This window comes from Fundulus heteroclitus, chromosome 20 (assembly GCF_011125445.2).
Source record: "Fundulus heteroclitus isolate FHET01 chromosome 20, MU-UCD_Fhet_4.1, whole genome shotgun sequence".
Taxonomy (NCBI): Eukaryota; Metazoa; Chordata; class Actinopteri; order Cyprinodontiformes; family Fundulidae; genus Fundulus; species Fundulus heteroclitus.
In genome coordinates this window covers 5,016,876-5,088,633 of record NC_046380.1, presented here as the reverse complement: position 1 = coordinate 5,088,633, position 71,758 = coordinate 5,016,876, and the positions used below count along the sequence as shown (strand labels likewise).

The following is a 71,758-nucleotide window of genomic DNA, read 5'->3' as shown; positions in this document are numbered from 1 at the left end:
TTGAGCAACATTTTCGATGACAGCAATTACAGACACAGACACAGAAAGTCTTAAAATGGCTCTAAAATCACAGAGAGCCAGTTGTAAGCCTTTGGTTAAATTTTGTAATTCAGCCAGCCATGTTCGACCACCAGCACTGATACTGGGAAGGTTATTCATCAGAAGTTGCATGTTACCAAGTGAACAACTAGAAAACGCCTGTGTTCTTAAATTACTGTGTGACAAGGGCATCTGCATTTCGTGGGACTATGAAAATACGATTACATATAATGAATAGTTTGGGGATCGTCCTGTGATGATCCCGTAATATTTACTGTATCTACTAGTTTCTGCCGTTCTGCAATATCAGTATCTATAATAAAACAATGCAAACCATTAACATTAGTCATAAATTCCTCAATTTTAGCTGCTTCTTTTGAGGATAACTTCAAAACTGACTCATGACTAAATGCAGGGTTAACAAAATCGGTCAAATAAACCGCAATATCCGTTTGCACACACTATTAAGGTACAGTTTAACCCAACTTTTAACTCTGTTTAGTTCTGCTTACTGTGGTTTTCCCAGGCCTGCAAATGAGCAAAAGCTGATAGGATTTACTACTCTCTATTAAACAGCTAGATTGAAGTCTGACGGATTATATCTATTTATTTATCTATTGTAACTAGGGCTATCAAACAACGAAAACTATTTAATCACTATTTAATCGCAAATTATATTTCATGTCTGAAAGTATATACATTCATTAGGCATTTTAAAACGCTATTTTGCAATAGATAATGCTAGGTAAAATTACACTCTAACAGAAGGCATTTTCCCTTTTTTGTTTTTTCCCAATTTATAATGCCTCAAACAGATGTTTAATGTTCTTTGTTCATTCAAAATATTAGACAAGACGTAACAAACATAACATTTAAGACAAACAGCCTGGCACGTCACAGAGAGACCCTCGTCCCTTCCGTAGTCGACGGAACATATCCTTATTTTAAAATCTCCTCGTCTGACCGTTGTGTATCAGAACCTAATTCTGATACTAGAAAACAATTTAATTGCTCTCCGTGGGCCCCTTTTTAATCTCTTTTCTTTCTTTCTCTATTACAAACCTATCCCCTGCTTCTTTATGAGCGTCCCAAGTTCTCAAGAGGTAGCGCAACACCTCAGCCCTAAAATGACCAGTTTGTCAATCTGGTTTTCGTTTGGCCAATTCTTCCGAACATATCTTTTTTTTTGTCTATGTTTTTATCTTTTTTATTTCGTTTCATTTTATTTTTCACCTCACCATTTCAAGGCTTCTTGGCATTTATGTTAGTATCCAATTCTACGTTTTTCTGACGTAAACAAACACATAAATTCAATAATTTCTCGGTTTCAACATAAATTCCATTCAACCCTCTCACACTAGTTGCTCTGTTCACCCTCTGATATGTTGAGAAGAGAGAAACTTAAACCACAGCACCACAGAAATTTGGCCTAAACAGCTAACATTCCGCCAATGGAGAAATATCTCTTTACATTTTTCCGGTCGACCGGTGATGCTGCAGAATTAGTCCTCTTTTCGTGTCCAATTTTCAAACAGACTCTAACTCACAGCCAAAATCCGAGGGTTTCGGCACCATGATAAGATTGGGTTTTACCGGGCTGCTGTTACATGTCTATTAAAAACCCATCTTTCCCAGTTCCGGATTTGGCTATAAATGAGGAAACATTGATCAATAGGTAGAACAGTGTAATATGCATATTTATTTCATAGAAATTAAATATGGAGACAGAGTCTTACATTACCAATCAAGATGTTTTCCCGCACGGTGGAGAAGTCTGTCTAACTTTAAAAAGTCTGAACACATCTTTTTAAGGGTGAGACTATCCCATGTTTTTAGGAGGAGGGGAAAATCTGTTTTGAACAAAGGAATTCTCTTTCTGACCAATAAAACTCCATGTTTATCTTACCCTGGAGCAGGGAGAGACAGACACCACTCTGCTTTCCTCAGTAACCCCAACTAAGATATATTTTTTAATTCTTAACAGTTGCCAGTTCAAATCTGCCTCAGTCAGTCACGGCTACAATGTAGCTCACCACCATCAGCATGTGAATGAATGACTGAATGTAGTGTAAAGAGCTATAGAAGTGCAGGCCATTTACCATTGGTGGGTAAACATAGAGGAGACAGACCCAGGCCCATTGTTGTCAAATTTTTACGATACAAGGACAGATCAACTATTCTGCAGAGCACCAAGGCACTTAAGGGATCTAAGATTTTCATTAACGAAGACTTCACGGATGCAGTAAGAAAAAGGAGGGCGGAACTAATGCCGGACTTAAAAGCAGCACGTCAAAGAGGGGACATTGCTTACCTACGTTAAGATAAGTTGATCACCCATCCACGTACTAGTACCCCTAAATTATCCAACAATGTATGACAGACAGCCAGACATTGCTGACGTTCACTTCTGAAAGAGAAACATGCAACAGATCACGGCCTATGAGGATATAGAGCTACCCGTATTCCAACACAGAAACTATCATCAGCAAGATATTGAAATTGACATTGATCCTGATAACAACTTCTATAATGTCAGCAATGATAGTTGTCACTATTACAGTGATGATCAGTTCAATAACAGCATTAAAATGGAACAAAAGCTGTCAATAATTCACTTTAATAGCAGAAGCCTCTATGCAAATTTTGACAGCATCAAACAATACCTCCAACAACTTTCACAGACATTTAATGTTATTGCCTTATCAGAAACTTGGCTCAATAGTGATAAGGGCATAGACTTTGAAATCAATGGTTATGAAATGGTTTGTAAGAACAGAGAAAACAAAAATGGAGGAGGAGTAGCTTTATATGTTGATAAGAAGATTAATTATAAGTTGATTGAAACAATGTCAACTGTGATGGACAACATGTTTGAATGTGTGACTATAGAAATACTCGTGGAAAAAAGGAAAAATGTCTTAGTGAGTTGCATTTATAGAGCCCCTGGATCAAACATTGAAGTATTCAACAACTGGATAGAAGAAAAATTTATAACAATTAATCAAAAAATAATATTTTTCTGTGGGGATTTCAATATTGACCTTCTCAATCCAAATAGACATAGAATGACTGAAGAATTTATTAACCCCATGTTCAGTTTAAGCTTGTATCCTAAAATCACCAGGCCCAGTCGCATTACATCGCACTGCGCTACCTTAATTGATAATATTTTTACAAATGTGCTGGAAAATAATTTAACTAGTGGAATATTAATGAATGACATAACCGATCACTTACCAGTGTTCATAGTCTACGACTGTAAGTGCAAAACAGACAATCAAAAAATAGAGACGCATTACAAACGGGTTACGTCTGAAGAGACACTAAGAGCTCTAGAAGCCGAGTTGTTGGCCTATGATTGGAGATTCATATATAAAATGAATGATGTGAATTCAGCATATGATGAATTTTTAAAAATATTTAAAATATTATATAACAAGCACTGCCCAATCAAACAATATAACAGGAAAAGCAATCAAAAAAATGAACAGTGGATCACAAAAGGAATACAAAAGGCATGTAGAAAGAAAAACAAACTTTATAGAGAATTTCTAAAACATAGAACGTCTGAATCAGAAAACAAATATAAGAAATATAAAAATAAGTTAACTAATATTATAAAAACATGTAAAAAGGACTATTATTATAAATTACTGGATAGGAATAAAAACAACATTAAGGAAACATGGAATATTTTAAATAGAGTCATTAGAAAAGTTAACAATAACAAATATCCAGACTATTTTATAGATAATGAACAGAATATAACTGATTTGAAAAGTGTCGTCAATAAATTTAATAGATTTTTTGTTAATATAGGACCTCAATTAGCAGAAAATACCGACTACAAAAACTGCAACTCAGCAATATCTAATTGAGAATAATCCCAGCTCCTTATATCTCAACCCTGTACTAGAAGAAGAAATCATAAACATTGTGAATAACTGTACAAATAAGACTTCCACTGACTGTGATGATCTGGACATGAAAACTATTAAAATAGTAATTAAAGGAATCTCTAAACTACTAACTTATATTTGCAATTTATCATTTCAAACAGGATCATTTCCCAACAAAATGAAAATAGCGAAGGTCAAACCAATGTATAAAACTGGCAACAAACACCTCTTTACTAACTATAGGCCTGTTTCTCTTCTCCCACAATTTTCTAAAATCCTGGAAAAACTCTTTAAGAAAAGACTGGAACAATTCATAGAAAAACATTCGCTACTTATCAGCAGTCAATATGGATTCAGAGCAAACCGGTCAACATCACTGGCCGTAACTGACTTAATAGAAGAAATAACCAACGCAATAGATAGTAAGAAACTGGCAGTAGGGATATTTATAGATTTAAAGAAATCTTTTGATACAATAAACCATGAAATCCTACTTAAAAAATTAGAACGCTATGGAATTAGGGGAGTAGTTTCTGACTGGATGAGGAGTTATTTAAAGAGCCGGAAACAATTTGTGAAATTGGGAGATGTGGAATCTGATTGGCAGGAGACTGTCTGTGGAGTACCACAAGGATCAGTATTGGGACCAATTTTATTTAATCTTTATATAAATGATATCAGTAAAGTGTCCAATGTATTAAAATTTATCTTATTCGCTGATGACACAAATATTCTAGCCTCAGGAGATAATTTAGAGCATCTTCTCTCAACAGTCACTTCAGAGATTAGTAAGTTAAAGATATGGTTTGACCATAACAAATTATCCCTAAATTTGGACAAGACGAAATTCATGGTCTTTGGCAACTGTTATAAAAATATTGAAATTCAAGTTCAAATAGAGGACGTAACTCTAGAAAGGGTTTTTGCTAATAAGTTCCTCGGTTTAATAATAGATGACAAAATCAGTTGGAAACCTCATATTCAACATTTACAGAGTAAACTCAGTAGAAGTATATCCATATTGGCCAGAGCTAGACATGTATTGAATGCTAAATCACTTCATACTCTATATAACTCTCTGATTTTACCATATTTATCATATTGCTGTGAAGTATGGGGAGTTAATTACAAGAGCTCTTTACATCCGGTAACCGTCCTACAGAAACGAGCCATTAGAATCATCCATAATGTCGGTTATTATGAGCATACAAACCCGCTCTTCATAATATCCAGAATTCTCAAATTTGACGACCTTGTAGAATTTAAAATGGCTCAATTTATGTTCAAGGTATCAAAAAAGTTGTTACCTGAGCACATACAGAGCACGTTTTCTGAAAGAGAAGGGGGGTATAACTTAAGGGGTCACTCAATCTTCAAGATCCGCAATTTTAGAACAACAAGGAAAAGCTTCTGTATTTCAATTAAAGGTGTAAAGTTATGGAATAAGTTACATGAAGATTTAAAACAAAGCAATAGTTTAACACAATTCAAAAGAAGGTACAAAGAGGTAATTTTCAATAGATATACACATGGGGACAGAAAGCAATAAGGTGTGTATTGAAGATAATAACTTGGTGTAAGGGTTTAGAAAGATAAACCAGCATAAAATGGGAAAATGTATAGGTAAATATTAGTAACTGTTACTTCAAACTGCCACTTTGATTTTGATTTTTTTTTTTTTATGACAGTAGGACTCTAAAGTCTCAAGTGTTTAGGGGTAGGAGTTTATAAGTTCTCACTTCTTCCTACCCCATTTTGAGCATGATATGTTAACTGAAACAAAAATCTGTATTTTCTCTTCTTTCTTATGCACTTCTTGTTACTGTGCACTATTTTATTTTTATATTTGTATCATGTTCATGTTCGAATAAATTTCATTTCATTTCATTTCATTTCATATATATATATATATACACTTATGTATAACTATAAATCCTAGTAAAGTGATGGTGACTTGCGCAAGAACAGTGCAGAGAATGCATAAATGACAGTTACGGGGGGGGGGGGGGGGTGTTAGGATAACTGAGGGAGGCATTGTAAAGATTGATAGCCATAGGCAGGAATGATTTCCTGTGGCGCTCAGTGGTGCATCTGGGTAAGAGGAGTCTTACCCTAAAGGAGCTCATCTGCTGGGTCATTGTGTCATGGAGAGGGTGTGAGACATTGTCTAAGATGGACTGAAGCCTGGACAGCATCCTCCTCTCTACCACTGTCTACCATCAGAGTGTCCAGCTTCTCCCCCACAACATCCCCCGTCCTCCTGATCACTTTGTTTAGTCTGTTGTTGTCGGGTTGTCAGCAGCCCACAGCCCACTGCCCCAGCATGTGACAGCAAAGAAGAGCGTGCCAGCAACAACAGACTCATAAAACATCCGCAACAGCGTAAGAGTCGGCTTTGACCCTTTTTGTAGACCGCCTCAGTGTTTTCTAGTCCAGTCAAGCTTATTGTTAAAGTATACTCCAAGGTACTTTGTACTCCTCCACAGTGTCTACAGGGACCCCCTGGATGGAAAAAGGGGTCACATGTGTAATGAGTAAATATGTGATACATGCAATAAACATGTAGAGAATAATAAAAATAACTCTAACAAACTTTAAGAAGCGTTTGTTTCTTAAAGAAAAACAATAACATCAAACTCCTGCCATTCCACTGTTCTGAAAGCTTGAGGCCACCAGATCATTCTTCTCTCTGACTGGTTGACTGGAGAGACTCCTGGACCCATGTAGAGGCCAAAGGTTCTGTGGGTTCCTCCAGGCCTAGCTCCTCTCAGGTTGTAAAGCTGCACATTGTGATGCTGATGGTTGCTTCATGCTCGACTGACGGATCTTTGGACCTCTATTGTTACACATCTTTAAACTGCTGCATCTAAAGCTTCTGATTATATTTTCATTTCTGCAGCTCAGTTGGGGAGGTTCTTCTGGGAGTGATCGCTCCCCTTCCTAGGGTTGAACACCCATCGCTCCTCTGGGGGTTTGCCTCCTTTTGCAGATCTGTAGGAGCTATGGGGGCTTCTTCCCATTCTATATCACTATTATCTACATTTGCAACATTATTAAGTTTCCTTTGAAAATGTATTTTCCTTCAGTATTCTCAGGCTGGTTTAGTTTTTAGGATTTATAAAAAAAAAATATCTGCTGTCACTTGGACAAAAACCTTAAAAAGAAATACCAAAAAGGTTGTTTTTATCTGATGTCTGAAAATGAAGGAGAACCTGTTCAGCTGCAAGCAAAGTAAAAATGAAACCTTGATAGAAAAAAAAAAGACAGGTTTAAGCTCCGCCTCTCACCTAACACACCTGAAACAGCCTGGAACCAGTTTTCATTCCTGTCATAGAGACAAACCAGCAGCTTCATCTGAGTCCAGGAGAGAAAAGAGGAGACCTCCAACCCTGAAGGTGAGTTGGACCCAGAACATCAATCAGAGTCACTTTGAGGGACGTTAGTAGAGGAGGGAGGGGAACCATGACTGACTGGACCTTCTGTGTTTCCAGCTTCACTCAGAGACTAAATGGCTTCCAGATTAGAGGAGGATCTCTGCTGTCCGGTCTGTCAGGACGTCTTTACGGATCCGGTTGTTCTGTCATGTAGCCACAGCTTCTGTAAGGAGTGTCTGAAGAACTGGTGGAGACAGAAAGCAGCACAAGAGTGTCCAGTTTGTAAGAGAATATCCTTCACCAAAGATCCACCCTGTAATCTGGCTCTGAAGAACCTGTGTGAGACCTTCCTACAGCAGAGAGACCAGAGAGCTTCAGAGGATCTCTGCAGTCTGCACTCTGAGAAACTCAAACTCTTCTGTCTGGACCATCAGCAGCCAGTGTGTCTCGTCTGCAGAGATTCAGAGAAACACACCAACCACAGATTCAGACCCATCGATGAAGCTGCTCAGCAACACAAGAAGAACCTTCAGGAAACTCTGGAACCTTTAAAGGAGAACCTGGAGCTCAGGAAAGAAGTTCTAGAGTGTGATGTTTCTTATCCAAATGAAGAAACTTGGGTTCGTAACTGAACTTATTTATTAGTATAACGAGTCAGGAGGCTACAGGTACACCGTCATATATTCTTCTTCTGTTGATTACTTGCAACACACAGACACACATCCTGAGGGTACATCACATCTGTAGCCATCTGGTGGCAGGAGGTAAAACTGCAACTCTTTAACTTATCGCTACATCCCCCTTTTTCTAGAGATGAAAACATTGCACAGACACTATTTTGCCGTCAATCATTTAACTAGCAATTTTATCTAGCAATCGTAATACTTATTATGAGCAGTTTGTATCGGTGTATTATTATTTTCTTTTAGCACTCATATATGACTATGAACTCATTTTTCTCTTCTTTTCAACTTAACGTTACCTCCTAAACAACATAAACATTAACTCAAATTCCAATGAAAAGGATACAGCGCATAGTCCTTATAGATTCAGCCTGTCAGGTGCTTTGACAGTTCGCGATGACCTTCTCAACACTGGCAAGTCAGTCTCTACAGCTCTCTGATGATCATCTAGCGGTGGATCATCTGATGCGGTGGAGCCTGGATCTCGCAGCGGCTCTTCATCAGCCTGTTCTTGCCAGGTGTCTTGAGTTTTGAGTAGACTCCTTCGATTTCTCCTGAGGACTTGACCATCTTCTGTTTCAACGTTGTAAGATCTTGGACTCACTTCCTCAAGAACGGTTGCTTTCTTGCTCCAGGTGTTGGAATCATGTACTCTTACTGTGTCATGCCTAGCCAGTGGTACTAAGCTCTTTGTTGACTTGTCATAATTTGCTTTTTGTCTCTTTTGTAGAAGTTTTTGTTTTTGTTTCACTTCCTTCTGTTTCTGTTCAGAGGTGTATGGAAGTGTGGTGCGTAGTTTGCGTCCCATAAGAATTTCTGCAGGGGACAGGCCATGCTCAAGAGGCGAAGCTCGATAACTCAGCAGAGCTAAGTATGGATCTGAATGACTTTCTTGTGCTTTCTTGAGCAGCTGCTTGACTATGTGCACACCTTTCTCTGCCTTTCCGTTTGATTGAGCATACAGGGGACTAGAAGTCACATGATGAAAGTCATATTCTTTTGCAAAATCCTGAAACTCTTTGCAGCCATAGGATGGGCCATTGTCACTGTACACAACTTGAGGAATCCCATGCCTGGCAAAGATAGATTTCATGTGCTTAATCACACAGGCCGCTGACATGTTGGGGAGCAATGCAATCTCTGGATAGTTGGATAGGTAGTCGATTACAAGCAGGTAATTCTTTCCATCCAAGTAGAACAAATCAGTCCCAACTTTTTGCCAGGGCTCGTCTGGTATTTCTGTGATTACCATGGGCTCTTTTGGCTGCTTTGCTTGATGTTTTAGACATGTGGCACATCTTGACACCATTTTGTCTATATCCGCATTTATGCTTGGCCAATAGATTGCAGTTCTAGCCCTTCTCTTGCACTTTTCCATGCCTAGATGTCCTTCATGTAATCTTTTCAGCATGTCTGGTCTCAGAGAATGAGGAATGACTACTCTGTTCTTTCGCAGCAGCAGTCCATTAACAAAGCTCAGCTCTCCTCTAATATTGTAGTATTGTTGACACTCACCTCGTGGCCAATCTTCTTTTATCAGCTGGATGACTCTCTGCAGGATGACATCCTTCTTGGTTTCCTCAGCGATGAGCTTGGATTTCATGTCGGACATGGGCAGTGTCTCAGTGATCAGGTTCACGTGAAGATTCACTTCGTTTTCCGTGGAAACCTCGGCCTGCTCCACCCTCTGTGTGGTTGCCCTAGACAGAGCATCAGCTACCACTATGTGCTTTCCAGGTGTATAAATCAGGTCGAAATCATAGCGCTGTAGCTTCATCATGAGCCTTTGAATGCGTGGTGACATTTCACTGAGGTTTTTCTTGATGATGGCTATTAGCGGTTTGTGGTCTGTCTCTGCTACAAACTTTGGCAGGCCATACACATAGCCATGGAACTTCTGGAACCCGTACACCAGCCCCAAACACTCTTTTTCAATTTGAGCGTAGCGGCACTCTGCACTTGTCATCGTTCTCGACGCATAGGCGACAGGCTTCCAGTCTTCTCCACATGCCTGTAGTAGAACAGCTCCAATGCCATCCTTTGATGAGTCAGTGGATATCTTTATCCTTTTTGATGGATCAAAAAACGTCAACACTGGCTCTGTTGTGAGAGTTGTTTTCAGACGGGACCATTCTGCCTCATGTTCAGCTGTCCACTCGAACTCACACCTGTCACGCAGTAGCTCTCTTAAGTGCACAGTCTTGGAGGATAAATTTGGAATGAATTTACCAATGAAATTTATCATGCCTAATGCACGCAGCACACCTTTTTTGTCTTCAGGTCTTGGCATTTCCAGTATTGCTTTAATTTTGCTTTTGTCTGGTTCAACACCGGCTGGTGACAGCTTGTCACCCAGAAAGGTGATTTCCTTCACTCCAAACTGACACTTGGATCTGTTCAGCTTCAGCTGGTACTTTTGGACTCTCTGGAGTACTTTGATGAGCCTTTCATTGTGTTGCTCAAGTGTGGATCCCCATAAAATCAGATCATCAACATATACACGTACACCTTCAATGCCCTCTATGATGTGCTCCATCGTTCTGTGGAATACTTCTGGAGCGGAGCATATGCCAAAAGGCATTCTCTGGAAGCAGTAGCGCCCATACGGTGTGTTGAAAGTGCAGTACTTTGTGCTGTCCTCGTGCAGTTTTAACTGCCAGAAGCCTTGAGAGGCGTCCAATTTACTGAAGTATTTGGCACCGGCCATCTCGCTTGTTATCTCATCTCTGGTAGGTATTTGATAATGTTCTCTTTTTATGTTGTTATTCAGGTCTTTTGGGTCCATGCACACACGTAACTCTCCATTCGATTTTCTGACACACACCATCGAATTGACCCATTCAGTGGGCTCTTCCACTTTCTTTATCACACCCAGTGACATCATTCTATCCAGTTCTTGTTTCAGCTTTTCTCGTAGGGGAGCTGGAACGCGCCTGGGAGCATGGACGACTGGCTGTGCATCATCCTTCAACTGTATCTTGTAGGTGAATGGTAAAACTCCAAACCCCTTAAAGATGTCTGGGTACTGGTTCACTATTGACTCAACGCTGGTCTGGCTATTAACATTGTTAATACAGTAAACCCTCTTCACTAAGCCTAAATTTTCACATGCAGTGTCACCTAATAATGAGTCATGTCCATCCGGAACAACTACAAACATCAGGTGGTGCTCTTTTCCTTTAACTTGCACTTTCAGTTTGCATGCGCCTTTTATGTCAATGTTATGTCCATTGTAGGCTTTAAGCTTCACTGAGCTGGGGTGGATGCGTGGTTTCACCTTCATTGCTCTGATGTCACACTCACTGATTAAGTTTGCCTTTGCCCCTGTGTCTAACTTCAGCGGAATGACTGCACCGTTTATCTCCAGTGGCACAATCCACTTGTCCTTTTTAGCACAGGCTGCATTTGTGCACTGTTCAATGTCTTTTGGCTGTGCTGCTATGCTATCTTCAGCTTGCGCTACCATCCCGACAAAGAACGAATCAGCAAGCTCTGTTTCCTCCACTGTGTGGACTTGATCACTGCCACTCTGCTTCCCTTTGGAAAAGCATTGCTTAGCAAAGTGATTCTTCCCTTTACATTTGCTACATGTTTTTCCAAATGCAGGGCATTGTTTTGGTGCATGCTGATTGCCACATCTTTTACATGAAAATGTCCCCGTGACATTTTGTTGTTTATTCGTTTTTCTTGATTTCTGCATTTGCTTTACTGCTGCTACGGGCACCGTTGCACTCTCCTGTTCCTTCTGTGCACTAAATGTTTTTGCATGCAGCTTAGCCAGCTCACTGGCGTTGCCAATTTTAATAGCCTCAGCCAACTTTAATTCAGGCTCTCTCAGTAACCTCTCTCTCACTTTTTTATCGTGCACCCCAAACACTATTTGGTCACGAATCATTGAGTCTTTCAGTTCTCCGAAGTTACATGTTCTTGCTTTCAATTTCAAGTCCGTCACAAAAGCATCAAAACTTTCAGTTTGCGATTGCATGCGGGATCGAAACACATACCGTTCGAAGGTCTCGTTCCTCTTTGGTGAACAGTGGTCATCAAACTTTTCCACTACTTTGTCAAACTGATCCTTGTGATCCCTTTCAGCAAACACAAACGTATTAAATACCTCCACAGCCTGAGGTCCCGCGACGGTGAGAAGCAGTGCTATTTTCCGCGCGTCCGGCTTTGTGTCCAGTCCCAGTGCTTGCAGGTACAAGTTGAAACGTTGCTTGAACGTTCGCCATTCACAGTCCACATTTCCCGTCCAATTCAGAGGTTCAGGCGGTTTCACACTTTCCATGACTTCTGTTGGACCACTCCTGGTACCATGTGATGTTTCTTATCCAAATGAAGAAACTTGGGTTCGTAACTGAACTTATTTATTAGTATAACGAGTCAGGAGGCTACAGGTACACCGTCATATATTCTTCTTCTGTTAATTACTTGCAACACACAGACACACATCCTGAGGGTACATCACATCTGTAGCCATCTGGTGGCAGGAGGTAAAACTGCAACTCTTTAACTTATCACTACATAGAGGAGTTTGATCAGACAGCAGAACACATGAAGGTCCAGGCCCAACACACAGAGAGGCTGATTAAGGAGCAGTTTAAGAAGCTTCATCAGTTTCTAGCAGAGGAAGAGGAGGCCAGGCTGGCTGCACTGAGGGAGGAAGAGGAGCAGAAGAGTGGGATGATGAAGGAGAAGATGGAGGCTCTGAGCAGAGAGATAGCAGCTCTTTCAGACACAGTCAGAGCCACAGAGGAGGAGCTGAGAGCTGAAGACGTCTCATTCCTGCACAACTACAAGGCTGCAGTGGAAAGAGTCCAGCGCTGCCCCCTGCTGGAGGATCCACAGCTGCCCTCAGGAGCTCTGATAGACCAGGCCAAACATCTGGGCAACCTGGCCTTCAACATCTGGAGCAACATGGAGAACATGGTCTCCTACACTCCTCTCATCCTGGACCCAAACACTGCTCATCCATGGCTCATCCTGTCTGAAGATCTGACCAGTTTGACTTCAGGAGAGGAACAGCAGCTTCCTGATTATCCAGAGAGGTTTGGGTCATGGTGTTCTGTCCTGAGTTCTGAGGGCTTCAACTCAGGGAACCACAGCTGGGATGTTGATGTTGGAGACAGTGAAGTCTGGGCAGTTGGTGTGATAGCAGAGTCTGTCCAGAGGAAGGGAGACATGAGGTCTGGATGGTTGGATCTAGAGTTCTATGAAGGTAAATACAAAGCACGGTCTCCTCCAGCTCCTCCCATGGTTCTCTCAGTCCAGAAGAAGCTCCAGAGGATCAGAGTGAATCTGGACTGGGACAGAGGAAAGCTGTCCTTCTCTGATCTGGACACTAACTCACACATACACACCTTCACACACACCTTCACTGACAAGATGTTTCCATACTTCAACACCTGGAATAAAGTAAAAATGCTACCGATGAAGATCTCAGTGAGAAAACAGCAGCTCTGATGTTCTCAGCATGAAGATCACAAAGTCCAGATGAAACCTTGATGATCTGATTGAAACTCTGTGATTTTAAACAGAATCTTGGAGCTTTTTATTCTGAATTACTTTGAATTTAAACTTAGTTCTTGGGTTACTTTATATTTTGGTTATTAACCAGATTTATTTGTAGGTTACTTATTATTTAAATGTTTAGTAAAATGCACTGGATTTTATTTAGAGGATTTAGAGGGAAGGGTCCTGAATGTAAATGCATGCCACACTTTTCAGATATTTGTTTTTACATTTTCATTATGCTCCACTCAGCAGATTTATTGACATTTATGTTTTTAATGCTGCAAAACGTGGAAAAGTTAAAGAGGGATGAACTCTTCTGCAGAACGCTGGATGGGAAGCTGAATAGTTTTTATAGTGAATGTCAAATTAATGAGAAAAATTTATACATTTTATTATTAAAATGGAATGACTCTGATGCAAAGCCATGTCTCGTGTAAATGAGCAAGTAGCTTTATACTTTGGAATAATAATCAATAACGAAGAAAATCTATTAGCATTTAAACATCCTGTGGACGCACACTTGATATGCATCAGGATCACCTTCTGGTATTTTGATGCATTTCCTCAACATTAAGATTTTTTTCCTCAGTATTTGAACTTTATTCTGTTAGAAAAATAAAAATAACTACCAGGTTTGTTTTCCTGGAGTGATCCAGAAACTCATTCGTGGCTGATTTTAATACATTTTTTTGCAAAACAACTAAGACTAAACAAACTAACGACCCACACACATAAAAGAAGAGTTTTACTCTTTTTATTCAGCTTAATTAGAACCAAAAAGTCCACCTTCTCCTATCATTTAAAGTAAATTGAGTTATTTTCCATATGAAACTTTGTTCAGAAAATAATAAAGTTTATATCTTGTCTGTTTACAATATTAATTTGTTTCTAGTCACGCTGATGACCAAATATTATATATTTGCAAAATATTACTACAGTCACATCTGATCATTTGCTCCGTTAACACTGCTGTTGTTCAATAAAGTTTGGTTCAAAGAAATGGAGAAGAAATAGATGCGGCCCTATATGTCCATGGATGCGGCTGCCGCTGATTGGCCCGTCCACGCATCATGTGATCCGGAAGTAAATTTACCGATGCGTTTGTGGAGTGGAGGACTAGTCCGACCAGGTTCTTCGGTGTTCGATGGAGACGTTAAACAAACTGAAGTATCTGGATGCTTATCCCAAAACTCTGGAATAGTGATGGTCGATGAGGCGTCATGAAGCATTTAGACACGTTCCCAAACTGAATTGATACTGTGTTACTAAATACTGACACCTGCTGGATGTTAAAAATCCCTACAGGCAATCTAGTTGACATACTTAACTGACACTGATTTGATGACCTAGTATACACAATAACACAACTTAAGTCATTGTTGCATTGTATTATTTCATAATTTCATTTGAATTTAAAATATCTTAGATTTTTTTTTTTTTTTTAGATACAGTCTAAATAATGTGAACCTGTATCATAATGTAATAACCTCTAAGTAAACATGTAAATGAGGATGCTTGTGGACTGGCATTTTTTTTTTTTTTTTACAAACTCTTATAAAAAAAAAGAAGTTGTTTCAACGTTTTGATATTAAGTCTGTTACGCTTTTTTGATATCACTTCTCCAGCTGTAGAAAACACCCGCTCACACACAGATGACACTGGAGTGCAGTGAAATTGTAATGAAAAGCGGAAGAGGTTTAGACAGACTCTCTTTTGGTTTTTCCAGTATATCATAGGATCCTGGGACCTCCTGGATGGCATCAGCTGTGGCCCTTTGGGTCTGCCTGCCCACTTCAATGTCAAGAAGTGGGCAGGCGCACATCGCTTTACAACGAAGGAACGCTCTCAGTTCTGAACAATTTCTTTGTGCTGCCCTTAATTTTTATGCCAACGGCAGCTTTTTAATAACAAAGGGGATGCAGAAATTTTTTCAGAGGCAGCTGTATGTTGCACTGTCAGAAATGTTACTCAGTTATAGTTTAAAGGTGTTCCAGAATGAAAGCAATAATTTATTCTGTATCACATTTTGGCACTTCCAGCTCTAATTTTCCATTATATATAGCCTATGTGGTTAATATAAAGTGAGGTTGGCACAAATTAAACACCTACAAGATAATCAGTGTCAACTCATTTTTAGAAGGATTGGTGAACAATGGCAAAAATATGAGCATATCAGTTATTTCAATAACACACACCATCCCATCATTAATTCCATGTGTTGAATATAGCCAATTAATGCTTTGGTTGAGTACTGTTAAACATAAGGAAACTTTTAACTTAACCTTACCTGGTTAAACTGTACTTCATCATGATTTGCTGCCATGTCATTTCAATGCTTTTAGTAATCAATGCCCCCCCCCCCCCCCCCCCCCCCCCACATACTCCCCCTTTAGTGTTGAACGAGTGAAGTGTGAGAAAACAGCTTTAATTCTCCATCACATAACTTTCATATTGCGCATGCATTGACTTTTTCAACAATTCTCTCTTGCAGTTTTCAGCAGCAACAACATTGTTTCTTATGGTTTAATATTGTCCATATGCCTTCTTTAAAGATTTCTAATTCTACTCGCAGGACATGCGCACTTCCAAGCTTATTTCCAGTCGTTGCCATGGTGAATCACGTTATTTGCGTTCCATTGATCGGGCGTTTTTTCATGCTCACGTTCAACTCATGGTTGATTGGACGCTGTTGTGTTTAGTTACCTGACTTATATCATCTGTTCTGAAACTAGAAACGCTGAGTATGACAGAGTGATGTAGAACTACTCAGAGTAGATTTTTTCTGAAATGGAGCTCAGATGTCCTCCAGCAGCCTAAGCCTATAGCAGCATAACTACAGAGGTAGCTCAGGGTAACATGAGCCACTCTGACTATAAGTTTTGTCACAAAGGAAAGTTTTAAGCCTTGTCTTAAAAGTAGACGGGGTGTCTGCCTCACGGACCAAAACTGGGAGTTGGTTCCACAGCAGAGGAGCCTGATAGCTAAAGGATCTGCCTCCCATTCTACTTTTAGAGACTCTAGGAACCACCAGCAGACCTGCAGTCTGAGAGCAAAGTGCTCTGTTAGGAACATATGGGGTAATCAGAGCTCTGATATATAATAATAATAGAACTTTATTGATCTCACAATGGAGAAATTCACTTCTGCATCTTAACCCATCACTCTTGGGGAGCAGTGGGCTGCCACTGTGTGGTGCCTGGGGAGCAATTGGGGAGTTAAGGGTCTTGCTCAGGGATCTAGAATGGCAGCTTGTGGGAGTTGAACTCAGAACCTCTGGGACTGAAGCTCTGTGCTCTAATCACTAAGCCAACACTGCCCTTTTTTTATTGCCTTTTTGTGGAGCTTGATTATTAAGGGCTTTATACGTTAGAAGAATAATTTTAAATTCTATTCTTGATTTAACAGGAAGCCAATGAAGGGAAACTAAAATAGGAGAAATATGATCCCTCTTGTTGATTTTCATCAGAACTCCTGCTGCAGCATTTTGGATCTGGAGGTGTACTGACGCCTTTACTTGTTTCTCTTTAATCTAAAAATATTTTTGTGTATGGAGTAAAAAGTGAAAGAAGCAGTTAATAAAGCTGCCATGTGCGTAAATCCTGTAAATGAGAATTATATTTTTATTAAATAGGTTTCTGAGTAAACAGCACACATTGGTCTGAAGGACCTGGACTCTGCTTCCTTCAGGTCACTCAGTCATGGGAATTAATTAAAAGTACATAGCCACATTGAATGCTTATAAACAAAGACCAAAAACCGTTTGGTCATGATCAAATAAAGTTATAGACACCAAGCCTCCATGCTGATGGTCGTTTTTTGTGGATAAAAAAAAATCTTTTTAAGACATACCAATATGACAAGTTCTACTGTTTCATCCCCCCACACTGGTCATAACTCCCTGTATTATACGTTTGTATTTTAAAAAGTATAAACAAGTATAGTAATAAAATTAGGTTTCTGTCCTTTTAATCCTCTAAAACATATGTCAAACAGGCTCAAGGCAATTTATCCGGCACCCAAGAGCCAAAAAAGGCATATGTCATAAAGTAGAGGCATATATCCATCTAGTGGCTAAAACTGGGCCTCCTGTAGCGAATGTTGATTTTTTTTAAAACCGTGTAGTAACATCGTCCCGCCACTAGATGTCAGTTTTCCCATAACTATAAACAATGTCACGAAATGTCCAAAAGGGGAAGAAGTGATTCAGAATGAAGAGTTTAAAGTGTAACTCACCCCGATATGAACCCATTTTGGCAGATAAACTGTATAAACTGAATTATGGACTTAGGACTCAGATACACCTCATCTGGACCAGAACTAAAGCAGGAAGCAGTTTGTGATTGTTGGTCCCTGCAGAGAGACTTCCAGACGATCCTATTCACCTGCAGACCAACCTTTGGCAAAGCAGGTGTAGCCATGATGCTGTGAAGCACATTATGTTATTTTAGCACTACTCTCCATCTTTTGTATTTGCAGTTATAAAGTCAATAATTTTATTTGGCACTAACATAACATTAGCCTTGATGATAAGATAAGATTGATCTCACATTGGAAAAATTCACTTGTCACATCAGCTCAATAGTCAGTAAATAGTCAGGAGCAGGAAAGGGTGCATCAGTTATATACAGTGGATCAAAAAGAAAATGAGAAAAAAATAAGAATAAAAAAAGGAAATCAGAGTAGGCAGATGATGTCATATACAGTCAGGTCCATAAATATTGGGACATCAACACAATTCTAATCTTTTTGGCTCTATACACCACCACAATGGATTTGAAATGAAACAAACAAGATGTGCTTTATCTGCAGACTTTCAGCTTTAATTTGAGGGCATTTACATCCAAATCAGATGAACGGTGTAGGAATTACAACAGTGTGTATATGTGACTGCCACTTTTTAAGGGACCAAAAGTAATGGGACAATCTGCTGCTCAGCTGTTCCATGGCCAGGTGTGTGTTATTCCCTCATTATTCCATTTACAAGGAGCAGATAAAAGGTCCAGAGTTCATTTCAAGTCTGCTATTTGCATTTGGAATCTGTTGCTGTCAACTCTCAATGTGAGATCTAAAGAGCTGTCGCTATCAGTGAAGCAAGCCATCATTAGGCTGAAAAATCAAAACAAACCCATCAGAGAGATAGCTAAAACATTAGGTGTGGCCAAATCAAGTGTTTGGAACATTCTTAAGAAGAAAGAACGCACCGGTGAGCTCAGCAACACCAAAAGACCCGGAAGACCACGGAAAACCACTGTGGTGGATCACCGAAGAAATCTTTCCCTGGTGAAGAAAACCCCCTTCACAACAGTTGGCCAGATCAAGAACACTCTCCAGGAGGTAGGTGTGTGTGTGTCAAAGTCAACAATCAAGAGAAGACTTCACCAGAGTGAATACAGAGGGTTTACCACAAGATGTAAACCATTGGTGAGCCTCAAAAACCGGAAGGCCAGATTAGAGTTTGCCAAACAACATCTAAAAAAGCCTTCACAGTTCTGGAACAACATCCTTTGGACAGATGAGACCAAGATCAACTTGTACCAGAGTGATGGAAAGAGAAGAGTGTGGAGAAGGAAAGGAACTGCTCATGATCCAAAGCATACCACCTCATCAGTGAAGCATGGTGGTGGTAGTGTCATGGCGTGGGCATGTATGGCTGCCAATGGAACTGTTTCTCTTGTATTTATTGATGATGTGACTGCTGACAAAAGCAGCAGGATGAATTCTGAAGTGTTTTGGGCAATATTATCCGCTCATATTCAGCCAAATGCTTCAGAACTCATTGGACGGCGCTTCACAGTGCAGATGGACAATGACCCAAAGCATACTGCGAAAGCATCCAAAGAGTTTTGTAAGGGAAAGAAGTGGAATGTTATGCAATGACCAAGTCAATCACCTGACCTGAATCCGATTGAGCATGCATTTCAGTTGCTGAAGAGAAAACTGAAGGGAAAATGCCCCAAGAACAAGCTGAAGACTGAAGACCGTTGCAGTAGAGGCCTGGCAGAGCATCACCAGGGATGAAACCTAGCATCTGGTGATGTCTATGCCTTCCAGACTTCAGGCTGTAATTGACTGCAAAGGATTTGCAACCACGTATTAAAAAGTGAAAGTTTGATTTATGATTATTAATCTGTCCCATTACTTTTGGTCCCTTAAAAAGTGGCAGTCACATATACACACTGTTGTAATTCTTACACCGTTCATCTGATTTAGATGTAAATACCCTCAAATTAAAGCGGAAAGTCTGCAGATAAAGCACATCTTGTTTGTTTCATTTCAAATCCATTGTGGTGGTGTATAGAGCCAAAAAGATTAGAATTGTGTTGATGTCCCAATATTTATGGACCTGACTGTATATATATATATATATATATATATATATATATATATATATATATATATATATATATATATATATATATATATATATATATATATATATATATATATATGCACATATACACATGCCTACATACACATGTACTGATATATATTCACTTGGTAATAGATGACTGTATCTACATTGAATCTTCATCCACAACCTCATCCTCAGAATTTCGGAAAAACAAAACAAAAACAAAAAGAACACACACACAGGTCCAACCCCAGACAGGAAAGTTGATTTACAGATCGTTAACAGCTGGTGTTCACCACTGCCAGCAGCAAATTGAAGAAACAAATGCAGCTTATCCTATAACTACAAAGAAGAAAAAGTAAGAGAGTAAAAAATATATTTTATGAATCATAGCAGACGGTATCTAAAATATATTTAAGGCTGAAAAAACACTAAGGCCATGTTTAAATCAGGCACGCTTTGAACATTTTTGCTTTAAATTCAGTCGACATGGGAAGCATGTGGACCGAGGTAGTCTGGTCATGAGTTCATCCTGTAATGGGTGGGTTGCCAGTTCAAATCTGCCTCAGTCAGTCACGGCTACAATGTAGCTAACCACCATCAGCGTGTGAATGAATGACTGAATGTAGTGTAAAGGGCCAAATGACTTTTACTGTTTTACCCCTTATTACTATTATAACCTCTTATGACTATTATAACTATTAAAAACTTTATTGATAGGTACTCTCCCTGCTTATCCACTATTTGACATATGAACTTTGTCAGGTTCAAGCACCTAAAACATTCATTAAACAACACAAAGAACAGAGACAACAGGGTTAAATCTTGCAAGGAGACCAGCAGAGAGATGAATTCCTTTACATCTCTTTCCTGTTCTGAAATCCACTCTGCTGCTGCTGTACTTTTATTATCTCAAAAAGGGAGGGCCTTAGTTTCATTGCAGAGCTTAAGGAAAGGGGAAACATACTTTAGTGTGACCTTTAACATCATAAACTAGCAGTTTCAGGTATACAGCCTTGACAATTGACCATTCAGTGACTAGGAAAAGGAGAATGGACGCATGGCTGGGTGCAATTCATCACAGATAAGATAGAGCTTTATAAAAACAATCAACATTTATGGTGAGGCTGTTTCTTGCACCAGACCTTACACTGTAACATAGGAGAGAGATATCAGTCCTCTGAAAAACACTCTGATGTCTGAATAAACTCAAACCTTAAAACCTTTTCAATAGTAATGAGTAAATATGTGATACATGCAATAAACATGTAAAGAATAATAAAAATAACTCTAACAAACTTTAAGAAGCGTTTGTTCCTTAAATAAAAATAATAACATCAAACTCCTGCCATTCCACTGTTCTGAAAGCTTGAGGCCACCAGATCATTCTTCTCTCTGATTGGTTGACTGGAGAGACTCCTGGACTCATGTAGAGGCCAAAGGTTCATTTTATTCAGTTTCTTTTAAAAATGTATTTTCCTTCAGTATTCTCAGGCTGGTTTAGTTTTTAGGATTTATAAAAAAGAAAGTATCTGCTGTCACTTGGACAAAAACCTTAAAAAGAAATACCAAAAAGGTTGTTTTTATCTGATGTCTGAAAATGAAGGAGAACATGTTGCAAGCAAAGTTAAAATGAAACCTTGGTAGAAGAAAAAAAACAGCTTTAAGCTCCGCCTTTCACCTAACACACCTGAAACAGCCTGGAACCAGTTTTCATTTCTGTCATAGAGACAAACCAGCAGCTTCGTCTGAGTCCAGGAGAAAAAAGAGGAGACCTCCAACCCTGAAGGTGAGTTGGACCCAGAACATCAATCAGAGTCACTTTGAGGGACGTTAGTAGAGGAGGGAGGAGAACCATGACTGACTGGACCTTCTGTGTTTTCAGCTTCACTCAGAGACTAAATGGCTTCCAGATTAGAGGAGGATCTCTGCTGTCCGGTCTGTCAGGACGTCTTTAAGGATCCGGTTCTTCTGTCATGTAGCCACAGCTTCTGTAAGGAGTGTCTGAAGAACTGGTGGAGAGAGAAACCAGCACAAGAGTGTCCAGTTTGTAGGAAAAGATCTTCAAGCGATCCTCCACCCTGTAATCTGGCTCTGAAGAACCTGTGTGAGACCTTCCTACAGCAGAGAGACCAGAGAGCTTCAGAGGATCTCTGCAGTCTGCACTCTGAGAAACTCAAACTCTTCTGTCTGGACCATCAGCAGCCAGTGTGTCTCGTCTGCAAAGATTCAAAAAAACACACCAAGCACAGATTCAGACCCATCGATGAAGCTGCTGAGGATCACAAGAAGAACCTTCAGAAAACTCTGAAACCTTTAAAGAAGAACCTGCAGCTCAGGAAGAAAGTTCTAAAGAAGTTTGATCAGACAGCAGAACACATGAAGGTCCAGGCCCGACACACAGAGAGGCTGATTAAGGAGCAGTTTAAGAAGCTTCATCAGTTTCTAGCAGAGGAAGAGGAGGCCAGGCTGGCTGCACTGAGGGAGGAAGAGGAGCAGAAGAGTGGGATGATGAAGGAGAAGATGGAGGCTCTGAGCAGAGAGATAGCAGCTCTTTCAGACACAGTCAGAGCCACAGAGGAGGAGCTGAGAGCTGAAGACGTCTCATTCCTGCACAACTACAAGGCTGCAGTGGAAAGAGTCCAGCGCTGCCCCCTGCTGGAGGATCCACAGCTGCCCTCAGGAGCTCTGATAGACCAGGCCAAACATCTGGGCAACCTGGCCTTCAACATCTGGAGCAACATGGAGAACATGGTCTCCTACACTCCTCTCATCCTGGACCCAAACACTGCTGATCCATGGCTCATCCTGTCTGAAGATCTGACCAGTTTCACTAAAGGAGAGAAACAGCAGCTTCCTGATAATCCAGAGAGGTTTAGATCATGGGAAGTCTGTCCTGAGTTCTGAGGGCTTCAACTCAGGGAACCACAGCTGGGATGTTGATGTTGGAGACAGTGAATGCTGGATGCTTGGTGTGATAGAAGAGTCTGTCCAGAGGAAGGGAAACATAAAGTCTGGATTGTTGATTCTATGGTTCTCTGAAGGTAAATACTCAGCAGGGTCTCTTCCATCTCTTTTCATGTTTCTCTCAGTCCAGAAGAAGCTCCAGAGGATCAGAGTGAATCTGGACTGGGACAGAGGAAAGCTGTCCTTCTCTGATCTGGACACTAACTCACACATACACACCATCACACACACCTTCACTGACAAGATGTTTCCATACTTCTACACCTGGAATAAAGTAAAAATGCTAACGATGAAGATTTCGGTGAGCAAACAGCAGCTCTGATGTTCTCAGCATGAAGAACACAAAGTCAAGATGAAACCTTGATGATCTGATTCTAACTCAGTGAATTTAAACAGAATCTTGGAGCTTTTTATTCTGAATTACTTTGAATGTAATGTTAGTTCTTGGGTTACTTTATATTTTGGGTTATTAACCAGATTTATTTGTAGGTTAATAATTATTGAAATGTTTAATAAAATGTACTGGATTTTATTTAGGGGATTTAAAGGGAAGAGTCCTGAATGTAAATGCATGCCACACTTTTCAGATATTTGTTTTTACATTTTTATTTTGCTCCACTTAATAAAATCTTAGCAGATTTATTGACATTTATGTTTTTAATGCTGCAAAACGTGGAAAAGTTAAAGGGGTATGAACTCTTCTGCAGGACGCTGGATGTGAAGCTGAATAGTTTTTATAGTAAATGTCAAATTATTGAGAAAAAATTTATACATTTTATTAATAAAATAGAATGACTCTGGTGCAAAGCCATGTCTTGTGTAAATAAACAAGTAGCTTTATACTTTGGAATAATAATCAATAACGAAGAAAATCTATTAGCATTTAAATATCCTGTGGACGCACACTTGATATGCATCAGGATTGCCTTCTGTTATTTTGATGCATTTCCTCAACATTTAGATTTTTTTCCTTAGTATTTGAACTTTATTCTGTTAGAAAAATAAAAATAACTACCAGGTTTGTTTTCCTTGAGTGATCCAGAAACTCCTTTGTGGCCGATTTTAATAAAATTTTTGCAAATCAACTGAAACTAAACAAACTAATGGCCCACACACATAAAAGAAGAGTTTTACTCTTTTTATTCAGCTTATTTAGAACCAAAAAGTCAACCTTCTCCTATCAGTAAATTAAGTTATTTACCATATGAAACTTTGTTCAGAAAATAATAAAGTTTATATCTTGTCTGTTTACAATATTAATTTGTTTCTAGTCACGCTGATGACCAAATATTATATATTTGCAAAATATTACTACAGTCACATCTCTTCATTTGCTCCGTTAACGCTGCTGTTGTTAAATAAAGTTTGGTTCAAAGAAATGGAGATAGAAATTGATGCGGCTGCCGCTGATTGGCCCCTCCACGCATCAGGTGACCCGGAAGTGAAGTTAGCGATGCGTTTGTGGAGTGGAGGACTAGTCCGACCAGGTTCTTCAGTGTTCGGAGGGATTTTCTGCTGGACGCGATGGAGACGTTAAACAAACTGAAGTATCTGGACGCTTATCCCAAAACTCTGGAGTAGTGATGGCTCGATGAGGCGTTATGAAGCGTTTAGACACGTTGCCAAACTGTATTGATACTGTGTCACTAAATACTGACACCTGCTGGACGTTAAAAATCCCTACAGGTAACTTAGTTGACAGACTTAACTGACACTGATTTGATGACCAAGTATACACAATAACACAACTTAAGTCATTGTTGCATTGTATTATTTCATATTTTCATTTGAATTTAAAATATCTTTGATTTTTTTTTTTTTAGATACAGTCTTAATAATGTGAACCTGTATCATAACGTAATAACCTCTAAGTAAACATGTGAATGAGGATGCTTGTGGACTGGCATTTATTTTTTTTTATTTTTTTTTTACAAACTTTTATAAAAAATAAAAATAAAAAGAAGTTGTTTCAACGTTTTGATATTAAGTCTGTTACGCTTTTTTGATATCACTTCTCCAGCTGTAGAAAACACCCGCTCACACACAGATGATGCTGGAGTGCAGAGAAATTGTAATGAAAAACGGAAGAGGTTTGGAAAGACTGTCTTTTGGTTTTTCCAGTCTATCATAGGATCTTGGGACCCTCTGCTAAGTATCTATGCACCTCCTGGATGGCATCAGCTGTGGCACTTTGGGTCTGCCTGCCCACTTCAATGTTAAGATGTTGCCAAATGTTATGTAAAAAGAACAAATTGTCATTTTAGTACATGATTTATAAACAACAAACTGCTCAATAACATGCCTGAAGTAGGGGCAGACAGCTTTTGTGAAGATCGTCCTGGCTGGGGCTCATTTGGGGTCGTCAGATAATTTATTTCAATATTCTCAGCAGCACATCGCTTTTCTAACACAACGAAGGAACGCTCTCTGAACAATTTCTTTGTGCTGCTCTTAATTTTTATGCTAATGGCAGCTTTTTAATAACGTAGGAAATGCAGAAAATCTTTCAGAGGCAACTGTATGTTGCGCTGTCAGAAATGTTACTCAGTTATAATTTAAAGGTGTTCCAGAATGAAAGCAATAATTTATTCTGTATCACATTTTGGCACTTCCAGCTCTAATTTTCCATTCTATATAGCCTATGTGGTAATATAAAGTGAGGTTGGCACAAATTAAACACCTACAAGATAATCAGTGTCAACTCATTTTTAGAAGGATTGGTAAACAATGGCAAAAAGATGAACATTTCAGTTATTTCAATAACTCACACAATGCCATCATTAATTGCATGTGTTGAATATAGCCAATTAATGCTTTAGTTGAGTACAGTTAAACATAAGGAAACTTTTAACTTAACCATACCTGGTTAAACTTTACATCATGATTTGCTTCCATGTCATTTCAATGTTTTTAGTAATCAATGCCACCCCCCCCACCCCCCCACATACTCCCCCTTTAGTGTTGAACGAGTGAAGCGTGAGAAAACAGCTTTAATTCTCCATCACATAACTTTCATATTGCGCATGAATTGACTTTTTCAACAATTCTCTCTTGCGGTTTTCAGCAGCAACGACATTGTTTCTTATGGTTTAATATCATCCATATGCCTTCTTTAAAGATTTCTAATTCTACTCGCAAGACATGCGCACTTCCAAGCTTATTTCCTGTCATTGCCATGGTGAATCACGTTATTTGCATTCCATTGATCGGGCGTTTTTTACATGCTCATGCTCACATTCAAGTCATGGTTGATCGGACGCTGTTGTGTTTAGTTACCTGACTTATATCATCTGTTCTGAAACCAGAAACGCTGAGTATGACAGAGTGAAGTAGAACTACTCAGAGTAGCAGCTTTTCTACTCGGTGTAGATTTTTTCTGAAACGAAGCTCAGATGTCCTCCAGTAGCCTAAGCCTATAGCACAGGGGTGTCAAACTCATTTTGGTTTAGGGGCCGCATTCAGCTTAATCTGATCTCACGAGGGCCACACGAGTAAACTCATTGCAAGATTAAATAGAACTAATAAAAGTGGACTTGTTGATTTTTATATTAAGTTAATTTCACTTTTACACAATATATTATGAATAACCTCAGCGTTTTTAAGAAAAGTATGTGCAATTTCAACAATACTTTTACTCAGTTAATCATTTACTTGTGCATTATGCACAAGAACTGATCACAGTGATTATAAAATGTTGAAAAACATCAATTCACATTTTTTGGAACTTAGAAACACTGTCCTGCATGACAAAATACATTAAACAGATAAAAATTAAGAAATTATTTGAATTTTTCCACACCTGAAGCTTAATCTGCTAATTAAAACACAGCACCCCTCGTGGACAATATAGGAACTGCATATTTTCAATTAAACAAAGTACATGTTTTTTTCAAAAATTGCTTTATCATTCTCTTCCTTTTATCTTGTCCACTTGTGAAAGTCAAATCTGATTAGCTGTTTGTGGCATCTTATTGCCACATTGCCAGACAGGACACTGGGGAAAAAAAAAAAAAAAAAGACATTTTTTTTTCTATAATGATAATGCATTTAGCCACAGGACGGACAAAATTGTTCGGCGGGCCGGATGCGGCCCGCGGGCCGTATGTTTGACACCCCTGCTATAGCAGCATAACTACAGAGGTAGCTCAGGGTAACATGAGCCACTTTAACTAGAAGCTTTGTCAAAAAGGAAGGTTTTAAGATTAGTCTTAAAAGTAGACGGGGTGTCTGCCTCACGGACCAAAACTGGGAGTTGGTTCCACAGGAGAGGAGCCTGATAGCTAAAGGATCTGGCTCCCATTCTACTTTTAGAGACTCTAGGAACCACCAGCAGACCTGCAGTCTGAGAGCGAAGTGCTCTGTTAGGAACATACGGGGTAATCAGAGCTCTGATATATGATGGAGCTTGATTATTAAGGGCTTTATACGTTAGAAGGAGAATTTTAAATTCTATTCTTGATGTAACAGGAAGCCAATGAAGGGAAGCTAAAATAGGAGAAATATGATCCCTCTGGTTGATTTTCATTAGAACTCCTGCTGCAGCATTTTGGTTCTGGAGTTGTACTGACGCCTTTACTTGTTTTGCTTTAATCTAAAAATGTTTTTGTGAATGGAGTAAAACGTGAAACAAGCAGTTAAAGCTGCCATGTGCGTAAATCCTGTGAATGAGAAATATATTTTTATTAAATAGATTTCTGAGTAAACAGCACACATTGGCCTGAAGGACCTGGACTCTGCTTCCTTCAGGTCACTCAGTCATGGGAAATAATTAAAGCTACATTGCCGCATTAAATGTTTATAAAGTCCAAAAATCGTTTGATCATGATCAAATAAAGTTATAGACACCAAGCCTCCATCCTGATGGTCGTTTCTGTGGATAATTTTTTTTTAATACATACCAATATAACAAGTTCTACTGTTTCATCCTCCCACACTGGTTACAACTCCCCGTGTGATAAGTTTGTATTTTAAAAAGTATAAAGAAGTTCCTGCCCTTTTAATCCTCTAAAACATAGGTCAGACAGACTGAAGGCAATTTATCCGGCGCAAAAGAGCCAAAAAAGGCATATGTCATAGAGGCATATATCCTTTTAAATTGTATAAATTTTTTTAAACCGTGTAGTAACATCATCCCGCCACTAGATGTCAGTTTTCCCATAACTTTAAACAATGTCCAGAAATGTCCAAAAAGAGAAAAAGTGATTCAGAATGACGATTTTAAAGTGTAACTCACCCCAATATGAACCTATTTTGGCAGATAAACTGTATAAACTGGGACTAAGGTGCTAATTTTGTCACTGTGCATTTTGTTTATATTTCCACATCATCCACACAGGTGCAACCGGCCCTTTTTAACGGCTTCATGATTACGAAGCGCCCCAATGTAGAAATGAGTTTGACACGCCTGCTCTAAAACCATCTTCCTGTTCATCAATTCAGTTTATTTATTTAGCGCCAATTCATGAAACATGTCATCTCAAGGCTCTTTCTAAAGTCAAATTCAATCACATTATGCAGTTTTTTTCCTATCGTTACATGCTCCCAACCAATCACAACGCAGACCCAGGAAGCTCCGCCCCCTTCAGAGAGTTCTTCGGTGGCGCTGTGGACTCCGACCCGTGGTCCTTTCCTGTCAGCCCACTGTACAAAAAACACGAGGCACTAGTGCCATAAAAACCTCAAAAAAAAAAAGTAGCATTTTTGGTGAAAAGTTGGTTGAACAAAGGGTTCAGTTTGGATTCAGTGTTTGTGTCTTTATCTAAAAAATAGGTTGCTAAGCAACAGCATAAAATGGCCAGGGCTGCGCTTAAAATATATATTTTTTATTTGTTGATAATTATCGATATCGATCAATATGATTTGTATTTTATCGATATGTTTTTTTTTTCTATACCGTCCAGCCCTAGATTAAATTTCTGTTTTGAACATTTTTAAAAGCAGCTAATTTCCTCACATTTCTCTATCATACGGTAAAAAAATTACGTTATTGCTGAGATATTTAGTGACATGAACTCCTAACCTTCTTGTCTTTCTGTCTTAATTATCGTTTTGTTGTTTTACTGCGAAACATAGAGGACATAAATATCATCCCCCAACAACAGCAGGAAGCTGCGGCATCCGAGGCGCTCCAGGGAGCACCATCACAGATCCTTCCCCCCCAGCATCACTGCTCCCAGCAAAATGTTTATTTTCCATTACTTTAAATAGCCTGTAGGTTTTAATGCATAAATATGCTTTCATGTTCCTTATATTTAATTAAATCACTCTAATCTAAGTACGCTATTTTTAATAACTTTTTTTTTCCTTATGTTGTAAATTGGTCCTTTTCATTTTATTTCCACCGTTTGTGTGAATCTACTTAAATTTTTCTGCTGGTTCGTCTGAACCGCCACCCCCAAAAGGAGAAATAAATAATAATGAAGCGTATTTCTATGGAAATGACTCTAAACAGCTGCTATAATGATGATTTTACTGTCTGGACTACAACAGAGCGTGAACAGGATCATTAAAACCGGATCAGAACCGCTCAAACACCGGCCGCTGTCTGTTTCCAGGGTCTGTTACGGAAGCAGAGGGAGCTGGAGACGGACCTGAATCCTCTCAGGAGTCGCCACGACAACGAGCAGCGCGGCGCCCCCGCGGCTCGCCGCACATGACGGCGCCGGTGACCCGCCGGACCGCGGCAGGAGGCGCTAACGAACAGAACCTAAATGCAGTTTTTAAATCAGCTTCCTGCCTGTTTGCAGTCTTTCGTGAAGGTAAAAGCAAAGCAGCGTTTTGAATTAACAATCAGAACTTCACCGCTTTTCGGATCATGGGTGCGTAGACAAGACTCGGGAGCTTCCTCCATCAGACACCGACCCGTCTCCAGAACGGCTCCAGCTCATGTTTCTCTTAACCCGCCGGCACCAGAACGCTGCTGGACCGGTTTGGTTCCTGCTGAACGACCAGCGCCAAGTTCCTAAATGTGCAGTTTAGATTTTATTTATTGGAAATGTAATAAATTATGTGGTTTGTTGATGACTGATTAAATTAAAGTTGTTTTTCTTTTTTTTCTGTGACTCTCCCACATCATTTTATTTATTTATTTTTATGTAAAGGTTTGTAGGTCTTTTAGTTAATGGACCCAACCAGCTGTGATTATTATGAAGGAGAGAGTTTGGTGTTTGTCTCGTTTTCAGGCGTTAATAAAATCTGAACACAAACCATCTGGGAAACAAGAAACGTCTGAACTCAACCCAAACAAGTTCGCCGGTACTGCTGGAGGAGCCAGGTGGTTCTGAAGGTAAAGGTCCTGTGATTTTTACCTGAATAGGACAGAGTGGCTCTGCGTACAGATTTACTACTTTGCCAGAGAATGGATTTAGGATGATCAGGGGCCGCCATGATCTAAACAGAGGTGGGTAGAGTAGCTAAAGTTTGTACTCAAGTTTTGGTCCGTGAGGCTGACACCCCATCTACATTTAAGACTAGGCTTAAAACTTTCCTTTCTGACAAAGCTTCTAGTCAGAGTGGCTCGTGTTACCCTGAGCTACCTCTATAGTTATGCTGCTATAGGCTTAGGCTGCTGGAGGACATCAGGGTCTATTTCTCTCACTCTGCTGAGTTCTCCTACTGCTCTCCAATTTGCATTGTTTGTTGTTATTTCAGCTTTTAACTTTTTGTTCTCTGTCATTTATCTCTTCATAGAAGGTACACCTGGTCTGGTGTTCTGTTAGCTGTGACATCATCAGGGGAGGCAGATCATCCTCTATTACCATCTAACATAGAAAGTACTCCTGGGTCAACGTGAGCTTCTGTGCTTTCTGTGTCTCTGCTCTGTCTTCTCTAACATAGAAAGTACTCCTGGGTCAATGTGAGCTTCTGAGCTTTCTGTGTCTCTGCTCTGTCTTCTCTAAGCCCCAGTGGGTTGAGGCAGATGAGCGTTCACACTGAGCCTGGTTCTGGTTCTGCTGGGGGTTCTCCTCCAGGAGTACTTTCTATGTTAGATGGTAATAGAGGATGATCTGCCTCCTCTGATGATGTCACAGCTAACAGAACGCCAGACCAGGTGTACCTACCATCACTATTATCTACATTTGCAACATTTTATTCAATGTCTTTTAAAAATGTATTTTCCTTCAGTATTCTCAGGCTGGACAAAAACCTTAAAAAGAAATACCAAAAAGGTTGTTTTTATCTAATGTCTGAAAATGAAGGAGAAAATGTTGCAAGCAAAGTTAAAACGAAACCTTGGTAGAAAAAAAAATCCCCAGAAAGCAACAGACCTAACAGGTTTATGCTCCGCCTCTCACCTAACACACCTTAAACCGCCTGGAACCAGTTTTCATTCCTGTCATAGAGACAAACCAGCAGCTTCGTCTGAGTCCAGGAGAAAAAAGAGGAGACCTCCAACCCTGAAGGTGAGTTGGAACCAGAACATCAATCAGAGTCACTTTGAGGAACGTTAGTAGAGGAGGGAGGAGAACCATGACTGACTGGACCTTCTGTGATTTCAGCTTCACTCAGAGTCAAAATGGCTTCCAGATTAGAGGAGGATCTCTGCTGTCTGCACTCTGAGAAACTCAAACTCTTCTGTCTGGACCATCAGCAGCCAGTGTGTCACATCTGCAGAGATTCAGAGAAACACACCAACCACAGATTCAGACCCATCGATGAAGCTGCTCAGCAACACAAGAAGAACCTTCAGGAAACTCTGGAACCTTTAAAGGAGAACCTGGAGCTCAGGAAGAAAGTTCTAGAGGAGTTTGATCAGACAGCAGAACACATGAAGGTCCAGGCCCGACACACAGAGAGGCTGATTAAGGAGCAGTTTAAGAAGCTTCATCAGTTTCTAGCAGAGGAAGAGGAGGACAGGCTGGCTGCACTGAGGGAGGAAGAGGAGCAGAAGAGTGGGATGATGAAGGAGAAGATGGAGGCTCTGAGCAGAGAGATAGCAGCTCTTTCAGACACAGTCAGAGCCACAGAGGAGGAGCTGAGAGCTGAAGACGTCTCATTCCTGCACAACTACAAGGCTGCAGTGGAAAGAGTCCAGCGCTGCCCCCTGCTGGAGGATCCACAGCTGCCCTCAGGAGCTCTGATAGACCAGGCCAAACATCTGGGCAACCTGGCCTTCAACATCTGGAGCAACATGGAGAACATGGTCTCCTACACTCCTCTCATCCTGGACCCAAACACCGCTTATCCACGGCTCATCCTGTCTGAAGATCTGACCAGTGGGAGCAGAGGAGAGAAACAGCAGCTTCCTGATAATCCAGAGAGGCTTGGATCAATGTGGTCTGTCCTGAGTTCTGAGGGCTTCAACTCAGGGAACCACAGCTGGGATGTTGATGTTGGAGACAGTGAAGGCTGGGCACTTGGTGTGATAGCAGAGTCTGTCCAGAGGAAAAGATTCATAGAGTCTGGATGGTTGATTATAGGGTTCTATGAAGGTAAATACTACGCATGGACTCCTCCATCTCCTCGCATGGATCTCTCAGTCCAGAAGAAGCTCCAGAGGATCAGAGTGAATCTGGACTGGGACAGAGGAAAGCTGTCCTTCTCTGATCTGGACACTAACTCACACATACACACCTTCACACACACCTTCACTGACAAGATGTTTCCATGCTTCTTCACTGGGAGTAAAGTTAAAATGCTACCGATGAAGATCTCAGTGAGCAAACAGCAGCTCTGATGTTCTCAGCATGAAGAACACAAAGTCCAGATGAAACCTTGATGATCTGATTGAAACTCAGTGATTTTAAACAGAATCTTGGAGCTTTTTATTCTGAATTACTTTGAATGTAATGTTAGTTCTTGGGTTACTTTATATTTTGGGTTATTAACCAGATTTATTTGTAGGTTAATAATTATTGAAATGTTTAATAAAATGTACTGGATTTTATTTAGGGGATTTAAAGGTAAGGGTCCTGAATGTAAATGCATGCCACGCTTTTCAGATATTTGTTTTACATTTTCATTTTGCTTCACTTAATAAAATCTTAGCAGATTTATTGACATTTATGTTTTCAATGCTGCACAATGTGGAAAAGTTAAAGGGGGATGAACTCTTCTGCAGGACGCTGGATGTGAAGCTGAATAGTTTTTATAGTAAATGTCAAATTATTGAGAAAAAATTTACACATTTTATTAATAAAATGGAATGACTCTGGTGCAAAGCCATGTCTCGTGTAAATGAGCAAGTAGCTTTATACTTTGGAATAATAATCAATAACGAAGAAAATCTATTAGCATTTAAACATCCTGTGGACGCACACTTGATATGCATCAGGATCGCCTTCTGTTATTTTGATGCATTTCCTCAACATTTAGATTTTTTTCCTTAGTATTTGAACTTTATTCTGTTAGAAAAATAAAAATAACTACCAGGTTTGTTTTCCTTGAGTGATCCAGAAACTCCTTCGTGGCCGATTTTATTAAATTTTTTTGCAAATCAACTAAGACTAAACAAACTAACGGCCCACACACATAAAAGAAGAGTTTTACTCTTTTTATTCAGCTTAATTAGAACCAAAAAGTCCACCTTCTCCTATCATTTAAAGTAAATTGAGTTATTTACCATATGAAACTTTGTTCAGAAAATAATAAAGTTTATATCTTGTCTGTTTACAATATTAATTTGTTTCTAGTCACGCTGATGACCAAATATTATATATTTGCAAAATATTACTACAGTCACATCTCTTTATTTGCTCCGTTAACACTGCTGTTGTTCAATAAAGTTTGGTTCAAAGAAATGGAGAAGAAATTGATGCGGCTGCCGCTGATTGGCCCGTCCATAGACATCATATAGACCAGTTCATTGTTATTGTTTTGATCCGGGTTTTTCGCGCATGCGCGCCAGACTGGTAGGCAAAAGGCGAACACAATGGCGGATGCAAACAGAGAAACTGACGAGTTCTCCACATATTTTTCTTCTTTAGATAATGTATCACAAGATCGTTTTAAGAGTAAGTTGATGGTTGATGGTATCAGATTGCCAGATCCACACAGCAAAAGCCTGAAGGGACGGAGTGAGTCTGTGAAATGCTGCCTAGTGTTCCGTACCGCGACATACAGCTGCTTTATAAACACGCAGGCCAGTACAGACGAGAGAGCACGAAAGCCCCTGAAACCACTTGACGGCTACAATTATTTTATATCGGGACATACGCACCAGCAACGCCCACGACTCCATGAGGGATTAAGCGGGTCAGAATGGATGTTCAGACAAGTTTGTGTAACATACGAAAGCGGAGTCGGACACAGACGGCGCCTCAGCAGAGAGGAAAACCCGCCAGGTAGGTTAAAAAAAACATTGTTCACTACGGATTATTTTGGTGTTTTTGTCTTATTAAAATGGGTGGAGGTGTCGGCGACATTGCAGCGTAAACACAGACGTACTAGTGCACGTGAACAGGGGCGTAATGCAGCCGCTGTCTGGTGTCATGTTCTTTATGATATATACGCGTGAGTCGTTCAACTGTGTTCCGAACATGAACCAACTTTATTTTTCTTCCTCTCCAAAACCATCCCCAGCACAAACAACACCTTAGATCATAGCGCCCCCAATATGACAATGTCATTAAACATTTTACAATATACCACATCTGGTGGTGCACATTATTGCACACTGATTGCACGAAGAAAACAAAAATGATGCGGCGTGCTGCTGCTGCGCATCGACTCCGCTTCTCCTGGCCCCTTCTTGCGATCGCCACCTCCCCTCCGCCGCTATTTAAGTAGAACAATGACTAGTGCAGAATTAAGTTGTATTTACCGGAGATGAAGTGTAGACTGCAAATTCTGTCGTGGTATAATGGCTCCCCCAGTCCATTGGGAGTGTCTGCCTGCGCTCTTTTCATTGAAATTATCGATTTCTTTCTTCTTTCTTCGGAAACGACAGAAACGTACATCCGACGATTTGGAATGCCTCTGTGTGCAACCGGGAGCACAACAAGTCGTAGGCATTGTTTAGATTCCAGAAATAAACTAACTAAAAGTACGCTCTAAATCACCCGTTTTCTCATGTAGTAGACGAGAACAGTATTGTTTTTGCCTACACGCGGGACACGGATGTAGCGCTGACGTCACGCGTGAACTGGTCTATACGTAGACGCGTCGTCGGGCGGGTTCTGCCTATGCTGCGATGCGTCAGAGCGTCCGCCATGTTAAATTTGGCAAATCTACAGTTACTCAATCACTTAAACAGTATCAGAGGAACTTTAATCTCAGAATATACTTTGTATTCGTAATATTTTTATTTTTGTAATATTACAAGTTTATTTTCGTATCCCTTTAGCTTCATTCTCCTGAATTTATTCTCGAAAAGAATAAAAATAATTACTCCAGGAGTGAAATAATTCTGCAGACTGTGACTATTCTGGAAATGTTCCCTCTTAATGCTCATAATATGACGTTTTTCTCATAACATTACCACTTTCGTGTTGTTGTTTTTTTACTTTATTGTCCTAGGTCTTTTTTTCTCATATTAGTAATTTTACCTCTTTAATAATCCCCCAAAAAGTCTGTTCCTAAAGGTTCACATGTGACACGGTTTTATGAAATAATGAAGACCACAATGTTTAAATTTAACAAATTGATCCTTATATTCATAACACATACACACACAAATAAATATACACACACACACACACACACACACACAGTCTCTCCACATATAGTTGACAGTTAACCGACACTGATTTGATGACCTAGTATACAGAATAATACAATTTAAGTCATTGTGTGTTGCATTGTATTATTTTATATTTTCATTTGAATTTAAAATATCTTTGATTTTTTTTTTAGATACAGTCAATAAAGTATGTGAACCTGTATCATAACGTAATAACCTCTGAGTAAACATGTTGTGAATGAGGATGCTTGTGGACTGGCATTTTTTTACAAATTTTTATTTAAAAAAATAAGTTGTTTCAACGTTTTGATATTAAGTCTGTTACGCTTTTTTGATATCACTTCTCCAGCTGTAGAAAACAGCCGCTCACACACAGATGACGCTGGAGTGCAGAGAAATTGTAATGAAAAGCGGAAGAGGTTTGGACAGACTGTCTTTTGGTTTTTCCAGTATGTCATAGGATCCTGGGACCCTCTGCTAAGTATCTATGCACCTCCTGGATGGCATCAGCTGTGGCACTTTGGGTCTGCCTGCCCACTTCAATGTTAAGATGTTGCCAAATGTTATGTAAAAAGAACAAAGTGGCATTTTAGTACATGATTTATAAACAACAAACTGCTCAATAACACACCTGGAGTAGGGGCAGACAGCTTTTGTGAAGATGGTCCTGGCTGGGGCTCATTTGGGGTCGTCAGATAATTTATTTAAATATTCTCAGACGCACATCGCTTTTCTAACACAACGAAGGAATGCTCTCAGTTCTGAACAATTTCTTTCTGCTCTTCATTTTTATGCCAACGGCAGCTTTTTAATAACGTAGGGGATGCAGAAATGTTTTCAGAGGTAGCTGTATGTTGCGCTGTCAGAAATGTTACTCAGTTAGAGTTTAAAGGTGTTCCAGAATGAAAGCAATAATTTATTCTATATCAAATTTTGGCACTTCCAGCTCTAATTTTCCATTCAATATAGCTTATGTAGTTAATATAAAGTGAGGTTGGCACAAATTAAACACCTACAAGATAATCAGTGTCAACTCATTTTTAGAAGGATTGGTGAACAATGGCAAAAAGATGAGCATATCAGTTATTTCAATAACACACACCATCCCATCATTAATTGCATGTGTTGAATATAGCCAATTAATGCTGTAGTTGAGTACCGTTAAACATAAGGAAACTTTTAACTTAACCTTACCTGGTTAAACTGTACATGATGATTTGCTGCCATGTCATTTCAATGCTTTTAGTAATCAATGCCCCCCCCCTGCCCACACACACATACTCCCCCTTTAGTGTTGAACGAGTGAAGTGTGAGAAAACAGCTTTAATTCTCCATCACATAACTTTCATATTGCGCATGCATTGACTTTTTCAACAATTCTCTCTTGCGGTTTTCAGCAGCAACGACATTGTTTCTTATGGTTTAATATCGTCCATATGCCTTCTTTAAAGATTTCTAATTTTACTCGCAGGACATGCGCACTTCCAAGCTTATTTCCTGTCATTGCCATGGTGAATCACGTTATTTGCGTTCCATTGATCGGGTGTTTTTTCATGCTCATGCTCACATTCAAGTCATGGTTGATCGGACGCTGTTGTGTTTAGTTACCTGACTTATATCATCTGTTCTGAAACCAGAAACGCTGAGTATGACAGAGTGATGTAGAACTACTCAGAGTAGCAGCTTTTCTACTCAGTGTAGATTTTTTCTGAAACGAAGCTCAGATGTCCTCCAGTAGCCTAAGCCTATAGCACAGGGGTGTCAAATTCATTTTGGTTGAGGGGCCGCATTCAGCTTAATCTGATCTCACGAGGGCCACACGAGTAAACTCATTGCAAGATTAAAAAGAACTAATAAATGTGGACTTGTTGTTGATTTTTATATTAAGTTAATTTCACTTTTACACAATATATTATGAATAACCTCAGCGTTTTTAAGAAAAGTATGTGCAATTTCAACAATACTTTTACTCAGTTAAACATTTACTTGTGCATTATGCATAAGAACTGACCACAGTGATTATACAATGTTAAAAAACATCAATTCAAATTTTTTGGAACTTAGAAACACTGTCCTGAATGACAAAATACATTAAACAGATAAAAATTAAGAAATGATTTGAATTTTTCCACACCTGAAGCTTAATCTGCTAATTAAAACACAGCGCCCCTCGTGGACAATAAAGGAACTGCATATTTTCTATTAAACAAAACTACATGTTTTTTTCAAAAATTGTTTTATCATTCTCTTCCTTTTATCTTGTCCACTTGTGAAAGTCAAATCTGATGAGCTCTTTGTGGCATCTTATTGCCACATTGCCAGACAGGACACTGTGAGAAAAAAAAAAAAATAAAAAAAAAAAAAAAATATTTTTTTTTTTCTATAATGATAATGCATTTAGCCACAGGACGGACTAAATTGTTCGGCGGGCCGGATTCGGCCCGCGGGCCGTACGTTTGACACCCCTGCTATAGCAGCATAACTACAGAGGTAGCTCAGAGTAACATGAGCCACTTTAACTAGAAGCTTTGTCAAAAAGGAAGGTTTTAAGATTAGTCTTAAAAGTAGACAGGGTGTCTGCCTCACGGACCAAAACTGGGAGTTGGTTCCACAGGAGAGGAGCCTGATAGCTAAAGGATCTGCCTCCCATTCTACTTTTAGAGACTCTAGGAACCACCAGCAGACCTGCAGTCTGAGAGCAAAGTGCTCTGTTAGGAACATACGGGGTAATCAGAGCTCTGATATATGATGGAGCTTGATTATTAAGGGCTTTATACGTTAGAAGGAGAATTTTAAATTCTATTCTTGATTTAACAGGAAGCCAATGAAGGGAAACTAAAATAGGAGAAATATGATCCCTCTTGTTGATTTTCATTAGAACTCCTGCTGCAGCATTTTGGTTTTGGAGTTGTACTGACACTTTTACTTGTTTTACTTTAATCTAAAAATGTTTTTGTGAATGGAGTAATACGTGAAACAAGCAGTTAAAGCTGCCATGTGCTTAAATCCTGTGAATGAGAATTATATTTTTATTAAATAGATTTCTGAGTAAACAGCACACATTGGTCTGAAGGACCTGGACTCTGCTTCCTTCAGGTCACTCAGTCATGGGAAATAATTAAAGCTACATAGCCGCATTAAATGTTTATAAAGTCCAAAAATCGTTTGATCATGATCAAATAAAGTTATAGACACCAAGCCTCCATCCTGATGGTCGTTTCTGTGGAATTTTTTTTTTTTTAATACATACCAATATAACAAGCTCTACTGTTTCATCCTCCCACACTGGTTACAACTCCCCGTGTGATAAGTTTGTATTTTAAAAAGTATAAAGAAGTTCCTGCCCTTTTAATCCTCTAAAACATAGGTCAAACAGACTGAAGGCAATTTATCCGGCGCAAAAGAGCCAAAAAAGGCATATGTCATAGAGGCATATATCCTTTTAAATTGTATAAATTTTTTTAAACCGTGTAGTAACATCATCCCGCCACTAGATGTCAGTTTTCCCATAACTTTAAACAATGTCCAGAAATGTCCAAAAAGAGAAAAAGTGATTCAGAATGACGATTTTAAAGTGTAACTCACCCCGATATGAACCTATTTTGGCAGATAAACTGTATAGACTCGGACTAAGGTGCTGATTTTGTCACGGTGCATTTTGTTTATATTTCCACATCATCCACACAGGTGCAACCGGCCCTTTTTAATGGCTTCATGATTACGAAGCGCCCCAATGTAGAAATTGGTTTGACTCGCCTGCTCTAAAACCATCTTCCTGTTCTTCATCTTTTCTCCAATCCTTTCTTCAGTTTTTGATTAATATTTTTTATTTATTCACCAATTTACTTTTATCTACTGTAAAGTTCCTCCTCTAGTTGGCTGATTACAACCATTTGTGTGACAGAGCGGCAACTACTGTACAGGAGTGACCTGGTATTGTGACACGTCGGTCATCTGTCACGTACTTAAGTGTATGTCTTTTAATCAAAAACATTTACTTTCTCTTCAACTTTTACTCAAACTTTGGTGCATTAAAAACCGCATTGAAATAAAATTTATAAAAATTGGCCTAATACAGGAAGTGTTTTTTAAAGACTGACCCAAATTCTGTTATATTGCTGAAAATAGACTATTTTGTTTCAATGGAGTCGCAAAGAATTTAGCAAACTGTATGACCATCTTTTAATGAGAAGAAAATCTGACTGAGTAATTTTAGTTTGTTTTTAAAGTGGATTTCTGGCCCTGCAGTACTTTTGACTTGACAATTTTGGCCCCTGGTCCAGATATAAACCCCCAGTCTGTATTTCCTTCAGGGGGAGACCAGGGAATGAACGCCATCTACGAATAAACCGTCTCTCCGCTAAGCTGGAGCAAACATGGACCCGTTTCCTCAAGTCTTTTTGATAATATAGTTTTAGGCAGTATTGTATAAAGTACTGAAATCTCGGAGTCAAGTAAAAGTATAAGTACCTCTCCAAAATATGACTTTGGTAAAAGTCCAAGTCACTGACTGTAACGAGTAAATAAACCAAACATTGAAAATCTATCGGAGTAAAAGTATGCAATTTAGTTCAGAAATATAGTGAAGTAAAAGTAAAAGTTATCAAAAAAAATTTATACTCGAGAAAAGTATAAAGTACTCCAAAATATACTTAAGTACAGTAGTGAAGTATTTTTACTTTGTTACTATACAACATTGGTTTTAGGAGAAACTTTTGCCCCTCTCTGGTTTCTAGGAAGTATCGATAGTTTCCAGCAGCGACTGATTTTTCAGTCTCCTTTAAAGTAACTAAAGTCTTAGAGGAAATGTACTTTAAAGTCTGTGTATTTTGGATGTTTTTGGCGGTTCCGCCGTGTTTCTGCAGAATCTGGGGTCACCTCTGCACACATCATACGACCCGTCTCTCTCTCACAGATGCATCCTCACGGCACGCATTCACTGCAACTCTGAACAAAACACGGCGCCCCTCGGTTTTTCGTTTTCATGTGATTTTAATACAAAAACCTGTTATAGAAAAAAAACAAAAACATAAAAACCGACTTAAGTTAAAACTGTTCGCTGCAGCGACGGAACCCCAGCAGCTCCCAGCGAAACAAACCAAACGATGACTTTTTTTCTTTTTAGTGTCCACTGGAAGACGTAAGGCAACCTGATCCGCCGGCGACTGGAACCATCAGAACTCGCAGGTTTCCGTCTCCGCCCGGAACCAGAGGCTCCTGGTTCCGACTGGCGCAGAAGTCAGTCAGTCAGTCAGTCAGGGTTAAAAAGTTTCACTTTATTTACATGTGGCTAAATATTTACACGAGCTCCATTAGTATCGATGCTGATTCTTCTGGACTGACTTCCTGAAATGATCCGGACTGGTTCTGGTTGCTGTAAGCAGTCGTGGCTGAAACCCTCTGCTCGTTTAGAATAATAATAATAATAAGAAGAAGAAGAAGAAGATGTTGTGTCTGTTTTGGGTTCCACCTGCATTCTCTTACAACCTTTGACTGAACCCAGACTCTGCTGACGGCCGGTTCTGCTGGTTCTGGTGGTTCTGCTGGAGAACGCCTCCCTACATTCTGTTAAAACCTCCTCCCGGCCGGGCCGCCCCTGTACACGTTTCCGCCCGGACCTGCAGGACCGTAGAACCCCCCCAGGAGGTCCATCCCAGTCTGCTGGAAGCCCCAGACCAGGGGATTGCCTGTCGGGCCCAACCCGCCCGGCCAGAGCTGCGGGTGGGGCAAGAGGCCCCTCAGTCCTCCCAGAGGCCGCAGGGGCCCCAGTAAGGGTCCTGGGTGGAAATGCTGGCCGTGGACCTGAGGCAGGTGTGGAGTGGGCCGAAGGCCGACACCCGGCTGGGGCGGCACGCCGTACGGCCGGATCTGGGCCGGCTGCTTCTGCTGGAGGTTCTGCGCGGTCGGAGCAGGCTTCGGGTCATGATCCCGACACATCAAGACGGGGATTCTGGACTCTGGGTCGCTGCTGCTCTGTGGAGCCGCTCCTTTTTTGCGAATCTGCTTAAATTGTTCTGCTGCTTCATCTGAACTCGCCCCCCAAGGAGAAATAAATAATAATGAAGCGTATCTCTATGTAAATGTATCTAAACAGCTGCTATAATGATGATTTTACTGTCTGGACTGCAGCACAGCGTTACCAGGATCATTAAAACCGGATCAGAACCGCTCAAACACCGGCAGCTGTCTGTTTCCAGGGTCTGTTACGGAAGCAGAGGGAGCTGGAGACGGACCTGAATCCTCTCAGGAGCCGCCACGACAACAAGCAGCGTTTTGAATTTGAACAATCAGAATCAGAACTTCACCGCTTTTCGGATCATGGGTGCGCAGACGAGACTCGGGACGAAGACGAAACCACCTGGAACCAGTTTTTCATTTCTGTCATAGAGACAAACCAGCAGCTTCGTCTGAGTCCAGGAGAAAAAAGAGGAAACCTCCAACCCTGAAGGTGAGTTGGAACCAGAACATCAATCAGAGTCACTTTGAGGAACGTTAGTAGAGGAGGGAGGAGAACCATGACTGACTGGACCTTCTGTGTTTTCAGCTTCACTCAGAGACTAAATGGCTTCCAGATTAGAGGAGGATCTCTGCTGTCCGGTCTGTCAGGACGTCTTTAAGGATCCGGTTGTTCTGTCATGTAGCCACAGCTTCTGTAAGGAGTGTCTGAAGAAATGGTGGAGAGAGAAAGCAGCACAAGAGTGTCCAGTTTGTAGGAAAAGATCTTCAAGAGGTCCTCCACCCTGTAATCTGGTTCTGAAGAACCTGTGTGAGACCTTCCTACAGCAGAGAGACCAGAGAGCTTCAGAGGATCTCTGCAGTCTGCACTCTGAGAAACTCAAACTCTTCTGTCTGGACCATCAGCAGCCAGTGTGCCTCGTCTGCAGAGATTCAAAAAAACACACCAACCACAGATTCAGACCCATCGATGAAGCTGCTGAGGATCACAAGAAGAACCTTCAGGAAACTCTGGAACCTTTAAAAAAGAAACTGAAACTCAGGAAGAAAGTTCTAGAGGAGTTTGATGAGACAGCAGAACACATGAAGGTCCAGGCCCGACACACAGAGAGGCTGATTAAGGAGCAGTTTAAGAAGCTTCATCAGTTTCTAGCAGAGGAAGAGGAGGCCAGGCTGGCTGCACTGAGGGAGGAAGAGGAGCAGAAGAGTGGGATGATGAAGGAGAAGATGGAGGCTCTGAGCAGAGAGATAGCAGCTCTTTCAGACACAGTCAGAGCCACAGAGGAGGAGCTGAGAGCTGAAGACGTCTCATTCCTGCACAACTACAAGGCTGCAGTGGAAAGAGTCCAGCGCTGCCCCCTGCTGGAGGATCCACAGCTGCCCTCAGGAGCTCTGATAGACCAGGCCAAACATCTGGGCAACCTGGCCTTCAACATCTGGAGCAACATGGAGAACATGGTCTCCTACACTCCTCTCATCCTGGACCCAAACACTGCTGGTTCAGAACTCATCCTGTCTGAAGATCTGACCAGTTTGACTTTAGGAGAGAAACAGCAGCTTCCTGATAATCCAGAGAGGTTTAAATGGTGTTCTGTCCTGAGTTCTGAGGGCTTCAACTCAGGGAACCACAGCTGGGATGTTGATGTTGGAGACAGTAAAGTCTGGGAGCTTGGTGTGTTAGCAGAGTCTGTCCAGAGGAAGGGAGACATAAGGTCTGGATGGTTGGATCTAGAGTTCTATGAAGGTAAATACAAAGCACGGTCTCCTCCATCTCCTCCCAAGTTTCTCTCAGTCCAGAAGAATCTCCAGAGGATCAGAGTGAATCTGGACTGGGACAGAGGAAAGCTGTCCTTCTCTGATCTGGACACTAACTCACACATACACACCTTCAGACACACCTTCACTGACAAGATGTTTCCATGCTTCGGCACTGTGGATAAAGTAAAAATGCTACCGATGAAGATCTCAGTGAGCAAACAGCAGCTCTGATGTTCTCAGCATGAAGAATACTAAGTCCAGATGAAACCTTGATGATCTGATTGAAACTCTGTGATTTTAAACTGAATCTTGGAGCTTTTTATTTTGAATTATCTTGAATTTAAAGTTAGTTCTTGGGTTTCTTATTTTGGGTTATTAATCAGATTTATTTGTAGGCTAATAATTATTGAAATGTTTAATAAAATGTACTGGATTTTATTTAGGGGATTTAAAGGGTAGAGTCCTGAATGTAAATGCATTCCACACTTTTCAGATATTTGTTTTTACATTTTCATTTTGCTCCACTTAATAAAATCTCAGCAGATTTATTGACATTTATGTTTTTAATGCTGCAAAACATGGAAAAGTTAAGGGGGATGAACTCTTCTGCAGGACGCTAGATGTGAAGCTGAATAGTTTTTATAGTAAATGTTGAATTAATGAGAAAAAAATTTATAAATTTTATTATTAAAATGGAATGACTCTGGTGCAAAACCATGTCTCATGTAAATGAGCAAGTAGCTTTATACTTTGGAATAATAATCAATAACAAAGAAAATCTATTAGCATTTAACACTAAAAGTCCCAGAGAATTTCAGTTTTCTTGCAAGCCCCCCTCCCCTCTTACGGTTTGTGTATTTACTCTACCTTGCTAACTATCTCTATTGTAATCCAAATAACCTGTGAAGGGTCCTAGTTCCTGAGCTGAGAACAGGTCATAGCCATGCTTTTCCCACAAGGCAAGGCAGAGCCTATTCATATTGTCCATTCACCAACAGACTCATTACTGTGAATGCAGTAGGCATTCACAGTTCTTGAGATCCTGTTTCTCTTTATTACTGTAAATGCCTACTGCATTCACAGTTATTACTGTGAATGCAGTAGCCATTCAGAGTTATTGAGATCCTCTTTCGCGTTTATACTGTTTAAAGTTTGATTCGCTTCTCCTCCTACAGTTTTTGTCCGATTTTAACCATTCAACTTTTAAACTATTCAGCTTCTTCTGGAATCGATGGCTATATCTTTTTGTACTTTAAACTTTTCAACTTTTTAAAATATTCAGCTTTTTCTGCAAATTTTCAGCTTTTTTTCTCCCATAGGAAATTAATGTAATTCACAAAAATTCCGCTCATTTCAGCTGCTTTTTGACAGCTTACTGCTTCAGCCTACTTTCAGCTAGAAACGCCAATCAACTTTTAAAATGTAGTGATATCTTTCAGCTATTATGGTATATTTCAGCTTTTTCATATCTTTTACCATTTTCATATAGTACCTCCTTAAAATAATTTTGGCTTTTCAAGAAATTCAGCAAATAACGTGCGTTGCTATGGTCGTCAAGAAGGCAGTTATAGAGTGCACACTGTAGAAATTCAACAAATTCTTCTTCTCCGAACAACTTCTTCTCACTCGCTCAATTTTCAACCTATCCACATAAATTATACATCAAAACGTAGGAATTTTTGTCTGGAATCAGGAAATTTAACCCTCATTGGTGTAACATTTATAGATTTTTCGCAAATCACCTCAGAGCAACACAAACCACAAACCTCCCCCATTCATTTCCTATGAAGCGGTTTTGAAAAATGACGTCTGAAAATCCAAAACATCACACGTTTTCGCATCGTCGCTACTCCTAAACCGTTTGATGTACAGGCATGAGACTTTCACTCATGAATGTCCCAACCTTTCTGGCACTCACAAAAAATGAATTTTTTGGATAACTGTTACGGTTTTGCCGCAGGAACAATTTGTTCGGGAGTAGCGAATGTGCAAAATCCTGAAAATGCTTTAGAGCTGCATTTTTCCACATGATCCACTTTTTTACATTGTCGCTGTGCCTACACCGATTTTTGTACAAACATAAAAATTAGCAACATTGTCCTCAAAAGCCTGCTGATACTCACAGTGAAAGAATTATTTTGATATCTCTTATACTTTTTCAGCTAGAGCGATTTGTTCGGGACCGTTTTTAGAGGATTTTTGAAATTCCTTAAAAATCCCCTTTATATCATAATTTTTTACGGCTAAATTAAAATATGTCCAGCAAAAACGGATAGTTCTTCTTGTTCTCCTATCCGTTACGAAATAAACGCAGAAAAAACTACGTCTCTACCATTTACGGATCAGGAGATATGAAGCGTTGTGCGAGGCAAAGTTCTCCATTATAACCCAAAGGGACATATTCTGAGCAAAGTGTCTGCACTTTGGTAGAATGGCCCGCTGCAGGTGTGAGCGAGTTTACATGACGACGGAACTCTGCTGACCAGAGGGAGAGGCTCCATTGGGATAGAATGGCAACTTTCGACACCCACTGCAGTGGCTGTGATTAATATAGGAATCTGAAATTCGCACAGTCACTTCCTCTTAACATTTTAAAATTTTCAAGTGATTATCAGCCATGTGCCACTTTTCTGGCCCATTTTGGATTTCACATGCTTTCCTATTGGGCCTTTGCTTCCAACAGGACCTGGCATGATGCCCAGACACGACCCAATTGGCCAATACAGCACCACCCACCTGTGGGAAATGGCGCTACACACCATTTTGGTCAAATGTTGAGTTCTGGGCTCAGATGTGGTGAGGTGGAGTTGGTAAAGGAGGCCAATCTGACCCATGAACTTTGGTCACGTTTGGTGATATTAAGTATTGGCACCCCTTTTTGAGGCACTACCCAATACAGGATTTGGACCAAACTGACAGAGTACAATCAAATGGTGATACTGAACACAACCATGTTAGCGGCTAACTGTTAGCATGTTGCTAACCGGAAGTAGCTCTAGGAAGCTCGTACAAACTTCTGCTTGACAGAGGCTGTACCTCCTCTAGACAGAAAGCTCCACAATAAATTTGGGCTACATTGCATAAAGCATCTTCAAGCTATGTGTCAAACATCCAATGCTTTTCAATGGGGGACCAAAGCCCTTATCTCCCCAGAAATGCATGTCTATATATGGTGCTACAGTATAGCTCACACACAAAGTGCAGGCTTTGAATACAAGAGATTGTGGGATTGATTCCCGGTGTGGGAGACTTAGAATTTTATATTATAATCCCCACAGAGTGTATATCAAAACATGTGTGCTGATCCCATGAAGATTTTTTTTGTACCACCTGCCATTTTGAGTTACCATGGCAACGTTATAAACGACATATTTTTTCCCTATTTGAGGCACATCCCAGTACAGGATTGGGACCAAACTGACAGAGTACAATCACCCAGTGATACCAAACACAACCATGTTAGCGGCTAACGGTTAGCATGTTGCTAATCGGAAGTAGCTCTACGAAGCTTGTACAAACTTCTGCTTCACAGAGTCTGTACGTCCTTTAAAGAGAAAGCTCCACAAGAAATTTGGCCTACGTCGCATAAAGCATCTCCAAGCTATGAGGTGTCAAACATCCAATGCTTTTCAATGGTGGGTGAAACCCCTTATACTCCTTGAAATGCAGGCCCACATATGGCTACAGTATATTCAAGTTTGAAATTCTACTTCTGCTTTTGTTAAATGATTCAGTGTTTAGAATGAGTTAGGAGATGTTTGATGCCAATACCTCAGTTTTTTTCTTCTTCTAATCATTCAGCTATTGTTCTTTCATGTTCAAATTCTTCAACATTTTCAACTTCTTCAACTTCTTTAATGCTTTTCAGCAATTTTTTCTCTTCTTCCAAAAACTTCTGCATATTTTGCTCAATCATTCAGCTTACTGCATTCACAGTGCATTTTCACAGGAAATGCAAATTTTTCTAGTTACTGTGAATGCAGTAGGCATTCACAGTTCTTGAGATCCTGTTTCTCTTTATTCTTTATTCTTCTTCTTCTTCTTCTTCTTCTTAGTGTTTATTCTTCCTAATGCGTTTTTACTGTTTAAAGTTTGATTCGCTTCTCCTCCTACAATTTTTCTCCAATTTTAACCATTCAACTTTTAAACTATTCAGCTTCTTCTGGAATGGATGGCTATGTCTTTTTGTACTTTTAACTCTTCAACTTTTTAAAATATTCAGCTTTTTCTGCAAATTTTCAGCTTTTTTTGTCCCATAGGAAATTAATGTAATTCACTAAAATTCCGCTCATTTCAGCTGCTTTTTGACAGCTTACTGCTTCAGCCTACTTTCAGCTAGAAACGTCATTCAACTTTTAAAATGTAGTGATATCTTTCAGCTATTATGGTATATTTCAGCTTTTTCATATCTTTTACCATTTTCATATAGTACCTCCTTAAAATAATTTTGGCTTTTCAAGAAATTCAGCAAATAACATGCGTTGCTATGGTCGTCAAGTGGCAGTTGGTAGAGTGCGCACTCTAGAAATTCAACTAATTCTTCTACTCCAAACAACTTCTTCTCACTCGCAATTTTCAACCTATCCACATAAATTATACAGCAAAACGTAGGAATTTTTGTCTGGAATCAGGAAATTTAACCCTCATTGGTGTAGCATTTATAGATTTTTCGCAAATCACCTCAGAGCGACACAAACCAGAAACCTCCCCTATTCATTTCCTATGGAGCGGTTTTGAAAAATGACGTCTGAAAATCCAAAACATCACACGTTTTCGCGTCGTCGCTACTTCTAAACCGTTTGATGTACAGGTATGAGACTTTCACACATGAATGTCCCAACCCTTCTGGCACTCACAAAAAAGGAATTTTGTGGATAACTGTTACGGTTTTTCCGCAGGAACAATTTGTTCGGGAGTAGCGAATGTGCAAAATCCTAAAAACACTTTGGAGCTGCATTTTCCCACATCATGCACTTTTTTACATCGTCGCTGTGCCTACACCGATTTTTGTACAAACATAAAAATGAGCAACATAGTCCTCAAAACCCTGCTGATACTAAGTGAAAGAATTATTTTGATATCTCTTATACTTTTTCAGCTAGAGTGATTTGTTTTGGGACCGTTTTTAGAGGATTTTGAAATTCATTAAAAATCCCCTTTATATCATAATTTTATATATAATTTTATATATTATAATTTTATTCCCATATCCGTTAAGATATAACCGCAGAAAAAAATTACGTCTCTACCATTTACGGATCAGGAGATATGGAGCATTGTTTGACGCAAAGTTCTCCATTATAATCCAATAGGCAGACTCGGACACAAAGTGTCTGCACTTCTGTAGACTGGCCCACTGCAGGTGTGAGCGAGTTTCCATGACGACAGAACTCTGCTGACCAGAGGGACAGGCTCCATTGGGATAAAATGGCAACTTTCACCACCCACTGCAGTGGCTGTGATTAATGTAGGAATCTGAAATTCGCACAGTCACTTCCTCTTAACATTTTAAAATTTTCAAGTGATTATCAGCCATGTGCCACTTTTCTGGCCCATTTTGGATTTCACATGCTTTCCTATTGGGCCTTTGCTTCCAACAGGACCTGGCATGATGCCCAGACACGACCCAATTGGCCAATACAGCACCACCCACCTGTGGAAAATGGCGCTACTGACCATTTTGGTCAAATGTTGAGTTCTGGGCCCAGATGTGGTGAGGCTGAGTTGGTAAAGGAGGCCGATCTGACCCATTAACTTTGGTCACGTTTGGTGACATTAAGTATTGGCACCCCTTTTTGAGGCACTTCCCAGTACAGGATTTGGACCAAACTGACAGAGTACAATCACCCGGTGATACTGAACACAACCATGTTAGCGGCTAACTGTTAGCATGTTGCTAACCAGAAGTAGCTTTAGGAAGCTCGTACAAACTTCTGCTTCACAGAGTCTGTACTTCCTTTAGAGAGAAAGCTCCACAAGAAATTTGGCCTACATCGCATAAAGCATCTCCAAGCTATGAGGTGTCAAACATCCAATGCTCTTCAATGGGGGGCAAAACCCCTTATACTCCTTGAAATGCAGGCCCACATATGGCTACAGTATATTCAAGTTTGAAATTCTACTTCTGCTTTGTTAAACGATTCAGTGTTTAGAATGAGTTAGGAGATTTTTGGTGCCATTCCCTTAGTTTATTTCTTCTTCTAATCATTCAGCTATTGTTCTTTCATGTACAAATTCTTCAACATTTTCAAATTCTTCAACTTTTTCAACTTCTTCAACTTTTTCAACTTCTTCAATGCTTTTCAGCTATTTTTTCTCTTCTTCAAAGATCTTCTGCATCTTTTGCTCAATCATTCAGCTATCTGCATTCACAGTGCATTTTCGCAGGAAATGCAAATTTTTCTAGTTTATATTGTAAAGCTCACTACGTGAAAGAAAGAACAACTTAGAGAATAATTGTGTAACACTACGAGAGGAACTGTCTCGGTGTTACGAGAATCTTAGAGGTCGTGGGTGGAAAAAGAGCAGGACACTGAGAGGGAATAGCGTAGCGGTCCAGACGTTTATTTAACTTCCTTACTTCTTTTCTTTAACTCACACAGCCCCCCGTCCCGGGCTCACTTCTCGGCTACAACAACCCTAAAACCACCGAAGAAGAAAAACAACAAAACAACTTCTCTTAAAGGCATAGCACACTTCGTTAGTTATGCATCAACTGTAACACGTAACTGATCTTGTATGTCACAACATCAATTCCTAAAGGAAAAATAAATAATCTTACATACTTCCCCCTCTATAAATGAAATGTCCTCATTTCAAATGAAGTTATCCTATACATAACAAAAAAATAAATCATTACACCAAAACACAATCTGTTCAAACAATGTCATCCGCAACTCTTAGCACCTGAGCATTGCAAAACACAGGGCATAAACTCAGAATAATGCCCATCAAGAACAACTGTCAATTTTTTTTTTTTTTTTTTTTTTTTTTTTTTTTTTTTAACAGTAGTCGTTGTGGCTTCCGAACCGTCCGCCCGCACCTGGTCATAACTACACCCCCAGTAGGCGACAAGCTGGGAGATGATAGAGCAGGCTGTTGAGAGACCAGTCCAGACTGGATTTGTGGTGAAGATGGCAACGACCTAACAGTTTCTGATGCCTAAGGTGTAGCTGTTTGGTCAAAGGCCCAAGGCAATGATCCCGACAAAGCGGTATACCTCGGCAGTGTGTCCCTGTTTGGTGATAATACAGAATGAGTGACATCTACGGGTGATGTGTCAGTGGAGCCACGGTAAGGTTTTAGACGATCATAGTGAATTACTTTGGTCGCAGCCTGAGGATATTTCACATCCACCAGCTTGTAAAGGAGCCCCTTTTCATCCACAGAAACAACCTTATATGGTCCAGTCCAGTTTGGGGAAAGCTTCAGTCTTTGTGTGGCAGGATCATCTATCCATACCAGATCACCACAAGCATAAGGCCTAAACCTTGTGTCTTTGTTGTAATAATACTCTCGTTTTTGCCTTTGTTCTTCGCGATGGAGAAGAACAGTCTCAAAAGCAGCATCCATCCGTGTAGCCAGTTCTGACCCATAGTTCTGTGGGCAATCAGAAACCTTTGGCGATGAAACATGAGCAGTAGCAGGTAGTCGAGGTTCCCTACCATGAGCCAGGAAATACGGTGAATACCCTGTGCTCGAGTGAGGAGTAGAGTTAAAAGAAAGGACTACAGCAGGGAGATAATGATCCCATTCACCTCCATAGTCCTGAATGAGTCGAGCCAACTGTTCTTTTAGAGTCCGATTAAACCGTTCAACCATACCATTCCCTCTGGGGTGATATGGGGAGGTTCTTTTCTTTGTCATCTGTAGTCTCTGACAAATGGCCTGAATAATTTCAGACTCATATTGTCGTCCCTGATCTGACAACAGTTCCTCAGGAACACCATGTTCAGGAATATACCGTTCACAGAGTAACTGTGCAACGGTGGTAGCCTTTTGGTCAGACATAGCATATGCGTTTACATACTTGGTGAAATGGTCCTGTACCACAAGCACATATCTATTACCAAGAGAGGTAACCGGAAGTTCAGTAATGTCAGTACAGACCAACTGAAATGGTCTGCCCGTCTCAATAGATTGTAGAGGCGCTCTGTGTTTTGGCACAGCTTTTCAAAAAGCTTCACATGTCGTACACAGATTACAAAAGTTTTCAATGTCAGATCTCATTCCTGGCCAATAACACATTGTCAGTGCTTTCTTAAAGGTACGCTCAGCACTGTAATGACCAGAAGAAGGATTACCATGAAGAAAATGCATCGTTTCTGTAACAAGTGCAGATGGAATTAACACTTGATAAACCTCAGGTTTTCCTGGTGCACTCTGACCTTCGCGACAAAGCAAGTCGTTACATAGAAACAACTTAGGAAACTGCCACCAAAGCTTTCTCTGACCTCTACCGTTTACCTGTCTGAGGTAGGGACGTTTCTTGTTTCTTACCCAGGTATACACTTCAGAAATAACAGGATCAGAGAGTTGTGCAGTCACAATGTCCATGTTACGATCAGATAATGTCTGCTGCAATGTGGCAAACCCCATATTCACCTGTGTCCTCTCATTGTCCACACAACCCACTTGTGTTACAACATTGGACATCCCTGGATGGTCAGGGCTGGAGTATGGCAACTCGGCCAGTGACACAGATTTTTCTGTACCAACAGGAGAAAAGGGAGCACCAGGCTGTGCTGAAACAGTCACCTCAGTTGAGTCCTGCTCCAATGGTATCCGTGACATGGCATCAGCATTCGTGTGTTTCTTGCCATCTCTGTGGGTGATGGTCCATTGATAAGGGTCCAGCTCCAATGCTCAACGACCCCTGCGTCCGGTGGGGTCATGCGTGACATCCATCTTCCTCAAACTGAGCAAAGGACGATGATCAGTGATGATAGTAAAAGGATTGCAACTGAGGTAATGTTTAAAGTGTCTAATTGACCACACAATAGCATACAGTTCTTTGTCATATGTAGACCACTTTCTCTCTGTTTTTGAAAGTACATGACTAGCAAAAGAGACAACCCTTTCCTGTCCCTGTTGTGTCTGAGACAGTACGGCACCGACTGCCAAATTAGATGCGTCTGTACTCAAAATGAAGGGCTGATCAAAGTTGGGAAATGCCATTATTGGAGGCGAAGTCAGTGCATCCTTAAGCGCTAGAAAAGCAGCAGAACAGTCATCTGTCCATTCAAAAACAACCAGTTTTTGGGTAAGCCTATGCAGGGGCTGAGCAATAAAGGCATAGTTATGCACAAACCGTCTGTAATATGAACACAGTCCCAAAAAAGCACGCACCTCAGTTGGTGAGCGTGGAACAGGCCAATTTTTGATGCGTTCAGTGTTTACTGGGTCCAACGCCAGTCCATCTCGAGACACAATGTGCCCCATATACTTTACAGCAGGTTTGCAAAAGTCACATTTTTTTGGGTTTAATTTTAAACCTGCTTGTCGAAAACGAGTGAGAATGTCTGTGAGATTGCCTAGATGATCTTCAAAAGTTTTCCCGATGCAAATTATGTCATCCAAATAAATGACACAGGTTGTCCAGTGAAGTCCTCTTAAAACCAGCTCCATGAGCCTTTGGAAGGTTGGAGGTGAGTTCTTAAGCCCCATTGGCATGACCTTAAATTGGTACAAGCCGTCACCTGTCGTAAATGCAGTCTTTTGTCTGTCTGCCGGATCCATTTGTACTTGCCAGTACCCACTAGACATGTCTATAGTAGAAAAGTACTGAGAACCAGAAAGCGCGTCTAGACTGTCATCAACTCTTGGTAAAGGATGAGCATCAGTAATGGTGACAGAGTTTAGTTTACGAAAATCAACACAAAACCTGTAAGAACCATCCTTCTTTTTCACCATAACCACTGGGCTGGCCCAGGGGCTCAAACTGTCCTCTATCAAATCATGTGACTTAAGAGTTTCAACTTGTTGGCGAATTTCTGCCTTCATGGCTGGAGAGGTGCGGTAAGCTCTCTGTGAGATCGGGGTGTCACAGTTTGTAGCGATTTTGTGTGTCACTATGTCAGTTCTGCCAAAGTCATGTGAATGCTGACTAAACACATCTGCAAAGGAAGTCAAAGTCTCTGTCTGTTGTTTTTTCTGCAAAGGTGTCAGATCTGAGTCTGTACTATCTGCCAGAAGGAATCAGTCGGGGGATGTCAGCTGCCCGAGTATCAATGTTACAGAGAGAACTGTCCATAATGGTGAATTCACTCTGGCCCTCTGCTGAGACTGCATGAAAGTGCCCCACCTGTGTACCACCATGTAACATAACGTCACTATGCGAAACATTAGCTACTTTAACACAAATAGAACCCCGTTCTACCCTGGCCACTGTCCATGCCATACCAGCAGAGGACTGGTCGGTATAATGTGGTTCAAACACACCAATGTAGCCGTTAGGTAAAAACCCTTTTTGGGGTGCATCCAAAGTAGCAGTGATGACCCTCTCAGACATAGCAGGGATGCTAACGGTGGATGACACCGACACACCCGTCATGCAGGGAACATACAGATGTGGACCCACTAGTGACACAGCTGCACCTGCCACATTACACGTCATGTTTCGCGTGTCAACCGTAATGCCATGTGCCACCATAAAATCCCAACCTAAGATGACTGACTTTGTACAGTTTCTGACAACTTGCAGCGTGTGGGTCATGAGTTTATCCGCAATAGTTAGGTTCACATAAATGGAACCTATAGAGTCAAGGGGATCGCCTGTGACACCATTGAGAGGAATAAACTGCTTTACAATGGGTTTTCTATAAAACACTGGTGTAGCTCTTCTAAAGTCCTCACTAATGACTGAAACATCTGCCCCAGTGTCCAGAAAAGCATGTAGTACAGTGTCCTCAATAACAACTGAAACATATCTCCTCTCTACATCAGTCAAACTGTTATAAGAATTATTATTCTGAAGTCACTATGGCCTCACACCACTCGGACAGAGGAGGCCTGGAGACCTGATGTCTGTGTATAAGATCCACTGTTTTCTGATTGCAAGGCCAAATGCTGCAGCTGCTGAGGGATACTGATTGTTTACGATAGACTGTCTTTGTTTTGTCTCATGGGAAGGCCACGGTGCAGTATTAGGGGAAGCCCGAAAAGCGAGGCAGGGAGAGACAGGGCAGACAGAGACTGCAGCGGAACCGTGGGGTGCGATTACTTTCCATCTATGTGAATCTCTGCTCTGTTTCTCAATAAAATTGCTGGAACGTTATACCACCGTCTCGTCATTTAGTAAAGATGGGAACTCAGTTACTATTGCTTAGAATTCCACCCAAAACTCCCACAACACAAACCCGAAACGTCACTAGTTACTGTGTCATGGCAGGTGTCATTGTCAGTCTGGGCTAGGGAAAAGTCAGTAGCTGGCAATTTGCCCTCATTGTCAGCTACTTGTAGTTTACCTGATCATGGGTTGGATGTGAAGGAGACCGAAAACGTACCCGGCTCGGGCTGTGAGAGTGACTACGGCGACCACTTTCATAACGGTTGGGAGAACGGCCACGACTAGTGTAGCCTCTGGTTTCAGAGCTGTAGTCCTGTGTCTGGCGTTCAGAAGATCCCGATCGGATACGTAAACCCCGTTGGTTGTGTTTATCCTGTGCATATGGACTGGAACTGTAGTGAGATGTGTTTCGGTCATCTGATGAGTCTCTGCGTCGTGGAGAAGACCCATAGTATCCATCTGATGAATATCGGTCACCCCAGCGGCCACCTGGAGTAGAGCTCCGATGACGAAATCCATAGTCCCGCCTATCCTGGCGATGTGCATCCTCACGTTGGCGGTCGATTGCCAGCTGTAGCTGTTCAACTCTGTCCGACAGCGTTTCAATAGTCTTTGCCATAGTCTTGAAATCATCTGCAGTAGCTGAGTGGACTCCTAGAGGAGTGGGTGAAGGAGCCTGAGTAGAGTAGCCAGGTAAGACAGCAGGGTAAACTGGTGGTGTAGACAAGGGCTGTGAAGGAGGTGTGGTAGCGAACACTCTACTAGCTTGGTGAGCAGTTTCAATCTGCATAGCGAACTGCAGAGCAGTCTCCAGTGTGTCGACGCCCTGTTCATGACATCTCAGCTGTAGGTATGGGTCAAGTCCAGCAATAAAGCTTCGGAATTTTTCCCCCTGTTTGGCATTATCACCATAAGTCGGAAAAGCTTCTTCGACCAACCGGCAAATCTCAGCAGCAAAAACAGGAAGGGCTTCACCAGGAAGGCGACTGCGTGCATTAATATAGCTTTGGAAAGTCGACAAATAAGCAGTTTGTCCAAAAACGCTCTTCAGCTTATCTTTTGTGGCTGAATAGTCCGCTTTTACAGCATCAGATAGACTATCCCAGTAACTAAAAGCAGCACCACCTAAACATGTAGGTAGCAGTTTCACCAAACTATCCGCTGTGGTATCAGGATCAGCCGCAACCATCACTTCGAAACGTCTGCACCATTTAGAAAAATCCTCTTGTCCGTCCCCCATGAAAACGTGGCTGTAATGAGGTCTGGCACGAGTACTTGCAGAATGAAAAGGTAATTGATCCCAAAAATTACTTGCCATGGCTGTGTATTCGTCTCCCTTGCCGGCAGTATAGAGACGGGGGTGAAGGTCGAGCAAGAAAAAAAAGAGAGAGAAAAAAATGGCTCCTTACTTCTTTTCTTTAACTCACACAGCCCCCCGTCCCGGGCTCACTTCTCGGCTACAACAACCCTAAAACCACTGAAGAAGAAAAACAACAAAACAACTTCTCTTAAAGGCATAGCACACTTCGTTAGTTATGCATCAACTGTAACACGTAACTGATCTTGTATGTCACAACATCAATTCCTAAAGGAAAAATAAATCATCTTACAATTGTATTTTATCTCGTCTTGCCTTTTCATGTCATTCAACGTTTCAGCTTAGAAAATGACAAACAGTATGACTTCAGTATTGGAGTAATATTGATTTCACCCAAGGAAAAGCACTACATATAAAGCTACAATAGGGCTTGGGCGTCATGACGTAATTACTTTGAGTGGCTGTCATGTTGATGGCCTCCTTTACCGCTACTCAGACTACTGCCTATGACTACCGCGTACTGTACTCCCTCTCAGCCGTGTTTTAATTTGATTAATTTCACCTTAACTTGATTTCAACCATGGTAAACCGTTGCTGTATTGTGGGCTGTAACAGCGCAACACATGATCACCATGGGAAAAACATAGAAAATGGGTTAACTTTCCACCGCTTTCCTGCCTGGAGGCGCAACCACGGAGAACAAGTGTCAGAGATAACAAAGAGTCGTCGGCTCGCTTGGATCGCGGCTGTAAGACGACCGAACATAACTTTCCATAGTATCCCGATGTCAATGAGATTGTGTTCCCTGCATTTTCATTCTGGTAAGTTAAAGATGCACGGTTTTATTTTATAGCCTACATTGTTTCTTTCCTTCAACCGCGACACCACATACATGCACATAAATACTAAAACGGCAGCGGGAAAAGGCTCAAATACGTCAGAAACCCGGAGGGTTTAGGGAGGGTTGGCAGTTAACGTTACTAACTACACCTTTGAAACACATAGCAGCTAGTTAAAAGTACATTACATGCGTGAGTGGTTGTTAGCACTAACGGTTAGCGGTTACTAAACTAGCAGGTGCCAGAGCCCGTCTGAGCACAGCTTACCTTTGTAAGAATTACTGTGTTCCCACTGTTACCCCCTGAACCCATCCATTCGTGAACTGCACATGAGACTCCAAGGACTTGTAGCTTTGGAACTGTTCTGAAGTATAGGCGCTCACACCACAAACAAGGTAGCCGAAGACGTCCGATATGCAAAACGGTGGCAAGTCGTCGTCGGTGCTCCACTCATTGTTTGAAACTTCATATGGATCCAAATTATTAATAATGCTGATTTTGTCAACATACCGGTCCCTGGCTTCTCTATTTAATGTGTCCCGGTAAATTCCAGATCCTTTTCGGGATTTTAACATCTTTTTTTTATCTATCTATTCCCCAAGTTCCTGGGGGCCCCGATAATCCAGCCAGGCTTTGATAATGATGTTGTTCCACCAGACTGAGAGAGTCCAGCATCATCCACTCTGCTGGTAAGCAGTCAGCACAGTTTGTTGTTTTACTGCGAAACATTAGAGGATATAAATATCATCCCCTAACAACAGCAGGAAGCTGCAGTATCACCATCACAGATCCTTCCCCCCAGCATCACTGCTCCCGGCAAAATGTAATTTTCTATTACTTTAAATAGCCTGTTGGTTTTAATGCATAAATATGTTTCATGTTCCTTATATTTAATTAAATCACTCTAATCTGAGTACGCTATTTTTAATAACTAGTTTTTTTAGGATCATTAAAACCAGATCAGAACCGCTCAAACACCGGCCGCTGTCTGTTTCCAGGGTTTGTTACGGAAGCAGAGGGAGCTGGAGACGGACCTGAATCCTCTCAGGAGCCGCCACGACAACGAGCAGCGCGGCGCCCCCGCGGACCGTTGACCCGCCGGACCGCGTGGAGGCGCTAACGAACAGAACCTAAATGCAGTTTTTAAATCAGCTTCCTGCCTGTTTGCAGTCTTTCGTGAAGGTAAAAGCAAAGCAGCGTTTTGAATCAACAATCAGAATCAGAACTTCACCGCTTTGCGGATCATGGGTGCGTAGACGAGACTCGGGAGCTTCCTCCATCAGACACCGACCCGTCTCCAGAACGGCTCCAGCTCAGGTTTCTCTTAACCCGCCGGCACCAGAACGCTGCTGGACCGGTTTGGTTCCTGCTGAACGACCAGCGGCAAGTTCCTAAATGTGCAGTTTAGATTTTATTTATTGGAAATGTAATAAATTATGTGGTTTGTTGATGCCTGATTAAATTAAAGTTGTTTTTCTTTTTTTTCTGTGACTCTCCCACATCATTTTATTTTTTTTTTATGTAAAAGTTTGTAATAATCAGCTGTGATTATTATGAAGGAGAGAGTTTGGTGTTTGTCTCGTTTTCAGGCGTTAATAAAATCTGAACACAAATCATCTGGGAAACAAGAAACCTCTGAACTCAACCCAAAAATGTTTACCGGTTCTGCTGGAGGAGCCAGGTGGTTCTGAAGGTAAAGGTCCTGTGATTTTTACCTGAATAGGACAGAGTGGCTCAGCGTAAAGCTTTACTACTTTGCCAGGGAATGGATTTAGGATGAACAGGAACCGCCATGATCTAAACAGAGGTGGGTAGAGTAGCTAAAGTTCGTACTCAAGTTTTGGTCCGTCAGGCAGACACCCCATCTACATTTAAGACTAGGCTTAAAACTTTCCTTTCTGACAAAGCTTCTAGTCAGAGTGGCTCGTGTTACCCTGAGCTACCTCTATAGTTATGCTGCTATAGGCTTAGGCTGCTGGAGGACATCAGGGTCTATTTCTCTCACTCTGCTGAGTTCTCCTACTGCTCTCCAGTCTGCATTGTTTGTTGTTATTCCAGCTTTTAACTTTATGTTCTCTGTCATTTTTCTCTTCATAGAAGGTACACCTGGTCTGGCGTTCTGTTAGCTGTGACATCATCAGGGGAGGCAGATCATCATTAAAGGGGAGTTTTTAATTCAATTTTATTTATATAGCGCCAATTCATGAAACATGTCATCTCAAGGCTCTTTCTAAAGTCAGACTCCATCAGATCCTCCAGGTTGGTGAGAAAGTTTCCTCTCTAAGGAAACCCAGCAGGTTGCATCAAGTCTCTCCAAGCAGCATTCACTCCTCCTGAAGGAGCGTAGAGCCACAGTGGACAGTCGTCTGCATTGTTGATGGCTTTGCAGCAATCCCTCATACTGAGCATGCATGAAGCGACAGTGGGGAGGAAAACTCCCCTTTAACAGGGAGGAGAACCTCCAGCAGAACCAGAACCAGGCTCAGTGTGAACGCTCATCTGCCTCCACCCACTGGGGCTTAGAGAAGACAGAGCAGAGACACAGAAAGCACAGAAGCTCACATTGACCCAGGAGTACTTTCTATGTTAGAGAAGACAGAGCAGAGACACAGAAAGCACAGAATCTCACATTGACCCAGGAGTACTTTCTATGTTAGATGGTAATAGAGGATGATCTGCCTCCCCTGATGATGTCACAGCTAACAGAACGCCAGACCAGGTGTACCTACTATCACTGTTACAAAGGCTCTAGTGTTTATTACTTTAGTTTGGGAAGGGGAGGTGCGCCACCCGGTGGCGAGTTCGAATAGTACATGCAGCAGCTGCAGAAGCACTGTAGCTCTGAGGGAGGAGACGTGCAGCTGCTGCTAACGGCTCCGGTTGGGGTCTATGTGCGTTCCTGACTGAATGTAAGTGCTTGTTGTTGAATGTATTAAGGCAGTTTACTTTGTAGTTCGGTCTGTATTACATGCTGATGTTGTAGTGTACGAGTTGCCGGTTTATTGCAACTTTTAATTACTCCATGTGAGTAAGCCTGCTAGCTCTCGGTTGTAGCATTTGTTCAATGTATGAGGTGACTTAATGTGGGCTTATTTCTGTTATGTTTAGACCACACACACATACCCAATCGTACCAATACCCTACCTACCTCTCCATCTCCAAGCCTACCTCATACTGCATGTTTGTATTGCTGCTGAACTGCAATTAAAGAGAGACTCAAACCAGAAAATCCCCTCCTCAGTTTGTCCTGATCGACACACAGTGGCGAGTGTAAATTCTTCACCAGCCTCAAGTTTAAAACGTGAAACCTCCACTACAATTTGGTCCTTCGAGCCGGATTGGGACACTTACCCCTGTTTCAGCATGCAGTTCAGCCGTGATGCAGCAGTTAGACCGAAGCGGCAAACCCACCCACCTTCATACTTAAAGGATTATGAAACCAGCGAGATGGGACACTGGTTTCAGCCTCTATTTGATTATCGAGGAGTACGAGCTGAGACGAGATGTGATGATAGCTTGTATTCGCCGCCAGAGGAGGGAGCTGCCAAGATGACACCCCTCACCCCCCCATCTATTAAAGCCGGATGGCCCAGTAGTCAGTGGGAAATTACGGTAGATGAGTGGGTTGGTTCCCCAGAACAGACGATTACCGAACCACAACGGCGGAAGAGCGTGGCAGAAGAGGACAGCAAAGATTATTCTGCACTATCATCGCATCACAGGCAGTTGACGCCGACCTTCTCACCATACCGCTCAGAGCTGGAGATGTTAAGGAGGCAGGGAGCCGAATATGAACGGTCTAAAGAAGCAGTACGTTCGGAGTTGGCCGAACTCAGAGAATTAAAGGAAGAAATGAGGAGGAGGCTGGGATATTCTACACAGAGCACAGCTACGTTCCAGCAACAGTTCGAAATCCCACCACCAATATATGCACCGCCACCCCCTTCGACATGGCGGGGAAATGGAGAGGAAGAGGAGGAGGAATGGCCTGATCCTCCCCCGTGGCCCGAGACAGAAGAGGAGGCTGAATGTTCTCCATCAGCACAGCCCGTCTCGATCATGTTGGAAAAGCTGATGAGTGATTTACAGCTCATAAAGGATCAGAGCACGGCAGCACAAGCCAGAAAGCCACGGTTCTGTAGACCCGCCACGCCACGAGAGAAGATGCCGACAGATCTTCGGGCATCGTCGAAGGCAAGAGGCTGGGATCGAACGAGTTTGCACCCCCCTTCAACGTTGCCAGTTCTCACGGAACAAACCTATCGAGGACCTAGACCGAGTATTCCCTACTTCGCTAGACGAGACCCCAGTGACTTTGCTCGGTTGAAGATAGCTCTGACTAATCTATTACCACCTGATGGAACAGAGCTGTTCAAGTATCAGATCCTGGTGGACCACCTCAAACTCGAGGAAGCCAAACTCATAGCAGATTCTTATCTGAACTCCGCCACCCCATACTCAGACACGATGGAGGCTCTAAGTGAAAAGTTTGGCCAGCCGCACCAGATGGCATTGAATAGGATTGCTGGGGTAATGGATGCGCCAGACGTCCGCCGAGGTGACTCAGCAGCATTTGAGAGGTTTGCCCTCGAAGTTCAGTCGCTTGTTGGGTTACTCAGAGCCTTGGGTTCAGAGGGTGACGCCGAGCTGAGATGTGGATCTCATGTGGCCCGCTTGCTGAGTAAATTACCTGCAGAGCGGCGTGCAGACTTCCGTCGAGCCATGTTCCGCCATCCCAATGCAGTCTACACTTTAGTGGATTTTGCTGAATGGCTTCAGTATGAAACCTGGTGTCATAATTCAGACAATTATGATTCTGGAACAGGAAATAAAGACAAATTAGGAACTCAGAAGAAGAGAGTCACGACGGTGCTGCATGGAACCAAAGACGGTTCCATTCCCAGGACTTCGGGGTACAAAGGCATTAAATCAAACCGTTATTGCCCATACTGTGGAAGTACTCATCATTCAGAAGTTGTCCAAGGACCAACTGTCGCAGTGGATAAAGGACCACGATAGGTGCTGGTGCTGTGCAAGATCTCATCATGCAGCCCAATGTGATCTTCGAAAACCCTGTAACCTGTGTCAGGGGAGACACCTTCAGGTGCTTCATGATGTGAACACCAGAGATAAGAAGGAGACAACTAAAGAGGAGCGTTGCCTCATCAGTACCGCCACTGATATGCTGTACCTGGATCGACCACTAGAGGGCGGCAGAGTCTTATTGAAGGTGGTCCAAGTCACTTTGCATCATGGAAATCAGAGTCTCAAAACATATGCCATTCTCGATGATGGTTCTGAGCGCACCATGCTCCTGCCCCCTGCTGCTCACAAGCTTGGTCTACAGGGAACCCCAGAGACTCTGCATTTAAGAACCATAAGGCAGGATATTCAAATTTTGAAAGGCGCTTCAGTCTCTTTTCACATATCTCCTTCCTTCAGCAGTCGCAGCCGCTTCACGGTGAATGGAGCCTTCACCGCCGATCGTCTGGTCCTAGCAGAACAGTCCTACCCAATTGACAGACTCCAGAAGCAGTTCAGGTATTTGTCCGATCTGCCTCTACATGCTTTTAAGAATGCACAGCCTCTGGTCCTCATTGGTACAGACAACCCTCACCTCATTACCCCCATTGAGCCAGTTAGGTTGGGTCCACCGGGTGCGCCAGCAGCAGTCAGAACCAGGCTCGGATGGGCTCTCCAAGGACCGATGAGATCAGAGGGCAGTGGTCTTCAACACGCCCAGTGTTTGTTTACATCTGCTTACCACGCTAATACGGACCTACTGAAGAATGTGGAGAAACTCTGGCAGACTGATGTTCTTCCCTACCAGAACGAAAAGACAGTGGCTCGTTCCAAGCTGGATCAAGAAGCTGTGGACCTGTTGGAGAAGAGAACGGAACGGGTGTGCGTGGATGGGATTCTTCATTACGCTACACCACTGCTACGGAAGAAAAATATGCCTGTTCTTAAAGCCTCTCCCGAATCAGTGATGTTCAACTTGAGGAGCAATGAGAAAAGATTGAGTAAGAACCCAACGATGGCTAACACATATCAGGAGGAGATTCGGAAGCTGGTCCAGGCTGGTAGTGTGGCGAAGTTGGACCCCCAAGACACTACATCTGATGGGGAGTCGTGGCTCATTCCTCATCATATGGTGAGCCATAACCACAAGAACAGGCTGGTGTTCAATTGCTCTCACCAGTACCAAGGCCTCAACCTCAACGACTTCCTACTACCTGGACCTACCCTCAGTGCATCACTTCTGGGGGTGTTGATTCGGTTCCGGGAACATGCCGTCGCCATCAGCAGCGATATAAAAGGGATGTTCCACCAAGTTCGCCTCCTCCCAGAAGATAGACCCCTTTTGAGGTTCTTGTGGCGGGATCAGGCTAAAGACAGACCACCAGACATTTATGAATGGCAGGTGCTTCCCTTTGGCACCACCTGTAGCCCCTGTTGTGCGACATATGCCCTCCAGCGTCACGTCACTGACCACAGTCAGGAGGGAGAGGATGTGCGGTTTTCGGTGGAGCGGTGTTTCTACGTCGACAACTGGCTACAAAGCTTAACATCTGTGGAGACAGCCAGAGCCTTGGTGGATAAGCTCCGGGCGTTGCTCCTCTCCGCAGGATTTGACCTTCGTCAATGGTCAAGTAACGCAACGGAGGTGATCAGTCACTTACCAAGTGAGGCCCGTTCCCCTGCAACAGAGCTCTGGCTGGCACAAGACAAGCACGATCCATCGGAAAGCACACTTGGACTTAGTTGGAACCCTCAAAAAGACCTCATCGGTTACAAACACCGTCCCCTCAGTTATGGGACATTGACCATGAGGAACATCTACAAGGTTCTCACCTCCCAGTACGATCCCCTGGGTTACATCTTGCCATACACGACCCGTGCCAAGGTGATGGTTCGTCAGCTGTGGGAGAAGCGGCGGGATTGGGATGACCCTCTGCTCCCTCTGGATGTCCAGCAGCTGTGGGCACAGTGGGAAAGTGAACTTCAACTACTTCCCCAAGTTACCTTACCCAGACATTACACACAGGCAGCTGATGATGCTTAAATCATCAACAGACAAGTACACATATTCTGTGATGCTTCGGAACAGGTTTATGGGTCGGTGGCGTACCTCAGGTCTGAGGATAGTCAGGGTCAAGTACACCTATCCTTTATCCTCGCTCGCTCACGGGTGGCACCCAGGCGACAATTGTCCATACCCTGGTTGGAGCTTTCTGCAGCCCTAACAGGAGCCCAACTAGCTAAGCTGTTGAACGCAGAGCTTACCCTGAAGATCGACACTACAACCTTGTGGACAGATTCCACCACAGTGTTAAGATGGATCCTTGCAGACTCCTGTCGCTATTAAGTATTTGTGGGCACCCGAGTGGCCGAAATTCAAGAGTTAACTGACTTGAAGTCCTGGCGTTATGTCGATTCAGCCAGAAATCCGGCTGACGACATCACTCGGGGTAAGACCCTAAAGGATCTGTCTGAGCCGAACCGGTGGAACCAAGGACCCCCCTTTCTACTCCAGACTTCAGATTGCTGGCCTACCGATCCAGCCACCCCACTGGAAGAGGAACACACGGAGCTGCGGAAATCAGTCTTTTGTGGTGTAACTTCAACGATTACCTCCTTGAACGCCGACCCTGAAACCTATAAGGACTGGCAGGAATTGCTTGAGTCCACGGCCCAGACTCTGCATACGGCGGATGGCAAAGATGGACACCTGAGTGCGGAGGACTATCGCAAAGCGGAGAGACACCTTGTCAAGAGGATACAACACGATAGCTTTCCCGAAGAGATCAGGCGTCTGAGTTCTGGCAAGCCGGTTGCTAACAACAGTAGGTTGCGTGCCTTAGCACCCCAGTTGGATGAAGACGGAGAAATCAGAGTAGGGGGTCGGCTGAGATACGCGAAGGACCTGGAGCTGGGAGCGGTGCATCCCATCGTTCTAGATCCAAACCACCCATTCACCAGACTGTTAATACAGGATTACGATCGACGTTTGTGTCATCCAGGCCCTGAGCGATTGTTTGCGGACATACGTCGGAACTTCTGGATACTGCGAGGAAGAGAAGCGGTTCGACGGTATCAGTCCCGGTGCTCTGACTGCAGACGTTGGAAGGCCAATCCTACCGTTCCTCAGATGGCTGATTTGCCCGCTGCGCGTCTCCGCCTCTTCAAACCTGCTTTTTACTCCACAGGGACAGACTGTTTCGGACCATTTCAGGTCAGAATTGGGAGGCGCAACGAGAAACGATGGGGTATCATCTTTAAGTGTTTAACTACCAGGGCAGTCCATCTTGATATCCTCACCCACCTTGATGTTGACTCCTTCCTCATGGCCTTAAGAAGATTTATAGCCCGTCGGGGTACGCCCTCGGAAATCCTCTCAGATCGAGGAACTAACTTCTGTGGAGCGGAACGAGAGTTACTTCAAGCCATGGCAAAGATGTCTCCGGACCTACAGCAGGCCCTCGCCAAGCAAAAGATTGCTTTCAAGTTTAATCCCCCTGGCGCCCCTCATTTCGGCGGAGTGTGGGAAAGAGAAATACGCTCGGTGAAAACGGCTCTGTATGCCACCGTCGGGGCTCAACCGTTGCCCGAGGAGGTGCTGAGGACAGTTCTTGTGGAGGTGGAGGGAATTCTGAACTCAAAGCCATTAGGTTACGTTTCCTCCAGCATCGCTGATCCAGACCCAGTGACACCAAACCACCTGTTGATGGGGCGGCCAGATGGGTCGCTGCCTCAGGTTGTGTACCCTGCAACTGAACTTCCCAGCAGACGCCGCTGGCGGCACTCCCGGGCGTTGGCCGATCAGTTCTGGTCCAGATTCGTCAGGGAATACCTTCCCAATTTACATGTCAGACAGAAGTGGCAGACCACTCAACCTGACCTGAAAGAAAATGCCGTAGTCATGCTCATGGATCCTCAACTTCCCAGAGCCCTTTGGCCAGTCGGACGAGTGACTAAAGTTCACCCCAGCGCTGACGGCCACATCAGGTCAGCAGATGTTCGAGTTAAAGATCGAGTTTATACTCGACCGGTAGCGAGGATGATTGTTCTTCCGGCAACACCCGAAGAGGCCGGCGGCCATGATTCATCATCAAAGACTTAGTTCATCGCCTTTGTTTGAAACAAATGTACTTCATACATTTGGGGGCGGCTGTTACAAAGGCTCTAGTGTTTATTACTTTAGTTTGGGAAGGGGAGGTGCGCCACCCAGTGGCGAGTTCGAATAGTACATGCAGCAGCTGCAGAAGCACTGTAGCTCTGAGGGAGGAGACGTGCAGCTGCTGCTAACGGCTCCGGTTGGGGTCTATGTGCGTTCCTGATTGAATGTAAGTGCTTGTTGTTAAATGTATTAAGGCAGTTTACTTTGTAGTTCGGTCTGTATTACATGCTGATGTTGTAGTGTACGAGTTGCCGGTTTATTGCAACTTTTAATTACTCCATGTGAGTAAGCCTGCTAGCTCTCGGTTGTAGCATTTGTTCAATGTATGAGGTGACTTAATGTGGGCTTATTTCTGTTATGTTTAGACCACACACACATACCCAATCGTACCAATACCCTACCTACCTCTCCATCTCCAAGCCTACCTCATACTGCATGTTTGTATTGCTGCTGAACTGCAATTAAAGAGAGACTCAAACCAGAAAATCCCCTCCTCAGTTTGTCCTGATCGACACACAGTGGCGAGTGTAAATTCTTCACCAGCCTCAAGTTTAAAACGTGGAACCTCGACTACAATCACTATTATCTACATTTGCAACATTTTATTCAGTTTCTTTTAAACATTTTTTTTTCATTCAGTATTCTCAGGCTGGTTTAGTTTTTAGGATTTATAAAAAAAATATCTGCTGTCACTTGGATAAAAACCTTAAAAAGAAATACCAAAAAGGTTGTTTTTATCTGATGTCTGAAAATGAAGGAGAACCTGTTCAGCTGCAAGCAAAGTTAAAATGAAACCTTGATAGAGAAAAAAAAACAGGTTTAGGCTCCGCCTCTCACCTAACACACCTGAAACAGCCTGGAACCAGTTTTCATTCCTGTCATAGAGACAAACCAGCAGCTTCGTCTGAGTCCAGGAGAGAAAAGAGGAGACCTCCAACCCTGAAGGTGAGTTGGACCCAGAACATCAATCAGAGTCACTTTGAGGAACGTTAGTAGAGGAGGGAAGAGAACCATGACTGACTGGACCTTCTGTGATTTCAGCTTCACTCAGAGACTAAATGGCTTCCAGATTAGAGGAGGATCTCTGCTGTCCGGTCTGTCAGGACGTCTTTAAGGATCCGGTTGTTCTGTCATGTAGCCACAGCTTCTGTAAGGAGTGTCTGAAGAACTGGTGGAGAGAGAAAGCAGCACAAGAGTGTCCAGTTTGTAAGAGAAGATCTTCAAGGAATGAACCACCTTTAAGTCTGGCTCTGAAGAACCTGTGTGAGACCTTCCTACAGCAGAGAGACCAGAGAGCTTCAGAGGATCTCTGCAGTCTGCACTTTGAGAAACTCAAACTCTTCTGTCTGGACCATCAGCAGCCAGTGTGTCTCGTCTGCAGAGATTCAGAGAAACACACCAACCACAGATTCAGACCCATCGATGAAGTTGCTGAGGATCACAAGAAGAACCTTCAGGAAACTCTGGAACCTTTAAAAAAGAACCTGAAACTCAGGAAGAAAGTTCTAGAGGAGTTTGATCAGACAGCAGAACACATGAAGGTCCAGGCCCGACACACAGAGAGGCTGATTAAGGAGCAGTTTAAGAAGCTTCATCAGTTTCTAGCAGAGGAAGAGGAGGCCAGGCTGGCTGCACTGAGGGAGGAAGAGGAGCAGAAGAGTGGGATGATGAAGGAGAAGATGGAGGCTCTGAGCAGAGAGATAGCAGCTCTTTCAGACACAGTCAGAGCCACAGAGGAGGAGCTGAGAGCTGAAGACGTCTCATTCCTGCACAACTACAAGGCTGCAGTGGAAAGAGTCCAGCGCTGCCCCCTGCTGGAGGATCCACAGCTGCCCTCAGGAGCTCTGATAGACCAGGCCAAACATCTGGGCAACCTGGCCTTCAACATCTGGAGCAACATGGAGAACATGGTCTCCTACACTCCTCTCATCCTGGACCCAAACACTGCTGATCCATACCTCATCCTGTCTGAAGATCTGACCAGTTTGACTTTAGGAGAGGAACAGCAGCTTCCTGATAATCCAGAGAGGTTTGGGTCAGAGGATGGTGTTCTGAGTTCTGAGGGCTTCAACTCAGGGAACCACAGCTGGGATGTTGATGTTGGAGACAATGAAGGCTGGGCAGTTGGTGTGATAGCAGAGTCTGTCCAGAGGAAGGGAGACATAGAGTCTGGATTGTTGATTCTAGAGTTCTGTGAAGGTAAATACTCAGTAGAGTCTCCTTCATCTCCTTCCATGGATCTCTCAGTCCAGAAGAAGCTCCAGAGGATCAGAGTGAATCTGGACTGGGACAGAGGAAAGCTGTCCTTCTCTGATCTGGACACTAACTCACACATACACACCTTCACACACACCTTCACTGACAAGATATTTCCATACTTCGACACTGACGATAAAGTAAAAATGCTACCGATGAAGATCTCAGTGAGCAAACAGCAGCTCTGATGTTCTCAGCATGAAGAACACAAAGTCAAGATGAAACCTTGATGATCTGATTGAAACAGAATCTTGGAGCTTTTTATTCTCAGTTACTTTGAATTTAAAGTTAGTTCTTGGGTTACTTTATATTTTGGGTTATTAATCAGATTTATTTGTAGGTTAATAATTAATAATAATAAATAAACATGTTTAGTAAAATGTACTTGATTTTATTTAGGGGATTTAAAGGGTAGAGTCCTGAATGTAAATGCATGCCACACTTTTCAGATATTTGTTTTTACATTTTCATTTTGCTCCACTTAATAAAATCTCAGCAGATTTATTGACATTTGTGTTTTTAATGCTGCAAAACCTGGAAAAGTTAAAGGGGGATGAACTCTTCTGCAGGACACTGGATGTGAAGCTGGATAGTTTTTATAATAAAAGTCAAATTAATGAGAAAAAATGAATACATTTTATTATTAAAATGGAACGACTCTGGTGCAAAGCCATGTCTCGTGTAAATGAGCAAGTAGCTTTATACTTTGGAATGATAATCAATAACGAAGAAAATTTATTAGCATTTAACCATCCTGTGGATGCACACTTGATATGCATCAGGATCGCCTTCTGTTATTTTGATGCATTTCCTTAACATTTATTTATTTTTCCTCAGTATTTAAACTTTATTCTGTTAGAAAAATAAAAATAACTACCAGGTTTGTTTTCCTTGAGTGATCCAGAAACTCCTTCGTGGCCGATTTTAATACATTTTTTGCAAATCAACTAAGACTAAACAAACTAACGGCCCACACACATAAAAGAAGAGTTTCACTCTTTTTATTCATCTTAATTAGAACCAAAAACTCCACCTTCTCCTATCATTTAAAGTAAATTGAGTTATTTACCATATGAATCTTTGTTCAGAAAATAATAACGTTTATATCTTTTCTGTTTACAATATTAATTTGTTTCTAGTCACGCTGATGACCAAATATTATATATTTGCAAAATATTACTACAGTCACATCTCTTCATTTGCTCCGTTAACGCTGCTGTTGTTCAATAAAGTTTGGTTCAAAGAAATGAAGAAGAAATTGATGCGGCTGCCGCTGATTGGCCCGTCCACGCATCATGCGACCCGGAAGTGAAGTTACTGATGCGTTTGTGGAGTGAAGGACTAGTCCGACCAGGTTCTTCGGTGTTCGGGTGGATTTTCTGCTGGACGCGATGGAGACGTTAAACAAACTGAAGTATCTGGACGCTTATCCCAAAACTCTGGAGTAGTGATGGCTCAATGAGGCGTCATGAAGCGTTTAGACACGTTGCCAAACTGTATTGTTACTGTGTCACTAAATACTGACACCTGCTGGACGTTAAAAATCCCTACAGGCAATCTAGTTTACAGACTTAACTGACACTGATTGATCACCTAGTATACACAATAATACAACTTAAGTAATTGTGTGTTGCATTGTATTATTTCATATTTTCATTTCAATTTAAAATATCTTTGATTTTTTTTTAGATACAGTCAATAAAGTATGTGAACCTGTATCATAACGTAATAACCTCTGAGTAAACATGTTGTGAATGAGGATGCTTGTGGACTGGCTTTTTTTTTTTTTTTTTTTACAAAATTTAATAAAAAAAAGTTGTTTTAACGTTTTGATATTAAGTCTGTTACGCTTTTTTTGATATCACTTCTCCAGCTGTAGAAAACAGCCGCTCACACACAGATGACGCTGGAGTGCAGAGAAATTGTAATGAAAAACGGAAGAGGTTTGGACAGACTGTGTTTTGGTTTTTCCAGTATGTCATAGGATCCTGGGACCCTCTGCCAAGTATCTATGCACCTCCTGGATGGCATCAGCTGTGGCACTTTGGGTCTGCCTGCCCACTTCAATGTCAAGATGTTGCCAAATGTTATGTAAAAAGAACAAATTGGCCTTTTATTATATGATTTATAAACAACAAACTGCTCAATAACATGCCTGAAGTAGGGGCAGACAGCTTTTGTGAAGATGGTCCTGGCTGGGGCTCATTTGGGGTTGTCAGATAATTTATTTCAATATTCTCAGACGCACATCGCTTTACAACGAAGAAACGCTCTCAGTTTTGAACAATTTCTTTGTGCTGCTCTTCATTCTCATGCCAACGGCAGCTTTTTAATAACGTAGGAGATGCAGAATTTTTTTCAGAGGCCACTGTATGTTGCGCTGTCAGAAATGTTACTCAGTTATAGTTTAAAGGTGTTCCAGAATGAGAGCAATAATTTATTCTGTATCACATTTTGGCACTTCCAGCTCTAATTTTCCATTATATATAGCCTATGTGGTAATATAAAGTGAGGTTGGCACAAATTAAACACCTACAAGATAATCAGTGTCAACTCATTTTTAGAAGGATTGGTGAACAATGGCAAAAAGATGAGCATATCAGTTATTTCAATAACTCACACCATCCCATCATTAATTGCATGTGTTGAATATAGCCAATTGATGCTTTAGTTGAGTACCGTTAAACATAAGGAAACTTTTAACTTAACCTTACCTGGTTAAGCTGTACTTCATCATGATTTGCTGCCATGTCATTTCAATGCTTTTAGTAATCAATGCCCCCCCCCACATACTCTCCCTTTAGTGTTGAACGAGTGAAGTGTGAGAAAACAGCTTTAATTCTCCATCACATAACTTTCATATTGCGCATGCATTGACTTTTTCAACAATTCTCTCTTGCGGTTTTCAGCAGCAACGGAGTTGTTTCTTATGGTTTAATATCATCCATATGCCTTCCTTAAAGATTTCTAATTTTACTCGAAGGACATGCGCACTTCCAAGCTTATTTCCAGTCGTTGCCATGGTGAATCACGTTATTTGCGTTCCATTGATCGGGCGTTTTTTCATGCTCATGCTCACGTTCAAGTCATGGTTGATCGGACGCTGTTGTGTTTAGTTACCTGACTTATATCATCTGTTCTGAAACCAGAAACGCAGAGTATGACAGAGTGATGTAGAACTACTCAGAGTAGCAGCTTTTCTACTCAGTGTAGATTTTTTCTGCAACGAAGCTCAGGTGTCCTCCAGCAGCCTAAGCCTATAGCAGCATAACTATAGAGGTAGCTCAGGGTAACATGAGCCACTCTGACTAGAAGCTTTGTCACAAAGGAAAGTTTTAAGATTAGTCTTAAAAGTAGACGGGGTGTTTGCCTCACGGACCAGAACTAGGAGTTGGTTCCACAGGAGAGGAGCCTGATAGCTAAAGGATCTGCCTCCCATTCTACTTTCAGAATGCACTCAGTGCAGCGACTAATTTTCCTGCAGGATGAAAACAGACGGGCCACTTCTACCTCACTTGCTGTTAGGTTATTTTTAACATTTTATTACCTTTTCAGCTACATGAACAGAACCGGTCAACGTACTTTCAGGACTTTAAACAGTTTTAGGATATTAACACACATGTATCTTATATTAATACGCATGAAATCCAGATCTGCGTCCCATGAGACGCATTCACCAAAAATGGGCCGTCTCAGTGTAAGCCGGCTCAACAGAAC

General features: G+C 41.7%; 5 protein-coding genes, 1 long non-coding RNA gene and 1 pseudogene across 6 annotated transcripts in view; all 7 read left to right on the top strand.

The window, feature by feature from the left end:
• The window catches only part of LOC118567158 (coiled-coil domain-containing protein 66-like), a 107,794-nt gene extending 78,177 nt beyond the window's left edge, over positions 1-29,617 (top strand). Inside the window, exon 21 of the mRNA XM_036151596.1 lies at positions 29,383-29,617. Coding sequence (XP_036007489.1) covers positions 29,383-29,484 — 102 coding nt within the window. The 3' untranslated portion in view covers positions 29,485-29,617. The remainder of the gene's footprint in view (positions 1-29,382) is intronic.
• LOC118567183 (tripartite motif-containing protein 35-like) lies at positions 7,277-14,037 on the top strand. The gene is made up of 3 exons (XM_036151642.1): positions 7,277-7,333; positions 7,430-7,890; positions 12,529-14,037. The coding sequence occupies exons 2-3, from the start codon at positions 7,447-7,449 to the stop codon at positions 13,456-13,458; spliced, it is 1,374 nt and encodes a 457-aa protein (XP_036007535.1). The 5' UTR covers positions 7,277-7,333; positions 7,430-7,446; the 3' UTR covers positions 13,459-14,037.
• Positions 21,562-23,461, top strand: LOC118567168 (annotated as a pseudogene).
• A 407-nt stretch (positions 29,618-30,024) lies between the features above and the next one.
• LOC118567184 (nuclear factor 7, brain-like) lies at positions 30,025-33,555 on the top strand. The gene is made up of 3 exons (XM_036151643.1): positions 30,025-30,113; positions 31,170-31,230; positions 31,327-33,555. Exon 3 carries the CDS (start codon positions 31,344-31,346, stop codon positions 32,502-32,504), a length of 1,161 nt encoding a protein of 386 aa, XP_036007536.1. The 5' UTR covers positions 30,025-30,113; positions 31,170-31,230; positions 31,327-31,343; the 3' UTR covers positions 32,505-33,555.
• An 8,270-nt stretch (positions 33,556-41,825) lies between these two features.
• On the top strand, positions 41,826-43,437 carry LOC110368270 (nuclear factor 7, brain). Its single transcript, XM_036151637.1, has 2 exons — positions 41,826-41,895; positions 41,992-43,437. The coding sequence occupies exon 2, from the start codon at positions 42,009-42,011 to the stop codon at positions 43,389-43,391; it is 1,383 nt and encodes a 460-aa protein (XP_036007530.1). The 5' UTR covers positions 41,826-41,895; positions 41,992-42,008; the 3' UTR covers positions 43,392-43,437.
• Positions 43,438-59,345: 15,908 nt separating this feature from the next.
• LOC118567193 lies at positions 59,346-59,833 on the top strand. The gene is made up of 2 exons (XR_004933534.1): positions 59,346-59,513; positions 59,713-59,833. It is a non-coding gene; the product is annotated as an uncharacterized LOC118567193 (long non-coding RNA).
• Positions 59,834-66,666: 6,833 nt separating this feature from the next.
• On the top strand, positions 66,667-68,266 carry LOC118567172 (nuclear factor 7, brain-like). Its single transcript, XM_036151628.1, has 2 exons — positions 66,667-66,730; positions 66,827-68,266. The coding sequence occupies exon 2, from the start codon at positions 66,844-66,846 to the stop codon at positions 68,227-68,229; it is 1,386 nt and encodes a 461-aa protein (XP_036007521.1). The 5' UTR covers positions 66,667-66,730; positions 66,827-66,843; the 3' UTR covers positions 68,230-68,266.
• The last annotated feature ends 3,492 nt before the right edge of the window (positions 68,267-71,758 follow it).

What these genes read in the sequence shown, in the direction of transcription:
- LOC118567183 (XM_036151642.1), top strand. Translation starts at nt 7,447, where the DNA reads ATGGCTTCCAGATTAGAGGAGGATCTCTGCTGTCCGGTCTGTCAGGAC. An exon ending in ACCTGGAGCTCAGGAAAGAA is followed by an intron (nt 7,891 to 12,528) that starts GTTCTAGAGTGT and finishes TACATAGAGGAG; the next exon opens with TTTGATCAGACAGCAGAACA.
- LOC118567184 (XM_036151643.1), top strand. Translation starts at nt 31,344, where the DNA reads ATGGCTTCCAGATTAGAGGAGGATCTCTGCTGTCTGCACTCTGAGAAA.
- LOC110368270 (XM_036151637.1), top strand. Translation starts at nt 42,009, where the DNA reads ATGGCTTCCAGATTAGAGGAGGATCTCTGCTGTCCGGTCTGTCAGGAC.
- LOC118567172 (XM_036151628.1), top strand. Translation starts at nt 66,844, where the DNA reads ATGGCTTCCAGATTAGAGGAGGATCTCTGCTGTCCGGTCTGTCAGGAC.